General features: G+C 31.8%; 6 protein-coding genes across 10 annotated transcripts in view; 3 read left to right on the plus strand and 3 right to left on the minus strand.

The window, feature by feature from the left end:
* Nucleotides 1-14,087: 14,087 nt before the first annotated feature.
* Nucleotides 14,088-15,225, minus strand: LOC100265328 (non-functional pseudokinase ZED1). Its single transcript, XM_019217903.2, is given in 1 exon segment — nucleotides 14,088-15,225. A coding segment is annotated over 1 exon segment (954 nt). The 5' UTR covers nucleotides 15,042-15,225.
* Nucleotides 15,226-28,525: 13,300 nt separating this feature from the next.
* LOC100243035 (disease resistance protein RUN1) lies at nucleotides 28,526-35,839 on the plus strand. Of its 4 annotated transcripts, none has more exons than XR_784906.3 (7): nucleotides 28,526-29,166; nucleotides 29,486-30,578; nucleotides 30,712-31,020; nucleotides 31,108-32,982; nucleotides 33,068-33,738; nucleotides 35,024-35,090; nucleotides 35,628-35,839. XR_784906.3 is itself a non-coding variant. In XM_010647558.3 (6 exons), exons 1-5 carry the CDS (start codon nucleotides 28,673-28,675, stop codon nucleotides 33,716-33,718), a joined length of 4,422 nt encoding a protein of 1,473 aa, XP_010645860.1. In that variant the 5' UTR covers nucleotides 28,526-28,672; the 3' UTR covers nucleotides 33,719-33,738; nucleotides 35,024-35,839. The 4 variants fall into 4 exon arrangements, 2 of the variants coding, with proteins under 2 accessions (XP_010645860.1, XP_010645861.1); XR_784905.3 differs by having other exon boundaries at nucleotides 28,527-29,166; nucleotides 35,035-35,090; XM_010647558.3 differs by having other exon boundaries at nucleotides 35,024-35,839.
* Nucleotides 35,840-37,880: 2,041 nt separating this feature from the next.
* Nucleotides 37,881-42,249, minus strand: LOC100248156 (uncharacterized). Its single transcript, XM_002274380.4, has 4 exons — nucleotides 42,087-42,249; nucleotides 41,944-41,997; nucleotides 41,657-41,708; nucleotides 37,881-38,357 (listed from the first exon to the last, which is right to left on the minus strand). The coding sequence occupies exons 1-4, from the start codon at nucleotides 42,185-42,187 to the stop codon at nucleotides 38,127-38,129; spliced, it is 438 nt and encodes a 145-aa protein (XP_002274416.1). The 5' UTR covers nucleotides 42,188-42,249; the 3' UTR covers nucleotides 37,881-38,126.
* Nucleotides 42,250-42,417: 168 nt separating this feature from the next.
* On the plus strand, nucleotides 42,418-45,646 carry LOC100253283 (protein PARTING DANCERS homolog). Its single transcript, XM_002271521.4, has 8 exons — nucleotides 42,418-42,525; nucleotides 43,940-44,064; nucleotides 44,144-44,232; nucleotides 44,689-44,784; nucleotides 44,860-44,954; nucleotides 45,032-45,072; nucleotides 45,175-45,258; nucleotides 45,340-45,646. Exons 1-8 carry the CDS (start codon nucleotides 42,459-42,461, stop codon nucleotides 45,487-45,489), a joined length of 747 nt encoding a protein of 248 aa, XP_002271557.1. The 5' UTR covers nucleotides 42,418-42,458; the 3' UTR covers nucleotides 45,490-45,646.
* A 1,744-nt stretch (nucleotides 45,647-47,390) lies between these two features.
* LOC100258602 (bifunctional aspartokinase/homoserine dehydrogenase, chloroplastic) lies at nucleotides 47,391-61,120 on the minus strand. 2 transcript variants are annotated; one of them, XM_002271489.4, is made up of 18 exons: nucleotides 60,914-61,120; nucleotides 58,188-58,258; nucleotides 57,701-58,075; nucleotides 57,181-57,269; nucleotides 56,780-57,083; nucleotides 56,489-56,541; nucleotides 56,185-56,399; nucleotides 55,988-56,075; nucleotides 55,787-55,900; nucleotides 55,352-55,450; nucleotides 54,925-55,119; nucleotides 53,635-53,717; nucleotides 51,364-51,589; nucleotides 49,819-49,964; nucleotides 49,522-49,657; nucleotides 48,933-49,016; nucleotides 48,753-48,845; nucleotides 47,391-47,985 (listed from the first exon to the last, which is right to left on the minus strand). In XM_002271489.4, the coding sequence occupies exons 1-18, from the start codon at nucleotides 61,051-61,053 to the stop codon at nucleotides 47,740-47,742; spliced, it is 2,757 nt and encodes a 918-aa protein (XP_002271525.1). In that variant the 5' UTR covers nucleotides 61,054-61,120; the 3' UTR covers nucleotides 47,391-47,739. The 2 variants fall into 2 exon arrangements, with proteins under 2 accessions (XP_002271525.1, XP_059590434.1); XM_059734451.1 differs by lacking the exon at nucleotides 60,914-61,120 and adding an exon at nucleotides 58,339-58,379.
* A 10,580-nt stretch (nucleotides 61,121-71,700) lies between these two features.
* LOC100263754 (probable protein phosphatase 2C 2) overlaps nucleotides 71,701-72,089 on the plus strand; it is a 3,722-nt gene continuing 3,333 nt past the window's right edge. The window contains exon 1 of the mRNA XM_002271461.4: nucleotides 71,701-72,089. This exon is cut by the window's right edge and continues 395 nt beyond it. Within this exon, the coding sequence (XP_002271497.1) occupies nucleotides 71,963-72,089 (127 nt within the window). The 5' untranslated portion in view covers nucleotides 71,701-71,962.

Consider the following 72,089-nt stretch of genomic DNA (forward strand, 5'->3'; position numbering starts at 1 on the left):
CATTTCAAATATGTATGTTGAGTATTTTCAGTGATATGGTGAAGAGAATTATGGAGGTTTTCATGGATGACATTACCGTATATGGAGGTACATTTGAGGAATGCTTAATTAATTTGGAAGCAGTTCTTCACAGATGCATTGAAAAAGACCTGGTGCTCAACTGGGAGAAATGTCATTTTATGGTACGTCAAGGAATTGTCCTTGGCCATATCATCTCTGAAAAAGGCATTGAAGTTGATAAAGCAAAGGTGAAGCTTATTGTCAAATTACCATCCCCAACAACTGTAAAAGGAGTAAGGCAGTTCCTTGGCCATGCAGGGTTCTATAGGCGGTTTATAAAAGGTTTTTCAAGTCTATCAAAACCTCTTTGTGAGCTGTTAGCTAAGGATGCTAAGTTTATATGGGATGAAAGGTGTTAAAATAGCTTTGATCAACTGAAGAAATTTTTAACAACAACTCCAATAGTGAGAGCCCCTAATTGGCAATTACCTTTTGAACTGATGTGTGATGCCAGTGACTTTGCTATAGGAGTTGTGCTTGGCCAAAGGGAAGATGGGAAGCCCTATGTGATTTACTATGCAAGTAAAACACTGAATGAAACTCAAAAGAACTACACAACTACAGAAAAAGAATTGTTAGCTGTGGTATTTGCTTTGGACAAATTTCGTGCTTATTTAGTGGGGTCTTTCATCATTGTCTTTACTGACCATTCAGCATTGAAGTATTTATTGACAAAGCAAGATGCAAAAGCAAGGTTGATTAGATGGATTCTTTTGTTACAAGAATTCGATCTTCAAATCAAAGATAAGAAAGGAGTGGAGAATGTGGTAGCTGACCACCTTTCAAGGTTAGTTATAGCACATAATTCCCATCCCTTGCCTATTAATGATGATTTTCCTGAAGAATCACTCATGTTCCTAGTGAAAACTCCTTGGTATGCTCATATTGCTAATTATTTAGTAACTGGTGAAATTCCAAGTGAGTGGAATGCACAGGACAGGGAGCACTTCTTTGCCAAAATTCATGCTTATTATTGGGAAGAGCCCTTTCTTTTTAAGTATTGTGCAGATCAGATAATTAGGAAGTGTGTCCCTGAAGATGAGCAGCAAGGGATTCTATCCCATTGTCATGAGAATGCATGTGGAGGCCACTTTGTCTCTTAGAAAACAGCCATGAAGGTGTTGCAATCAGGGTTTACTTGGCCATCTCTTTTCAAAGATGCCCACATCATGTGTAGGAGTTGTGATAGATGCCAAAGGCTTGGAAAGCTAACAAAAAGAAATCAAATACCTATGAACCCCATTCTAATAGTTGAGCTATTTGATGTATGGGGCATTGACTTCATGGGACCTTTCCCAATGTCTTTTGGTAATTCTTACATCTTGGTGGGGGTGGATTATGTTTCTAAATGGGTTGAGGCAATCCCCTGTAAACAAAATGATCACAGGGTGGTTCTCAAGTTTCTTAAAGAGAACATATTCTCAAGATTTGGGGTGCCCAAAGCCGTAATAAGTGATGGAGGTGCTCATTTTTGCAACAAACCTTTTGAAGCTCTGTTATCCAAGTATGGAGTGAAGCATAAGGTGGCTACACCTTATCATCCTCAGACTTCCGGGCAAGTTGAGCTAGCTAACAGGGAAATAAAGAACATATTGATGAAAGTGGTGAATTCCAGCGGAAAAGATTGGTCTATTAAGCTTCATGATTCATTGTGGGCATATAGAACAGCTTATAAGACTATTCTTGGCATGTCTCCCTATCGTCTTGTCTATGGCAAAGCATGTCATCTCCCTGTGGAAGTTGAATACAAAGCTTGGTGGGCAATAAAGAAGCTGAATATGGACTTGATCAAGGCAGGAGAAAAGAGATATCTAGACCTTAATGAGATGGAGGAATTAAGAAATAATGCTTATATCAATTCCAAAGTTGCAAAACAGAGGATGAAGAAGTGGCATGACCAACTCATCTCCAACAAGGAATTTCAGGAAGGGTAAAGAGTTTTGCTGTATGACACAAGACTCCATATTTTTCCTGGTAAGCTCAAGTCAAGGTGGATAGGCCCATTCAATATTCACAGAGTATATTCCAATGGAGTGGTGGAATTATTGAATTCCAATGGCAAGGACACCTTCAAAGTCATTGGATATCGGCTCAAGCCATTCATGGAGCCATTCAAACCAGAAAAGGAGGCAATCAACCTCCTTGAGCCTCAAAAAGCCTAAGCGAAAAAGGGTTTGCTGGACGTGGTTTTACCACAGTCCAAAATTTTTGTAGATTTTGTAAATTTTCAAGTTTTTTCCGTACATTTGATCTTAGTTTTTGATCTTAAATCATGTTTTTAGGTGTGTTTTAATCGTTTTGAATGATCCCAGGTAGAAGAAATTTCAAGGAAATTGAAAAAAAAAAATCGGATCGAAATCGGAGCAAAAACAGGAGCAAAAACAGAGGAAAAACAGAGCTCTGCGAAACTTCGCAGAATGAAGGAAACTTCTGCGAAATGAGCATTTTGTTGCCAAACCATTTCGCAACACTTTGGGATTCTCTGCGAGAATTTTCGCAATTGCGAAAGTGGGAATGGCACACGAGTGCCACTTCGCAGCACAGGAGCCCTCATTTGGCAGCTGCGAAACGCATTGCAAAGTGGTAAAGCCCAGATTTCGCAACAAAAATCCCATTCCGCAGGGTATTTCGCAATTGCGAAAACGATTTTGGCACACGTGTGCCACTTCGCAGCACAGTAACATTAATTTTGCAGCTGCGAAACGCATTGCGAAGTTGCTGCGAAAATGGCATTTTGCTGCGAAATTGACGTTTTGTTGCGAAACTCAAACTGACCCTTAGGCTTCCGTTTTTCCTATTTATACCGGTCATTTGAGCTGCGAAAAGGGTTTCAAAAATCAGAGCGCCATTCTCGCAAGCTGTTCGTCTTCTTCAGTGAGCCACGCCGTCCAAGCCTCCGGTCATCTTCTCCGATCAGCAACGTCGGCCAAATTTCGGTATCCCGAAATGGCATGAACACGAGGGGCTAAATCTTCATCTCCTTCGAATCGCAAGAAGAGTCTGCGAAAGGAGCCAGTTCCAGATTCTGCTCCAGAGCCTTCGCAGCCGAAAGCAATTCCTCCTCTGGTGAAGCCAGCGCCGCCAAAGCCTCCGGTGAAACGTTACCTTACCCGGTCAGGAGGTCGGCCATCACAAAAGAGACCCAAGGTGGAGAGCTCAGAACCCATCGATTTGACTGAGCAATCTCCAGAGCCTTCACCAATTCCATCACCGGTTCCAACTCCAGTTCCCTCGCCGATTCCCATGCCAGTTCCGTCGCCGGTGCCATCTCCGGCGCCGCAAGAAAAATCTCAGGAGCCTCAAGCGCCACTTCCCGAGCCCCAAATTCCATCTGAAACAGCTCTGGAAGAAGTAATCAGGCGGCCAATGCTACCTCAGCCCCCAATTGAGGGAAACTTGGACTGTAGAGCTCGGCCATTCCATTTCGAGCTATGCTTCGATATAGCCGCATTCAGAGTGAGGCCGGAGCTTGCCCAATCATTCCAGCTGCTGAGGAGATATCACATGGAGCACTTGCTGACTCCAAGAGACTTTTTCTACCCCCGGATAGCCATGGATTTCTACCAATCCATGACAACCAACCAGGTCAGGGATCCAACTTTGATTCATTTCACTATCGATGGGAGACATGGCATATTGGGAGCGCGCCATATTGCTGAAGCCCTGCAAATTCCCTATGAGCCAACCCAATTCGATAATTTTAGAGCTTGGGCCAATCCTACTGAGTTGGAGATGGTGCGCACCCTTTCCAGAGGAGCTGCAAATCGATCACATCTGCTGAGGGGGGAGCTTCCTCCAGTTATGTTTTTGATTGATGCATTTTTGCGTCATAATCTCTACCCACTGCAACATTGGACCCAAAGAAGGGGAGTCCTCTTAGAAGCCCTGTACAAGATGTTTGAAGGATTTTTCTTTGGGCCTCATCATCTGATTTTGGCAGCCCTTCTCTATTTCGAAGAGAAGGTGCACAAAAAGAAGCTTCAGAGAGCTGATTGCATTCCCCTCCTCTTTCCAAGGCTACTATGCCAAATTCTGGAGCACTTGGGATATCCTTCTGAGCCTCAGCTGGAGAGAAAGCGAATTTGTCGTGAGCCATTCACTCTTGACAAATGGAACAACATGACAGCTTACAAAGTTGATCAGCCTGAGCAGCCTCAGCCTGCTACAAGGAGAGCATCCCCACGACACATACCTGAGGGTATAACAGTTGCTGCTCCTGCCATTCCCAGAGCTCCACCAGCTGCTCCAGCTTCATCTCAGCCATCCACATCAGCTGAACCGAGGATGGCCATTCCTATATCTGAATATCGAGAGTTATGTCGTGCATTGGAGACTCTCACAGCTTCTCAGAGCAGTCTTGCTTAAGAGATGGCAGCCATTAGAGCATGCCAAGAGCAGATGTTGGCCACTCAGGCTCAACAAGCTGCCATCTTAAGGCAGCTCCAAGTTCATTTCGATCTGCCACCAGCTGTAGAGCCCTCCACTTCTATTCCAGCAGAGCCACACTCTCATCCCTCAGAGTCTCATCCTCCAGAGCCCCAAGCCCCAGCTGATGCACCTACTGAAGAGGCAGACCCATCTGCCTAGCCCCAGCACCACCCACTCATCAGACTATCATATATCTATTATTTTTGTTTTATGTATTTCGTTTTTTTTAGTTAGAAAGAAATCTCATTATTTTGGTACTATATTTGGGATTCCTTGTGTTACTTGTCTTTTGCATTGTAATCAAATGAATTTAAAGTAATACAAGTTTCATATTTCTTATTAACACTTAGCATTAAGTTATCCTTATTTCCTTTTCTCACATATTCTATTCTTTTTGAAACATGTGGTTTCCCCAATCAATATTCGAATTTGATATCAGCCAGGAGGTACCACTTCCTCCCTTTAATTACAGTCACTCATATCACATTGAGGACAATGCTCAATTCGGTTGGGGGGGGAATGAGGAAGGAAGTATGCTAAATCTTTTTGGTAATGCAGTTATTTTGGTAAATTAGTTGTAATTTTTGCTTTTTACTCTTTTTACTCTATTCTACTCTTTTTACTCTATTCTCCATGAATTTTGAGGAAAAATTTTCAAATTAAACTAAGAGAAATTGAACTGTTGTTTTTCACTTGACTTAGAGTATGGATTATGCTCACTAAAGTGGTTCAATTGTTGAAACTTCTATTGAAATTGAATTTAGTTCTTCCACTTTAAGCTATTCACACAATGTGCACATTAGATTCCGATTATAAGATGAAAAACTATTTCCCTCTTGACTTAGAATAATTTTGGGACTTGGTATATTTGACCTCATTTGATAAAATTGAAACACCCTGCAAAAGGCCAATGAGCCTTTGAAATAAAGAAAGTTGTTTGCTTGCCTTAAAACCCGAGCAAGGTCTAAGGGGTATATGGTGAAAATCTTTAAAGCCTGGTGCCCTAAGCCTTAATTGGTTGGGAGTCACCGACCTCAATGCTCGTTATAAGGGTGAATAGGTAGAGTTAGCATATGGTAGGTGCTTGGGTATTAGAAATTCATTCTCAAAAGTCCGGGGAAAAATCCGAGGAGTTAGTGGTTGAAAGATCCTTAAAGCTTGATGCCCTAAACCTTAATTGGTTGGGAATCATCGATGGACCCCCATTACATGGACAATTCAGAAAGAGTATCCCTTAAAGCTGCCTTAAAAAAAAAAAGGTGTGTTCTTTCTTTATTGATTTTGGTCAATTTGCTAAGTGTTGAAAAGAGATAGGTTGGGGGGAGAGATTAGTTTAGCATATTATTCTCGGAAGCTAAGGAACCAATACACATAGATTTTTTATGGAAGATTAAAGTTTGGTTCTTTGAAAGTGGAAATGATTTTAAAACTTCAGTTTGCATAATGCACTCCCTTGATTGATAGTGTTTAGCATAGTTTGTTATGACTCTTATTGAAATTTGGGTTTATATTTCTTTAATGTTTCATGTGAGAATTAGATCATCATGCCACTTGAGAATTGATTTTGATCAGCATGATGTTGTAAATTTTAGTATAGGTTGCTATTTATTTTCATTTTTCTCTCCTATATTGCTAAGGGACTAGCAATATGTCGGTTGGGGGGAGTGATTACTACTCAAAAAGTGCTATTTGATAGCTTATAATTAATCCTTTTAAACACTTTTGAGTAGTAGTTTAGCCCTTTTAACTCAATTGGCATGTTAAGGATCCTTTAAAGCAATTTTAATCATTTTGTGTAAGTTTTGGTGTTTTTGTTAGTATTTTGATCACCGAAGCAAGTCAAGACTGAGGAGAGCTATGAGGAATCTTGGGCAAAGGTTAGAAGTCATTTGCTAAGAGTAAATCCGGATTGCAAGGAGAAAAAGTAAAGAGAATCTGCCATAAAACATATTCTTGATGACAGTCGTAGCAGCCACTTTTGGAGCACTTTCTGAAGTCCAATTGATACATGCTATATACCATTTCAAAGATCAGGAAGTCAACAATCCAATGCTTCAAACGGTGTGCAATTCGGAGTTGAAACGAAGAAGTTGCAGCCATTGCAAGCCAATCACTCCGAGCTGAAGAAAGCATTTTGCAAAGTGCTGCGAAATCACCCTTTTGTTGCGAAGTGATTCCGCAGCCTTTTTGTACAGTAGGGTGTATTTCCTTCTGAAGTTGCCCGACGTATACCGCGAGAGGGAAGCTTGGAACCTCAAGGTGGAAGCCAACTTCGCAGCCCTGCGAAGATAGCATGTTGTTGCGAAATGATTTCGCAGCCCTCTTGAGTGTCTGCGAAATCTCGCAGACACCATTTTTCTCATGCGAAATGGTTCCTGAAGCCTCCCGATATTTGCTACCGAAATTGGGAGATATTTTACATCAGATTTTTGTTGTCTAAATCCCAAAATACTCCTTGTAAGCCACCAATTACAAGATTCCTTAGCTTTTAAGTTAGTAAAAAGAGAAAATATCTATGTAATAATTAGTTTTATATTATGTTCATATATATACCTCTCGAGAGCCTGTTCCAGGGGAGGAGTTCCTTCTGTAAAAAGTTTGGGTAAGCAAGTAAAGTTTATTTTCTTTCTACTGCCTTACCTTACCACTTTTTATTTGTTAGTTAATACTAAGTTATGAACTCTCTGAGGAGTTTTCCCCAGAGAATGAGTAACTAAACCTCTAATTCCTTGGAGCTAAGGTTGTCGGGGGAGGTTCCAAGTGCAAGAATGCAAAGCTTTGTGGTTTTAGCTAGTAATGAAGAGGAAGTGAAATCCTTTAGTGATTTCTATGTTTTTAGTTAACTTAAAACACCTTAGAGTCACCTGGGCCAACACTTGGTAAGGCAAGTGATTTCCAACCATGGAAATGCACTAGTTTACCCCTTGCGAGCCTCTGGGAGGTGACTTTAAGGTAGGATTTTTCGGAATTGCCAACACTTGGTAAGCTTTTGGACTCCAAAGAGACATCCATTAGTTATCTCTTGCGAGCTTGAGAAGGGAAGTCCAAGGTTAAAGATCACCTTGAATGGTTACGGCTTAGTGAGAGGCTTAAACCATTGCAAGTTGCATCAATGAGAAAATTAAAGTGAAATCTAATTGAAGGAGTCTCTGTACAACACCGGTTAGAGAATTGACTATATGTTGAAGCTCTAACTCGAGGAAATTAACCATCTGACCGGAGCTATGTCTTTTGCATGAGAAACCACCCCAGTGAACCTAACTCTCCAAGGAATGCTTTTCTTCCTAAGTTATTCCAAACATCTGTTATGTTAGTTAGTTTAAGTCTAAACCTTTACCCATCAAAGTTTGTGTTTTACTTCTTAAGCTAACCTTGAAATGAAACAAGACCAATTCACTTGGAATTGGTATCATTGAGAGCTTGTTAATCTTTCCCAGTGGACGATCCTAGAGCCGCTATACTATAGTAGCTTTGTCTTTGCTACCCTAGTATATGGTGTTATAGGTTATAAATTTTGTTGATTACTCTCTCATTCAAGGAGCACCAGCTGGACACGAATCAGCTGGCACACTAGCTGGGCACGAATCATGAATATGTCTGCGATCTGAAGCTTGGAAGAAATGTGTTAAGGTAAAATAAATTCTTACTTAAATTTATCTCAAACCAAGTGATAATCAATCTCCAAATGTTTGGTACGTTCATGAAATACAAGATTGACTGTAATGTGAAAAGTTGCTTGGTTGTCACACCAAAGAGGAATAGGGAGAGAAGAAAGAAAACTAAAATCCTATCAGAGATAAGATATCCATTGCAATTCACAAACAATGGAAGTCATGCTTCTGCATTTTGCATCAATAGAAGAACATTACATAATAGTTTGTTTCTTGGTTTTCCAATAAATCAAAGTTGATGCAAAGAAAATACAATAACCAGTAAGAGTGTAGGAGGCCCAATCAACATCACAATAAGCTTGAAGCTTTAAAGAATGACTAGAAGGGAAAATTAATCCTTTAGAGAGACAACCCTTGAGATAGCGTAGAACATGTAAGGAAACATTCCAATGAGCTTGACAAAGAGCATGAACAAATTGACTTAGTTTTTGAATAACATAAGTAATATCAGGTCGAGTAAATCCCAAATAGAGAAGATGTCCAATTATCTTTTTATATCTATATGGTTGGAGAGTAAAGAGCCCATAGTTGTAGAAAATTTGTGGCTTAGTAATAGGTTTGACGCCTAATAAACCTATATCCTTAAGAATGTTTAGAATATACTTTCTTTAATTGACGTAAATACTAGTAGTAGAATGAGTTATCTCAAAACCAAGAAAATACTTAGCATAACCAAGATCATTAATGGTAATCTGAGAATGTAGAAATTGCTTAATAGCAACAATATCATCTTCATTAGTTCCTATAACTAAAACATCATCCACATATAGCCTTAGAATAACCTTCTGGAGGCTGCATATAAACTTCTTCATCCAAATAACCATGCAAGAAGGCATTATTGGTATCTAATTGATGAAGTGGTCAAGACTTTGCAACAATAATAGCTAGGAACAACTTGATAGTAACAAGCTTAGCAACAGGTGAAAATTTGTCAAAATAATTTATTCCTTCTATCTTATTATAATCCTTTGCTACTAGTCTTGCCTTAAATTGATTAACACTACGATCAGGTTTAAATTTAACCTTATAAACCCATTTGGAACCAATGGCTTTCTTATTTGCAAGTAAATTTATTAAATCCCATGTATGATTATCCTCTAGAGCAATAAGCTCTTTGTTCATTATTGCAACCATTTTGCATGAACACTAACCTATTTATAAGAAACTGGTTCTTGGATATGTGACATATTAGCAAGAAAAGCCACATATGATGGACAAAAGGTAGAAAAAGTAATGAATGGAAAAGTGTTGGGTGTATAGGAGGAAGTAGGATCAGGAGTTGTGATTAAAGAAGCATTGTGAGTAGATGAAGTAATAGAATCTATAACATTTGAAACAAATACATTCAACTAAGTTGGTTTCCTTTTAACTCGAGTACTTTGCCTTAGAGGTAAAACAAGATAAGTAGATATAGAAGATGTAGAGAGCAAGACCAGTAGAGTAGATATAGATGAATCGAAATGTGTAGGGAATGAGAAATAGGAAGAACATCAGTGGTATCTACATCAATAGGAATAGATGGCAATGATGGAGTAAAAACAAAAGGAAAAATGTTCTGATAAGGAAAAATATCCCCATGAAACACAATATCTCTAGAAATAGAGATGTGATGAGAATGTAAATCATATGCTTTGTAAGCCTTTTGACCAAAGACAAAGCCAATGAAAACACATTTAAAAGCTTGAGAAGCAAATTTATCCTTATGAGGTTGTGTATTAGTATCCTAACAAAGACAACTAAAGCATTTTAAAACATTGTAATAAGGTAATTTATCATACAAAAGCTCATAAAGAGTTTTCCAAGAAAGATTGGAGCTAGGAAGTCTATTAATGATATAAATAGCAGTTAAAATAGAATCTCCCTAAAATTTCTTTAGTAAATGTGACTGAAACATAAGAAAACGTGCAATTTGTAGCAAATGTTTATGTTTTCTTTCCACAACACCATTCTACTATTGTAAGGTTTCTTATGTATGATGCCCAAAGTGGAAAATAACATCTCACATTCTTTATTGACAAACTTTGTTTCATTATCAATTCTAACAATTTTAACTAGAATATGAAACTAAGTTTAAACCGTTTTGAAATTTTTTTTCCAAAGTGAACTATTTGATATTTGTGGCATAGAAAAAAAGTCTAAGTAGCACGACTATAGTCATCTACAATAGTTAGAGCATCATGTGCTCCTGAAATGGAAGGTTGTTTATAGGGTCCCCAAATATCTAGATGAATCAAATCAAAATTATGACCTGCATGACTTTGACTCCTAGGAAATGGTATCCTGTGTTGCTTTGACAGAGGATAAATGTCACAAGAAACAAAAGGTTCCACAAAAGAGTTTTCAAGAAAATGTACATATTGTAAAACCATAGAAGAAGCATGTCCAAGTCTCTTGTGGCAAAGAAACTCAAAATGTACTGAAGCTTTATTTATGTAATAGGTATCAATGCATGAAGGAATAGCAAATGATTTAACAAAAGAAAAACATGATTGATCCAATATGTATAGACTCCCTATCACTTTACCAACTACTAAAATTTCTTCAGTCTTCAGGTCCTATAGAACACAACAGGCAGGGGAAAAAATAAATCTAATACGGGTCGTCTTTGCAAGCTTATGCACAGACAATAAGTTGAATTTAAAACTAGGCACATGCAAGGTTTCTAAAAACACTATTCTAGGATGTAAAGTTACATTTCCAACATGATGTACATTTTGATTGATCCATCTGGTAGATACACAAGTACCAGTTTAGTAAAATAATTCGATGATCGTAATCAAATCAATGCACATATGGTTTGATGCTTTTGTGTCAATAATCCAAGTTTCGAGCTCTAATAAATCAAGAGTATCCAGTGCATAATTAAGAATGGTACTTGTATATTCTCCCTAGTGTGCAAGATTTATGTAATTGCCATCCATAGTTGATTTTCCCTTCATGTATTTAGTTATCTCCTATTGTATAACCTCTGCTATAGAACTTGTTAATTTTGCATCTATACCAATCCATTGATCACAGACAACATCCAGAGGTGTGTCAATCACATTGGCAGTTAATTTACTTGGTACATTTTCCTTTTGCTCCTATAGTTGTTTAAACCAATCTACATAACCTTATAGCTTAAGACAAATATATCTTACATATCCATTTGTGTTGTAATAATTACAATGTCTATCACTCTTCTTCGTAGCATCTTTCTTCTTAAAATTTCCTCTACTAGCTCCATCTTTCTTAAAATTCTATGATCCCACAAATATAGCACTATTTCCAGTATTATCTATAAAGGAAATTTGCAACCATCTTTGTTTTTCGACTCTTAAAAGCATAGAATAGGCTTTATTAACACTAGGCAAAGGATCCATCAACATAATTTGATTTTGAATATGATCAAAACTATCATTTAGTCCAATCAAGAACTACATTAGATAATTAAAAATAGTAATTTCTATTACTAATTTAGTTTCTCTAGAAGTGCATTGAGGAATAGGCATTAGACATGTAAGTTCATCCCATAATTTCTTTAGTTTTGTATAATATTGTACCACAGACATTGAACCTTGTGAAATAGAACTAATTTCTCTCTGTAATTGATGCAATAAAGGCCTATTAGATTCACCAAATCTCTCTTCTAGTTCCTTCCATAGATCTCTTGTAGGGTAGTATACAAAAAAGTCTCAACAATTTCCTTAGAAATAGAGTTCAAAATCTAATAGGTTACCATTCAATCTACTCCCTTCCATTGCTCAAAATCAAGAGAATCTTCATTTAACAGCTTACATTTTCCATTTATGAACCCTAATTTCACCTTAGCACCTAAAGAAATTTTCATAGAACGATTCCAAGAAAGGTAGTTATTATTTATTAATGGAGTTAATACCAGCACCATTCTTAGATGATCCGAGCTCTAAAGATAGAGAGGATCTCCATTGTTGTATGATCTTATTTCTAAAACTTCATTTGCAGTTGAATCTTTTGTAGGTCCAGAAATTGAATTCCTCGAATCACCAGCCATGGTTACACCAAGAAACAAAAGAGAATAGCCAAAAATTATGGCTAAGAATCAAGTCAAGAATTATCATATCATTGCTCTGATACCATAAAAAATTATCAATTACTATGCTATTGATGCAAGTAGAAAACAAAGGTAAAGTGTACAACAACAAAGAAATAAAGAAAAAGTAGTTTCTTATTTTATATATCCAAAAACGTACAAGTAGGTGAGTATTTATATATAAGAAAAATAAGCTAATGACAGCTCGAAAATAACAAACTACAAACTCAAAAAACTAATTCTAACTAACTAAAATTAAGTTAAGACTTAACTACTAACTTTTTGTACAATACCTTTACTTTTTTTTTTCTTGAATTGTCAAAATGCACTTTTAGGGTCACATGTGGAAAAATGAATAAAGTAAAACGAACGTTGAAATTGAAAAGGGAAAGAAATCTTAATGAAAAAAATTTTATTCACTTGTGTGCAATCTTAACAATACTTTTATTGTCACAAGATATAGGAGTAAGACAAGAAAGAGAAACACCTATATCTACACGTTACTAGTGTAGTCAAAGGATCCTACTAATAGTAGATGTCATAGCATGATACTTATATTTCATGGAAGATCAAGAAATGATACTCTATTTTTTACTTTTCTAAAAAGTAAGAAAACCTCCTAAAAATATACAAAATCTAATGGTGGACTTGCGATTTTCGAGATCACTAGTCCAATTAGCATTAGAATATACATACAACTATAAAGAGGAAACAAAGGAAAGTAAAAGATTGAAGTAGGTACTCTTGGAGAAACAACAAAATATGAAGAACAACAACTCAATGAATTGAAATTAGAGAAGCAAAGAATTGACTAACAATGTAAACAACATAAGTAATGCTTGAATTTGTAATGGCGAAATACGAATTGCTAATAATTGTACAATATAAAAGATATAGAATTATGTTGTTTCACCATCATAGGAGATGATTTGAGTAAAAAGGAATCTGTGATTATAACAAAAGAATGCTAAATTGTTATCCATATAATTCATATGATACAAAATATTATCCATAGAAAGGTAAAGAAAACAAAAGATGTACAATAAAAGTAACACAAATTATTTTGGAATCATGCTCCTAAGCATAATATACATACAAATATATATATATATAAATCTCACCTAAAAAGATAAGAAATTTAAATAAAATGTGTGGTCTTTAACACAATGATTTAAAATATCATATTACTCAAGGGCCTTTCTATGGCACAAGAGACATATTGATCCAATATTGTACAAAGAAAACGTATCATTGCAAATTGCTTCATCAGAAATGAAATTTCTCCTGCAACATTTATGTCATGTTAGAAAAAATAAAATGGAACGGAAAAATTTTAAAAAATAAAAAACAGGAAAAAGGAAAAAAAATTAGAAAAGCAAAAATGAAAAAACAAATGAAAATAGATAAAACATGTAAGTTTTTCTATTGAGGAAAGAAAGCCACTTTGGTTAGATCACAATTTGGCTAATTCAAGTACAATATACATTTGAATATATTGGAACTTGATATCAAATCTCTAATATAACATGCTCAACTTAATTTATCTCAACTATCAATCCAATCTTATTTTTTTTCAAACTTAAGTCGAGTTTGTGCTAGGCTAGGTAGTTAGATAATTAGATTAGATTGGGATAAGTTTGAGTTGTTACAATTTTATCGTCAAATATTTCTTATTAATTATTATTATTATTAAATAAGATAAAAACAAAAAAAAAAAAACTTGTAAATATCTTTTAAAAATATGAAAAATAAAATTATATATATAATGTTATTTAAATAAATATAAATCAGATTGGCTAAGTTACACTGTCATTAGAAATGAAGTTGAGTAGATAGTAAAAATTCCAATTAATTTACGAATCATTTAAAAAAACAAATTAAGAAAGAAGTGAAGAAACATACCTTTGAATTCGTCTGAGTTGTTTTGCTACATCCAACATAATTGGCCTTTCCTCTCGATTCATTCTACGACACTTGAGACCAAGTTGGAATACTGCTTGGAATCGATGATGGTGGTAGACTCCTCCTCCCTCTGCTAGAATTTTAGGATCAACAATCCCATTAATTCCTTGATTTCTGACATAGGATTGTATGGGATCCATTGGATAATCCTTCTTCTGATCGTCCTTGAAATCATTGGTAATTGACAAAAATAAATCAAAATAGCCCTTTCCCGTTAGAAGCTTGAATAAAAGCGAGCCAAAGCCAAAAACATCACTCTTCTCTGAATACACTCCCGATCACACTTCAGGTCCTAGATATCCTAGAGTCCCGCAAGCAACTTCATTCTCTACTTGTGTTTTGCCCTCAGGGAGTGCCATAGAACATATAAAATCAGAGAGCTTAGCACGCAAGTCTTGGTCCAAGTAGAAATGTCCAGGATGTATATCTCTATGAATGATTGGCCTGGGTAACGCAGTATGAAGATATGTAATCACTGAAGCAATCTCATTTGCAATCTTTAATCTACTCTTCCACGATAAACAAGTTGGATTGGATCTTAATTGATCCCCAAGATTTCCATTCATTGGAAATTCGAAAACTAAAGTGGGGATTTGTGTTTCTAAGCAACATCCTAAAAGCTTCAAACTATTCTTATGCCCGCTCAGTTGTGCTGCAACTGATATTTCATTAGCAACCATTTCAGGATCAGCCAAAAAACTACGAGAATGTGTTGGAATGGAAGAATCCATATACTTCTTAACAAAAATCAACCTACCTTCAAAACAACCTTTATACCATCTGAAATGGGACGTGTATCCAAAAATTCGATTCTCATGATTGTAACTGTCTGTAGCTTTTTGAAGCTCATCGGCTGAAAAGCTACGCATGGGATTGGAGTACTTGCCATAAAATAGGAAATTCGCTTCTCCAATAACAACCTTCCATTCGTCACAAATCGCTTTTCTCTCTTCTTTTCCACCCACCAAACTAAACCCGAGACTTTTCCCTTCAATTTAAGGATGTAAAATATGAAAAATTCTTGGTCTCCTTCCTCAAACTGTGATGATATGGGTAGCTACCAGTCTGCCAACAGAAAAAAGAAAAGGAAAGAGCCATAATATTCAATGTTATTAATCTTGGTTCTACACTTGCTAGAATTTTTTCCATGTAGATATAAAACAAAACAGAATTAATTGAGAAACAAGAATCCAAGAAAAGAATTACAATATCATCTAGCTAGAGTTTAGTTATTAATCTCAAGGGAAAAGTAGCTATGTACCTCTTGGAGAAGATCCTCCCAGAGCTTGAGAAGGGCATCAAGTCTTCATGTGAGGTGAAGCTGAGAGAGAGAGAACAGCCAACCCCTTGAAGTTATTGGAAGATACAAATAGAATTCAAAGATGTCCCGGCGGAGTCCACATGTTTTTGTCGGTGTAGACGTTGACGATCAAATGGGAGCTTGTCGACGAAAAATAGCTAGCTCAGGGGGTGTTTGGGTCCATCTCAGGAGCCCGGTTAACGCATGACGGTGTGAGAAAGAAAATTAATTACTATCACGTCCGAATTGAACATATATTTTAACAAATGATTTTATTAAAAATAAAATTAATTATGATATCTTTAAAAAAATTTAATTAAATAAAAAAATGCCCACTGCCCTTTATTCTTAACCTCCAAATTCTTAGTTCAATGTTGTGCCAAACAGAAGCAAGACTAAATTGGATTTCAAAGCCCAAAACTAAACAATATTAACAACCCAAAGCATCAATGCAAGCCCAAAAGAATATCCAACGATCCAAGATAACAAACTGGAGTCCAACAACAAAACCCAAATATCAATAAGCTCATATTATTAAAATAATAAATAAATAAATAAAACAAAGTCCGATGTCCAAATGGAATAAACCCAACATGATATCTAATAACCCAAGTCTAAAAGCCAGGCCCTGCTTAAATTACAATCGAATACCAAGCCCAATATAATGTCTATCGAGCCCAAAGAAATATGTCAAATATCAAAGCCTATAGACAAAAAATAAGCCCAAATGCATAAGAACTTATGACTAGTCGTTGAATAATTAATTAATTATGGGCTAGTCAATGAATTCAAAAACCCGGTGAGTTATCCATTGGAAGTAGATTTTCTAATATATGGATCATATAAAGTCATCTAAATGACCTGTTTGGATCAACTTCTAGAATTCAACAACTATTTTTTAATAAATAAAAAAAAGTTTAGTGAGACCCTTTTTTGCATATTTGATTAATTTTATTCAAAAAGCTTAAAACTTAAAAAAATTTCAAGATAAAAACTAGAAAAATGTTACTTCTGGTAGAAGTTTCAATTTTTTTATACAAGAAGTTTTTTCATATTTTATAATGCCAAAATTGTCCTTAAAAAATTATGACTTTGGTCTGAAATTCAACTTCTCAATTATAGTAAAATAACAAGGAAGTTATCTTAATTCTAATACATTTGTTAATTACATGCAAATTTGTTAATTATATTGATACATTTCAAGTACAATTTCTAATTCTTTCGATAAAAGAGCAAATATTAGTGCAATGACTATTCAAATAATTCATTGATTGATGTAATCTTCGTGGTTTTCAGCATCGTCTCCTTTTAATATAATGACTTATCTTCTTTTGGCAAACCAGTTCCCCTTGCAACTTTGTAGATAAACATAGAAAGAATAAAAAAACATATAAATTATAAGTGTAATAACCATTAAGTATAATTGAAACTATAGCCTATTTCAATTCAAGGAAAAAATAATAATAATTAGAAACAATATAAAATGAAATGTAGAAAATTTTGAGAAAAACAAGCATGAGTTAATGAAAAATAATAAGAGTTTAACACTTGAGTATAAGATATTTTTCACTAATTGAGTAGAGAAACTTTGTAATAAAATTGTACACAATGCTTCATCGGTAAAAACAAGAAAATTCTTTAAGAGTAACATATTTTCGAATATGGTACAACATTCGAAAAATTAGAAGTAACGAATTATGACATTCCAAAACAGGAAAAAGATAAATGCAACATGACATAAACAACTTACCAAAGAAAATACCAAAGGAACAATTTTGAGGAATAATTCAAGATGAAGTTGAACAAGAAAATATAAACCATCAAATTAATGGAAAGAAATTTTGCTCATTTATAGTATTTTCTCTAGTTATGCTACTTCATGTATTAATTTGAATCTCATTTTCAAAAAGGAAAAAAAAAAAAAACCACAATAACACCAATGAATCAAAGTAGAAGCAACCAAATCCAAAATAAGTAATTATTGTAATTATTCTTAGAAAATATTAAAAAACAATCTCTTGGGAAATATCTAAGCTCTTAAAAAACCTAAAAGGAAAAAAGACAACTCACAATAAAAACAAATAGCATCTCTAATAAAGTCTTTCAAAGTGGCTAATTTGAATTGCTAAATCATTAAAGGCAAATTAGTTTCACAATTATTTAAAGTACCTAAATATAAAAATAAGAAATTATCAACATCAAATTAAGGAAAAACAAAAATGAGTAAACATCTAAACAGTTAAACATGTCAAATTATTTTTAATTAATGTTAACATAGTCACTTTCTTAAATTCCTTTTTTATATATTTCTAAGGAAAATGTTTAATTTTTTTTCATAATAATTTCTTTCTTATTTTTTTTCTATCTTATTTTCTTTGAGGATAATGATTTTCCTAAATAGTTTTTTATTCAAAAAAAAATGATGATCAAGTAAATTAAATAATTCACCATTTATTATTTAGAAGATAATTTTAGAATAAATTAAATTATGATTAATCATAAATCTACATATAATTCATTTATTATTTACAATAAATTAAGATTAAAAAAACATAGTAACAAATATGATAGATTCATGAGAAGTATATTGATTTTTTAAAATTAGAAATTGAACTTTTAAAAAAAAATAAAGTTTTTATTATATAAACAAAAATAGAATTACAAATAAAGTTTTATTTAATTAATTTTATTTTTATAATTAAAATTTTGAAGTTAAGAAAAAGTATTGAATAAGATATTATTTTTTTCTACTAAGGTAACTCTCAAAAGTTTTTTTTTTAAATATTTATATTTACTTTTGAAATGAATAATGGTTAAAAAATAGTTGTTATATTTACGTAGATTAAAAAGTGACAATATTTTTTAATAATTTTAATCATGTAAAATTATATTATTACATAAAAATTTTATTACTTTACTTAAACAATATATTTTTATTTACATGAGGCATTGTGTAAATATTTAACTTTTCAAATACAAAATATTTTTAAATATATAATAACATAATATAATTTTTATTAATAAATTTTAAATATTGTAATCATTGTTGATGCAAAGTCAACAGGAATCAGATTTGTCTAAGCTGACAGGGTTTAGACAACCTTCCTCCTTGTGTTGTGCCTCTCAAAGCTTTTGCTCAGCGATAGGGGAATTGGATGAGCTTCTTCCCTGTATAAAGGATGTTCGGACAGGCGGTCTAGGCACGCCCCTCCAAAGCTTAAGTTAGGTAAAGATAGGTTAGGCTTCTCTAAGGAGAGAGTGAATAGGCTTGTTCATATGTGCGTACCTTGTCTATGCTTGAGGAGGGTTTTTATAGTGCTCAGGAGAAAACCACTATAGTGCTAACTAAACACTTTGACTTTCTCTGTAATGATGACTATCCTGCAAGTGGCAGGGCAATCATTACAGCTTTAGGCAGTTGGCAGGTGGCGTCAGAAGAGATGTCATGATGCTTAATCGTGCAATTACCTATCTCTTCAACCTATTGGAGGTGTGGGGTTGTGTGCGGTAATTAATTGACATGGACTAGAGGGTTAGGAGAGGTCCTATCAGTCATTCCCCTGCCAGATGTGAATGATTACATAAAGCAGTGGGCCTTAAAGGCTGATTGGGTGGTTTCGTCTGCTCGAGGAGTCCGACCTTACTTGTTGTCTTTCTACATAGGGGAAGGGCTCCTCCTGCCTGTGACCGGATGAATTGGTTGTGATCCAGATCGAAGAATCCGGACATTACTTCTCTCCTTATCCGGTTAGTGCTTGGCTGGAAGTGACAAGTGGAATGACATGTGGAGGCCCCCACAATCATCAATATTATTAACAAAGAGATAACAAACTACTTATTAAATTATAAATTATAGATTACAATGGTATAATATTTTTTTTTTATTTAAAACAATATTGAATGTTGAAATACATGACATAATGAAACCATTATATATAACATATACAATTGGATATCTTATATAAAATAAATATGAATGTAGCATAGTATGTTCTATTCAATATAATATTATAAAAGAGTTAAATTTCATTACCCCTTTAGGTTTGGTATAAATACATCTAATCATCAGTGATTTCAAATTTGGTCAATTAGCACCTTAATAAATTTATTTTATTTATAAATTTTTTTTTAAAGAGATTTGAATAAAAAGGATTTTAGGTAAGTGTGTTGAAAAAAAAATTATATATGAAATACCTCTACAAGGTATTAGTTGATGAAATATAAAATCAATGGAAGTTTAATGTATTTATACTAAGCAGGAGGATATGAATGAAATTAATCCAATTTTAAAATATCATGTTTCATAAATATATATATATAAATCAAGTGTATTCAAAATATTTTTATTTTGGTTATCAAATAATAAATGATGTCCAATTAGGTGTGATTTTACAAATAAGTAACTAGCTTCAAATTTATTCCTTTTAAAGTGAATGTAACCAAATACTACTAGTACTACTAATCTCTAACCAGACTCTTAAGATGTTAGGGTTCAAAGCAATTACATATTGTGGGACCCCGCATCCGTCTAGGCATAAATGCATTTCTCATTTAGCTATTAAATGGACAAAGGACATCTAGCATTGTGATATGCGCATTGTTGTCTAACATGATCCCGACACGCCGTCTAGAGCGATGCATGTTCTACACAAGAGTCATGTAACCTTATCCATTTGGCCCTAAGATACCGGATGGACACAACCAACCAAGCATTGCATATGCCATCTGACAAGTATTAACTGCAATAGGCATTAAGTGTCTTAATTGACACAATCGTTACGAGGTTAAAATGTCAATCTTTAAGGCTCATCAAGGCGTGATAGTCGTTATGAGTCGGCAATCATTGACATTAAATATGGTAACGCATAATCAAAGACAACATTAAGGCGCCTGAGAAGACATTGCATTTGATCAAAGATAAATAGTCGCTATTGACCATAAGAAAGGTATGTTGTCACTTCCCAAAATACTTTTTTCTTGCCCAAGTCTTCTCTCTCTGACTTAAGCTTTGGAGATGCATGCCCGAACAACTTGTCTGGACATCATTTTGTGTAGGAAACAAATCTGTATGTGTCTTGAGTGATCTAGACGGAAATATACTGTGACGATTCCAGCTATAACTTGGGATCTAGACGAACACATCACATACCCCACTAAGGAATGTAAAAGTCAACAATTATATCTCATTGATAAGCAAAAATAATAATAATAATAACTATTATATCTCATTAACTAGAACAAAAAAAAAAGGTTAATTATTATATCTCATGTCAAACATTTTGTTTCATTTATTCAAATTTACAAAAATATAATATCTCCATATTTTCCTTTTATAAATAAAAGAAAAATATTATACCATATTTTTCATACCAAATATATTTGATGCACACATAAAAAGAAAAATAACATTCTACACATTTCAAAATAACATATAAAAAAAAAATTATTTTCTTTGACAAAATTTACATTAATTTCTCTTACCTAAAAAATACTTAGGCTATGTTTGGTTGGTAAGATAGGATAGAATAGGATATGCAAATCGTAGGATATAATTTTCAATGGGATATGATATTCTTGAAAATACATATTCTATAGACATGATATTTCAAGGTAGCATATCATATTGGATATGTTATACTATATTATATTTATATTTAATTTGTAAAATGAATAAAAATAATATAAAATATATATTATTTTCAATGTTTAAAATAAAAATTACATCACATTCAGATATTTTCTATTTAAAAAAAAATGAAGTTTTTGTTATGTTTAACAATATTCATGATTAAAATATTTAAATTTTACAAATAAATTTTTTTAAAATTACGTTATTTAATTTATAAAAATAATTTATATATCATATATTAATATTATTTTATAAATATTTTTTTAGTTGTTTTTTTTAATCATAAATTTAATTTATAATAAAAAATTATTTTGTAAAATAAGTATATTCAAAAATAAAAAATTGATAAAAAAAATAAAATTTTGATACATAAGATATGTACATCTCATATCTTACTATGGGATTAACATATCTCATATGAAAATGATAAAAAGAAAAGAGGATGGATAATATATTCCACCACTTATCATATCTCATGTTTGATTAAATATGAGATAAAATAAGTGATGATATAACTTATTTTATCTCATCACCAACCAAATGTGGGATATGATATAATATCTTCACTTTTATCTTATCTCATGCTATATCCGATCAACCAAACATAACATTAGAATCTTTGAAGAATTTAGCCCCAAAGAACCTACTTTTCACCTAACAAAAAAATAGGCAACTATTACTATTGACTATGTATCTAAATTTATAACTTTGAGAACCCTAAAAATTTCTTATGTTAATATATTAGTATCACTATATCATTTTTAACTTTCTAATCAATAACAATTTAATAAGTAAGCTTCTAAATTTTCATAAAAGTTGTATCTTTTCCAAAAATCTCACCTAAATTAAAATTATTAAGCATATGTATTTATATTAAACCCTTTTAGATGAAGAGATTCTTTTTTAGTTTGCCAATCCACTTGATGAGAGGAACATAAATGACTTAAGAAATCAAGTTATTAAGGACAAAGAAAATCATATCAACTCCTTAAGTCAAGAAATCAGTTATTTAAGAATTCAAGAACAATTGAAAGTCAAGAAAACACAAGATGCCATGGAAAAATTTAAGAAAAGGTTAACTATAGAAGTATATTCAGAAATCCCTAATACATTTTGTCATAGGAAGCAACATGAGGCAGAGTTACCTTAATGATCTAGAATTTAGTGAGAAGAATATTCCCACTAAAGCAAGACCAATCTAGATTAATAAAGACCTATTAACCCATTGTGAAAAAAAAAATTCAAGATCTTCTTGATAAAAAGCTGATAAGAAAATCTAAGTCCTCCTGAAATTGTTCAACCTTCTATGTTTAGAAACAAGCTGAAATAGAAAGAAGAACACATAGGCCTGTAATCAACTACAAATCGCTTAATGATGCATTAAGATGGATTAGGTATCCTATTCCAAATAAGAAAGACCTTTTTCAGAAGTTAGTTAAGTTTAAGATTTTCTCTATATTTGACATGAAGTCAGGATTTTGGCAAATCCAAATTGTTGAGAAAGATAGGTATAAGACAACCTTTATAGTGCCCTTTGTACAATATGAATAGAACATAATGCCTTTGAACTTAAGAATGCTCATTCAAAATTCCATAACATAATGAATGAAATCTTTAATCCATTTTCATATTTCATCATTGTATATATTGATGATGTTTTGGTGTATTCTACATCAATTGAAGAATATTGGAAACATCTCAATAGATTCATTTTGACTGTCAAGGAAAATGGTTTAAGTTTGTTTGCCACTAAGATTAATCTTTTCCAGACTAAGATAAGATTCCTAAGTCATCATATTTACCAAGGAACCATAACTCTCATTCAAAGGTCAATTCAGTTTGCTAATAAGTTTCCATACGAGATTAAGGATAAGAAACAATTATAATGTTTCTTAGAAAGCCTTAATCATATGTCAAAATTTCTTAAGAATATAAATCAATAGTGTACCCCATTAAGACAGACAAAAAAAATCTTATTCCATGGAATGAGGAACACACCAAGATTGTCAAGATTATCAAGTTTAGAGTTAAGACTTTGTCATGTCTAGCTTTAGCTAACCCTGAAGCATTTAAGATTGTTGAAACTAAGGCTTCAAATATAGGTTATGGTGTGATCCTTAAGCAGAAATATGATAACCAAGAGATATTGATTAGATTTACTTCAAGAACTTGGAATAAATTCCAACTCAACTATAGTACCATCAAAAAAGAAATTTTAAGCATTGTTTTATATATTTCAAAATTTCAAGATGATCTTTTAAATCAAAAATTTTTGTTAAGAGTTTATTGCAATTCAACAAAATCAATTTTGTAAAAGGATGTTAAGAATATAACTTCTAAGTATATATTTTGCAAGATGACAAGCTATTTTAAGTAATTTTGATTTTCAAATTGAATATATCAAAGGCGAAAATAACCTATATCCTAACTCATGAATTTTTACAAGATTCATAGGATCATGGTCCCCCTAAAAAAGATAAACCTTCTAAGTCCTTTAAGAAATCACAAGAATCTAAGAAATATTTTCTAGCCCTTTCAAATAAATTCATGCCCTTATACTATGATCCTTTTGATGCTGCAGGCTTCACCAATACAATTCAAGATTCAACAATTTCAAGGCCTTAAGCCCATAAGCAATCTTCATCCCTTAATTGAGATAAAGAAGTAAGAGCAAACATTATTATACCTTATGTGGAGAAGTCTTTCCCCACAAATATATCTCTTGTTGGTACTAACCCTTCTCATATGAAATCTTGGTGTTTTAAGAATTTATATGATTTACAGGAAAAGTGCATGGATTTGGAGAAACAATAAGATAAATTACCCTTTTCAAGAATCAATCCTTTTTTTTTTTTCATAAATAAGACAAATCATGCAATTAACTTCAATTCTTTTTTCCTTTCTCTACACACACCACCATCCTAATACCACAAATGGATTAAACCATCTCTATTTCTTATCTTTTATTATTATTATTAATATTTTCTCCCCTTCACAAAGTCAACATTCAAAGCAGATTGTTCCTTTTTTTTTTTTTTTCCTTTTTCTTTTTCCAACACACCTAAGTTTCTTCTTGTCTACATGCCTCATTTTCTTTTTCCTAGCCCTACACATGCAACCACCACCCCCTTCTATTTCTTGTCTTTTATTATTATTAATATTATTTTCTCCCTTCACAAAGTTAACATTCAAAACAGATTGTTCCTTTTTTTTTTTTTTCCTTTTTCTTTTTCCAACACACCTAAGATTCTTCTTGTCTACATGCCTCATTTTCTTTTTCCTAGCCCTACACACACAACCATCACCCCCCTCTATTTCTTGTCTTTTATTATTATTAATATTATTTTCTCCCCTTGACAAAGTCAACATTCAAAGCAAACTGTTCCTTTTTCTTTTTCCAACACACCTAAGCTTCTTCTTGTCTACATGCCTCATTTTCTTTTTCCTAGCCCTACACACACAACCATCACCCCCCTCTATTTCTTGTCTTTTATTATTATTAATATTATTTTATCCCCTTTACAAAGTCAACATTCAAAGCAGACTGTTCCTTCCTCTCTTTTTTTCCTTATTCTTTTTCCAACACACCTAAGCTTCTTCTTGTCTACATGCCTCATTTTCTTTTTCCTAGCCCTATACACGCAACCAATTAATGAATATATTTTTTATTTATTCAAAACTAATTAATAAATATAAAATGATAATATAAAACTTAATTCTAATTCTAAACTTTCAAATCTTCAATCTCGTTGCAACTAATTTAGAGCTAGGGTTTTAATGCAAAAATATTTTTTGCCCCTATTAAATTTATTTAAGTAATTTTGCATTTTTAATTTATGGTTTTACCTCATAAAATTAATTTAAGGTGTTACAAATTTACTAACCACGTTTATTATTAAAATAATGTTCTATTTAGTTTGGATGTATTTTAGGAAACAAAATAACTAATGATATATGTATGATTATTATTTTTTTTAAATTTTATTTACCAATTTACATATATTTTTAATATCTAATTATTATACAAAAAACATAAAATATCATTTTCAAAATATCATAATGATGATTTTTACATTTTCACAATGACTTAAATGAAATTTAACAATAAGATAATTAAAATTAATTAATTTATTAAAATTTTATTTTTTTAGTAATCATGTTTAAAATGTTGATCTTTATTTAAAATATAAAGAAATAATAATATATGTATATATTCCAATGTTTAAAAAAGTTAATAATTTTATATCCCAATTTTTTTTTTTTAATAAAGAGAGACTCATTGATAAAATTATTATGATTTTTTATATTTTTAATAATATATTAAATAGAATATAAAAATAAAATAATTAAAATTAATTTAATTTAAGTTAAAATTTAGGAGGGAGGAATAAACTATATATTAAATTGCCCAATTGGTTAGGAAGTTTGCCTTCATATGGGATATTGGGTTGTATCCTTCAAAGGGGCAAGGAGCCATGGCCACAATATTCAAACTGGTGAAAGGAATATAAAAAAATGGAACTTTTAATTTAAGGTTTTGACTAGTGCAAGGGAAAAATGTATCAACAAAAAGTTAAATTAAATATGAATTTGGGAGACTTCAATCTACCAATATTTATTGAAGAGTTTTGAATTTGGCCAAGGTAGTGATGGAGGCATAATTACAATACCTCTTTAATGTTATTATCCTAATGGTTGTAGAAAGATGAATATTAAGGAAAAAAAAAAAAGCTTCTTTTTCAATAATTATCAATTTCATCTATTCTTTGTAGATCTTAATTCAAAAATTTCATTTGTGGCATTTATTTTTGAATAATTGAAGAACAAAGAAGAAATTTTATAGATGATAAGTATGAATAAGAGATTTTTCTTGTCACTTGTTTTATAACATATGTACTTATTTTCGAATTAATTTATTGAGAAACAGAGATGTAGAACCAACAAGGTTTGGACTATTTTCATTTTCAAATTTTATTTTATTTTTTAACATTTTTTATGAGGAGAATTGTGGTATTAGTATCTCCATCTTACCACCTAAGAAATTAATTAAACTACCATTTTATTTATATTTTTATTCAAAATAATTTATGATAAAATGATATTAATAATATAATTAAAAATTTGTAACACCAATAAAAAAATAATGATATCATATAAAAAAACCATTTTACTAAAAAGCGGTGAAACCTATCATAATATAACTCAAAATAAATAATAATTTTTCACCAATCCCCATAAATAATGCACAAAGGAAAAGATTATGAAATGAATCATCTATGTTGATCAATAAAGAAATCTGTTCTTTTTTCTCTTTTCCTTTTGTGAATTATTTTTTTCACCCAATAAAAATCTTGAAATTTTTCAAGATGATAAAAATTGAACTTATCTCTCACTATTTCTTTTTAGTGAAGAAATGACTCAGACATTATCTTCAACCTTCCCACGACAATGGTAGATTATCAATTGTTCAATGTAATGGGTTCAAATGAACCCATCTACTATTGGACGATGAAAATGAATAAAAAGAAAACGATGAAGTTGTTTTGTATGTAAATGCTAGGAAACAAAGTGCTTTTGAATTTTTGTGGTGGATGGGTCCTTTGAAAGCCACCCATCTACTCACCCGTATACTTTTTTACCATTGTGAAGAAAATGCAAATGCTATGAGACAAAGATCCCTTTGAATTTTGTGGTGGGTGGGTCCTTAGATTCTGTTAGACGTCATTCACCTCCCCACGCAAACGTTAGGAAATTGCTTTTGAATTTTGTGGTGTGTGGATTCTTGTATTCTTTGAAAAGCAACCCACCTCCCCACTCATCATTACCTGTTTGTACATGATGAACATATAATTTTAAATAAAAAATTGGTATATAAATAAATAATAAATATTATTATTATTATTATTATTGCCTCAATAAGTATACGATACACCTTGACCACTTAGATGACCAAAGAAAACTGAATTTGTTTTGTATAAGCACCCAAAGATGAACGCTCTTTATGCATATCAAGTATTGACTAAGCACAAGCTCATTATTTATAATTAAATAGTAAAATTTGGAGAATCTATTATTTTATATTAAATTGAATAATTATTTCTATCAATCTTGAATTTTATCTTGAAAATTAATTTATATTAAATAATTTTAAAATAAGAAATTAAGTTGTTTATTTTTATATTTTTGTTCTTTTTACTAAGAAATGGTTTTAAAATTTTGAAAGAAACCTTATGTTTTAAGATAAAAAATAAACAATTCTTAATTTTAAAGTTTATCTGATAAATTAATTAAGAACTCTAAACAAAATAAACTTTTTCATTTTAAAATTTATTTAAAAAGTGATTTAATATATTCAAATAAAATAAAATCCATAATGGTTTTATTTCTAAAAAAAATGAATAAAATTTATAATGGCTTTAATATTTTTAGAGTTTTTGATAGTTTTCTAAGTTCATATAGTGTAATTTAATTTTTAATGGAAATTTCAGTTTAACGTTGCCATTTCCAAATACCCAAATATACAGTGTAGTTGTATAAAAACTATAAAACCGTATTAAAAAGGTCACAAGAAGTTTCAACTTCCTACTTTATATATAATATATATTTTGAGAAGAGCGGTTGTACAATAAACCATTCATTTTTCAACTTTTTTTAAAAAATAATTACTTTTATATTATTAAGAGAAATAATATTTGAAATATTTTTTTTTCATCTCTTAACCTACGTTCCGCATTTTCTGTAGTATCTAAATATTATACAAAAAACATATAAAAATCATTTTTTAAAATATCATTATGAGGATTTATACATTTTTACAATAAGTTAAATGAAATTTAATAATAAGACAATTAAAATAAATTAATTTATTAAAATTTTATGTTTTTAATCATCGTGTTTAAAATGTTATTTATTTAAGACATAAAAGAAACAATAATATATACCTATATTTTAATGTTTTAAAATATTAATAATTTTATATCCAAGTTAATTGCTAAGATTATTATGATATTTTTAATATTTTTAATAATATATTAAATAGAATGCGAAAAATAAAATGATTAAAATTAATTTAATTTATGTTAAAATATAGAAGGGAGGAATAAAATATGTATTAAATTATCTGATTGGTTCGGAAGTTTGCTTTCATACAGGATATTGGGTTGGATCCTAATAGGGGAAAGGACTCATGGCAGTAATATCGAAAGGCTTTGACTGGTCAAAGGAATACCAAAAGTTTGAAATTTCAAGGAAAGGACTTATGGCAATTGTATTGAAAGGCTTTGACTGGGTCAAAGGGAAAGGGCCAATGGCCATAGTGGGTTTGTGGTGGCCGGTGGGTGGGTCTTTCTTTATATTTTTTTTAAAAGCCACCGACCTCTCCACTCATTACTCCTTCACATGCTTATGCATTGGGACCCCACAAAATGGGAAAAGGATCACCTGCTTGCATGTGTTGGGACAATCGATTAGGACCCAAAGATGCCGTAGGGGATATCAAGTATTGAGTCTATTGACTGACCACAAGTTAATCCTCAACTCTCTTTAAGCTTTCATCCAGAAACTCTCCGACCATGGCTTCCTCTACCCAAAAACCCTCTTCTTCTTCTTCCACCTCAATCCGTCAATATAACTTCGATGTGTTCTTGAGTTTTAGAGGTGAAGACACCCGCAACAATTTTACGGATCATTTATTCGTAAATTTGCATCGGATGGGGATTAACACTTTCAGAGACGATCAACTTGAAAGAGGAGAGGAGATCAAATCAGAACTTTTAAAAACTATTGAAGAATCAAGAATTTCCATAGTTGTGTTCTCAAAAGACTATGCTCAGTCCAAGTGGTGTTTGGATGAGTTAGCGAAGATCATGGAGTGCAGGGAAGAAATGGAACAAATAGTCTTGCCGGTGTTCTACCACGTGGATCCTTCTGATGTGCGAAAGCAAACAGGGAGCTTCGGAGAGGCATTTTCCATCCACGAAAGAAATGTAGATGAGAAGAAGGTGCAAAGGTGGAAGGATTCCTTGACAAAAGCAAGCAATCTAAGTGGTTTCCATGTGAATGATGGGTAACTTCAACTTCCTTAATTTGTGCTTTTGATTTAATTAACTTATCAGGATTTAGTTGTCTTAAATCAAGTTAATAATTTTGTATAGTACAGCTTGCTTTGTGATGTTATTAATAGTAGGCTCAAAACTTGTTGCCTTCTCATTATGTGTAAAATGTTCAATATATTGGGTTCTTTTAATACTTTTTACATCTTATATGCCCTTACTTTTGTTATATTGACAAAATCAAGTGAATATCACTAAATTTGCTTCATATTTGTTATCTTTTGCAATTCCTTAATACTCATCAAGTGTTACATTGTACTTTATAATTGGCAGGTATGAGTCAAAGCATATTAAGGAAATTGTTAGCAAGATTTTTAAAAGATCAATGAATTCTACACTATTGCCCATTAACGATGATATAGTTGGGATGGATTTTCACCTTAAAGAACTAAAATCATTGTTAAGTAGTGACTCGCATGACATTAGTGTGGTTGGGATCTATGGAACTGGTGGAATTGGTAAAACTACCATTGCCAAGATTGTTTATAATGAGATCCAGTATCAATTCACTAGTGCTAGCTTTCTTCAAGATGTTAGAGAGACATTCAACAAGCGTTGTCAACTTCAACTACAACAACAACTTCTTCATGATACAGTGGGGGATGATGAAGAGTTTAGAAACATCAATAAAGGAATCGATATAATAAAGGCCAGACTTAGCTCAAAAAAGGTTCTTATTGTAATTGATGATGTGGATGAGTTGGAGCAATTAGAGTCAGTGGCCGGAAGTCCTAAATGGTTTGGTCCAGGAAGTACAATTATCATTACAACCAGAAACCGACATCTGTTGGTTGAGTATGAAGCGACTATATCATATGAGGCTACAGGATTACATTATAGGGAAGCTCTTCAACTCTTCAGCCGACATGCCTTTAAACAAAATGATCCTAAAGAAGATTATGTGGACCTCTCAAATTGCATGGTACAATATGCTCAAGGTCTCCCTTTGGCCCTTAAAGTTCTAGGTTCTTCTCTTCGAGGCATGACAATAGAACAATGGGAAAGTGCATTGAATAAATTGAAAACAAACCTTAACAAGAAAATTAATGATGTGCTTAGAATAAGTTTGGATGGGCTTGATTATTCTCAAAAGGAGGTTTTCTTGGACATTGCGTGTTTTTTCAAGGGTGAATGCGAAGATTTTGTGTCAAGAATATTATACGATTGCAAGTTAGATCCAAAAATCAACATAAAAAATCTTCATGATAGATGTCTAGTAACTATCCGAGACAACGTCATACAAATGCATGACTTGATACAAGAAATGGGTTACGCAATTGTTCGTGAAGAATGTCCTAGAGACCCCCACAAATGGAGTAGATTGTGGGATGCTGATGATATTTATAATGCATTTTCTAGACGAGAGGTACGAATTAAATGCCTAAATATAGTTATTTAAATATTTATAATCAATTTTTTTAGTGGTTAATTGTCTATATAATTGTAGTTAGGATTTTTATCTTGTGTTGTTCCCTTATTTTTCATTATTGTTTTTCCAGGGGATGGAAAATATTCAAACCATATCTTTGGACTTGTCTAGATCAAAAGAAATACAGTTCAGTACAGAAGTGTTTGCTACGATGAAGCAACTTAGGTTGCTTAAAATCTATTGCAATGATCGTGATGGTTTGACAAGAGAGGAGTATAGAGTGCATCTTCCTAAAGACTTTGAATTTCCTCATGATTTGAGATATATTCATTGGCAAAGATGCACTTTGAGGTCTTTACCTTCAAGTTTTTGTGGAGAGCAACTTATTGAAATCAACTTGAAGTCTAGCAACATAAAAAGGCTTTGGAAGGGGAATAAGGTATGATCATTATTTAACGTTCTTTTCTTTATAATAATTTTCAAGTAGAAGAAATTTTTTTTATTAAAAGAATGTTTTTTGTTACAGCGTCTTGAAAAACTAAAGGGCATTGATTTAAGTAACTCAAAACAGCTTGTCAAAATGCCAGAATTCTCAAGCATGCCGAATTTGGAGAGACTGAATCTTGAAGGTTGTACAAGTTTGTGTGAACTTCATTCATCTATTGGCGATCTCAAACAATTGACTTACTTGAATTTAAGAGGATGTGAGCAGCTCCAAAGCTTTCCAACTAACATGAAGTTTGAATCTCTTGAAGTCCTTTGTCTCAATCAATGTCGAAAGTTGAAGAAGATTCCTAAGATCCTTGGGAATATGGGACATTTGAAGAAACTTTGTTTAAATGGGAGTGGGATTAAAGAGCTACCAGACAGCATTGGCTATTTGGAATCTCTTGAAATTCTTGACCTCTCAAATTGCTCAAAATTTGAGAAATTCCCGGAGATAAGAGGGAATATGAAATGTTTGAAGAGGCTTTCTTTAGATGAGACTGCTATTAAGGAACTCCCAAATAGTATTGGGTCCTTGACCTCTCTCGAACTTCTTTCTCTTAGAAAATGTTCAAAGTTTGAGAAATTTTCAGATGTATTTACCAATATGAGACGTTTATTGATTCTAAATTTACGTGAAAGTGGTATTAAGGAACTCCCAGGCAGCATTGGATGTTTGGAATTTCTTCTACAACTTGACCTCTCATATTGCTCAAAATTTGAGAAATTCCCAGAGATAAGAGGGAATATGAAACGTTTGAAGAGGCTTTCTTTAGATGAGACTGCTATTAAGGAACTCCCAAATAGTATTGGGTCCGTGACCTCTCTCGAAATTCTTTCTCTTAGAAAATGTTCAAAGTTTGAGAAATTTTCAGATGTATTTACCAATATGAGACATTTACAGATTCTAAATTTACGTGAAAGTGGTATTAAGGAACTCCCAGGCAGCATTGGATGTTTGGAATCTCTTCTACAACTTGACCTCTCAAATTGCTCAAAATTTGAGAAATTTTCAGAGATCCAGTGGAATATGAAATTCTTGAGGGTGCTTTATTTAAAGCACACCACTATTAAGGAACTCCCTAATAGCATTGGGTGCTTGCAGGACCTTGAAATTCTTGACCTCGATGGTTGCTCAAATCTTGAGAGGCTTCCTGAGATCCAAAAAGATATGGGAAATCTACGGGCTCTTTCTCTAGCCGGAACTGCTATTAAAGGATTACCCTGCTCAATACGTTATTTCACTGGACTTCATCACTTAACTTTGGAAAATTGTAGAAACTTGAGAAGTCTTCCAGACATATGTGGGTTGAAATCCCTTAAAGGCCTCTTTATAATTGGTTGTTCAAATCTAGAGGCTTTTTCAGAGATCACGGAGGATATGGAACAATTAAAACGCCTTTTGTTACGTGAAACGGGCATAACAGAGCTGCCATCATCAATTGAACACCTGAGAGGTCTTGATTCCTTGGAATTGATCAATTGTAAGAACCTTGTGGCTCTTCCCATTAGCATTGGTAGTTTGACATGTCTTACTATTCTTCGTGTTCGTAACTGTACAAAGCTCCATAACTTGCCTGACAATTTGAGAGGCCTACGGCGTCGCCTAATAAAACTAGATCTAGGTGGTTGCAATCTGATGGAGGGAGAAATCCCCAGTGATTTATGGTGCTTATCCTCACTGGAATCTTTATATGTAAGTGAAAACCATATTCGTTGCATACCCGCTGGCATCACTCAACTTTTTAAGCTCAAAACCCTTAACATGAATCACTGCCCGATGCTTAAAGAAATTGGAGAGCTTCCATCAAGTTTAACATATATGGAGGCACGTGGTTGTCCATGCCTAGAAACTGAAACTTTCTCAAGTCCACTTTGGTCTTCTCTGCTCAAATACTTCAAATCAGCAATTCAGGTATCAGTTTCATGGCAGAATTATTTATTTAGTTTTTATAATTAAAAAAAAAATACATGAGATTTACATGACATTTTTTCTACAGTCAACATTTTTTGGACCGAGGAGATTTGTCATTCCAGGAAGTAGTGGAATACCAGAGTGGGTAAGCCATCAGAGAATTGGGTGTGAAGTAAGAATAGAGCTCCCAATGAATTGGTATGAAGATAACAACTTCTTGGGATTTGTTCTATTCTTCCATCATGTTCCCCTTGATAATGATGAATGTGAGACAACAGAAGGTAGTACTGCACATTGTGAATTGACGATATCCCATGGTGATCAATCTGAACGATTGAACAACATATGGTTTTATCCTGAATCTAAAACCTGCTACTCATATGATTTATCATATGTCTTTGATATATCAAATGACTTTGATTCATTAAATGAAGACAACTGCTTCGACGTCCACTACAGTGGTAGCACATCAGATCCAGCAATTTGGGTGACGTATTTCCCTCAGATTAAAATTCGAGGTACGTATCGATCCAGTTGGTGGAACAACTTTAAGGCTCGCTTCCACACTCCAATCGGTTCTGGCTCTTTTAAGTGTGGCGATAACGCATGCTTTAAAGTGAAAAGCTGTGGGATACATCTCTTGTACGCCCAAGATCAGATGCATTGCACTCAGCCGTCAAGAGGAAGCCTTGGTGACAGAGAAGATCACCCAGCCAAGAGATTAAAGATTCTCTAGTTTATTTAAACCCTAGCAAGGTATGTCTTCTCTCTTTTTTATTTATTAGATGGAATTAGTGAAAAGAGAAATATCTAGATAACTTTTAAAATCATATCCTAGTCACTGATTTTTTATTTTTTTATTTTTATTTTTTTGTTCTTTTTCTTTCCTAAAAAAATATTTTAGAACTTATTATTTGGAGTAGATTATTGAATTTAAAAGGAAGTCATGCAATTTAGAGGGTAAAATTATATGTGTAGAGCTTAACAATTATGATATGTTTCTTAAATTGATTGATTATGGGATCCATCTATAAACAACCTAAAAGGTGAGAGCATGACTTAGGGCCGGTGGGCTTGGCGCAAAATATCTTTTTATTTATTTAGGAATTTTAAAAAATAAAAATCAAAAGTACAAGCTTTGTTCAGCTCCTAAGAAAATGATTTTTGTATGAGAAAAAAAAAAAAGAAAATCATTTTGTATGAGAGAAAAAAAAAATATACTAGATAGATTATTTAGATTATATTCTACTTAATTGTTGATAAATTTTAATTTTATTTAAATAATTTATGTTTTATTGTTAGTGGTAGGTTGTTTTGGTTGACTCTAAGATTTTTAAAATACCTAAGTTTTTAGGATTATTCATAAGGCAACTAATTTACTATTGATAATGATGGTGCTACATTTATATTATATTGTTAGAAACAAGTTTTGAATAAAATTTTATCAATTTAATTATTTAAAAGATTCGTAAAATTTATTTCTAAAATTATTGAATTTTTAAAGTTTTGCAAAAAAATGTAAAAATTTTAAAAACTTATGATCACATTTCTTGCTTTCTTTAAATAAAAAAAAAATCCTTTGAAAATATTGCTTGAATTTTTATTAATTTTTAAATAAAATTTAAAAATTATCAACTTTTTTTTTTTTAATCATTTCATACTTCATAGTTTTTTTCTTTCACAATGAGTATCAATAATTAAAACGTTTCTTTTTTTCCATTTTTTATTTTTTATTTTTTGTTTCATAACTAATATAAGTAATCACATATTTTGTTAAATGATCATGAAATATAAAAATTTTTGTATGTTTATTACAATTCATGTTTCTTTTTAATTTTTGCGTGTTTTTTTTTTTAACTTAATTTGCCCCTACCCATCTACTTCACCACTACTTTGAGGCCATACCGAAATAGTTTGAAACATATAACTTATATGCTTCTCATTTTATATTTGTATTTTTTATTTTATTTAGTCATTACAATATATTAAAAATTATGAGATTCTATTTGTGTTATTAAGTCATTACAATAAAATAAAAAAGTTCTTATGCAGAGAAATCAAATCAGAAAAAATGAAGATATCTCTAGTTTCAAACTTTACTTAGCAAGGTATGTCTTCTCAGTCTTTGGTTGAATATTAAAATATTTACTGACAATTTTTAATATGATTACATGCTTGAAAGAATATGAAGTTTGATATGGGATTAGATGGTCAAGTCATTCAAATAGATTCTATTTTTTCTTCTCTTTTATTTATTTATTTATTTATTTATTTTTAATTATCCCAAAATTTTACAAAATTTGGAGATCCCATATTCTTAGGTCTAAGTTTAAAACTCCTTTATTTTTTCTAATAAATATCTTAGGACCCTATCAAAGCTTTATCTTCCGAATGAATTATTGAATTTAAAAAGAAAGATCATATTACAATAGCTATTTTGGTAGGCCAAAATTTTTGTTTGAATTAACTTAAATTTTTATTTGGAGCTTGATTTATGAATTGGTAGGCCAAACGATTGTTTTTCAAATTGCACAATTATCTTATAAGCATGGGTTAATATTTATTTTGATCTTACTTTTCTTTATTTTTAAAGATGACATTATGATATACTCGTGGAACCATGACTAATCGTTGTCGTTGGTCAGGATGCTGAGGAAACATGACTAACTATTGATCCTGGAATTGGAAGTGGTGGCAGAGATGCAAGATTGAACCAGAAGAGACTCTTTGTTTGGATTGTGGATTTTAATTTGTATGTTTTTAAGCATGGATAATTTGAATTGTGGATTTGAATTTGTATGTTTTTAGGTATGAATATATTTATTTATTTGAAGTTATTCACAAGTGCTTTTAAGAATGACTTTGACACATTGATAAATTATCCTCATTTTTCTATTAAGATCATATGCATAGTGAACAAACTAGCTTAAATTCTTTTACTATGTTTTAATTATGGTGAAAATTATTTCGTAGTGTCGTATGAAAAGCGATATATTCAATATTTAATTACAAATGTAGTCGATCATAATCCAAATACTATAAAAAAAGTGTTACCATAATCTCGACTAGTATCGTTAAATTCTGTCTTTGATAGCTCTAGTTTAAAATCTCTTAAACCTAAACTACAAAAATCATTTTGTTAAATCCAAACATTATTTTGTTTGATGACCATTTTTATGCACCTATTTTAAATTATTTATAAGGTCATTTTTATCTTGTTCTTATTATTTTTGTCTCATGAAACATTTAATGCACCTATTTCGTATCACTAAAAGAAGGGAAAATATGTTGAATAATAAAAGGAATTTAAATAAAATATACCAATATGACTACATTTTAATACTTGAATTGTGAGGAATATTTATAGGGCTTAGTCATGTCCAAGTTTCATTACTCAACTTGTTTAACCCATTATATATATATATATATATTTCTTTTCTTATAATAAGTGTAAATACATCATAATTTTATTTATTCAATTCAACTTAATACTAGTGTTTGATAAAATTGAAAATTAAGTACTAAAAAAACCATTATTCTGAATTATAAGTAATGAAATTATAAATGTTGAATTAGTATAAAGTAGAGTAAGAAAGGGGTTTCTAAGATTTTTTTTTTTTTTTTTTTTTGTATTTCTCTAACAAGAAGTAGAGATATTTTGTAACACATATATGTACATTTGAAATTTTGTAGTCTTTTGAGAGAGAGGTGACCTCTTAGCAAGAGACAAAATAATGCCCCCAGCCTCATGTGCTAAATGAGTTACCTGGATCACATTTCTTTTCTTTTTTATAAGCACACTTCCTAACTCTTTTGATAAGCATGTAAGAAATATATATATATATATATATTGAAGAATAAAAATACACAAAAAGAACTACAAAAGAGGGGTACTAAATTACACAAAGTATAGAAAGGGTGCCAAGCAAAAGGATCAAAAAAGAGAGACGCAAGTCCTTGCAACTCTTTCCTAACTTCAACATTACCCTGCAGGACCCAAAGTTGTCGGAAACTCTCTACAAGTTCTGATCCAAATCCTTGGTCATTCAATGGTAGTAGACACATAGCCGGCTACTTCAACTACCAAATGACATAAAGGATTCAGAATCATGCCTTTAATCTGGCTGTGCCCAAATGACATAAACTCTCTACAAGGTCCCCAGGCACCCTTCTGATACCTGTGGACTCTTAACTCAGTACCCAGCTCTATGTTTGTGGCAGCAGTTATCCTTTGATGAACTTCTACTGGAAAATTAGATCACATCAGAAGAAAGGCACCATTCCACCTTACAAGCTATTCAAACTTAGGATCCCATCTACTTTAGGAAAAAAAGATAATAACATTAAAATAAAGTTCTCCAAGAGAGCAAGAGTAGAGGGAAGCCCCTTCTCTTAGAGAAACTTGACAGTCTCATTTCCCATAAAGCAAATTAAGAAACACATCAATCAAACACCTACAAAGGAGATTACCACCATAATTTGCTTCTGTGTCTGTATTAGTTTTCCTCTAAACCTTTTATATAATGTTAGAAAAAAAATAAAAAGAAAATAAAAGACATGAATTCAACTATAAGGTCCACAGAATCTTTTAAGTAAATAAGTAAATAAATAAACAAAAATAACATGAACCACATGTGAGATCATTGCGAAAGATCAGGCGAGATCCAAAATAGAATTACTCCAGCTGAAATGGTACACATTTTCAAAGAATAGGGGAAAAGTTAAGATCCAAGAAAAGAATCCAAAATACAACAATTAACTCTGAAAATCAATGAGCCATTTCTTTCTAAGAAAAACTAAGTGCTTCAATGGTTTCTCTAACTTGCACATTCTTAATAACTGAGACTCATTGCCAAGTCAAATAACCCATTCTGGAATGCCTCATACAAGTAGAAGAATTGATATCGAATGTATGGTGATACTTTATGTTCATGCTATTGGGATCTACAAATTTAACTAATAAAGATTCCGATCCAATAAATACAGACCCTTCAACCATCATTTGAGATAGAAGACACTATCAAAATTAGATTCACCATCTCCATCATTATAATAACCAATGCCACATAATCAAAACCGTATACATGCCCAATATCAATCCAATACAAGACAAAACTGATATTGTGTTACACAAATTTGTAAACTTAAGTTGTACTAGCCATTTGTGACTCACTGCTTCCTGCATGTGGATGTGAGGAGGACTCAGTAGCATGCAATGTCGAATTTCCTTCGATGGCAAACAAGTTGAATTCTGGTTTTTGTATCGAAGACATAAATTTGTGAAATCGATCATCAAAACTAGCTTTCAGTTCCTGTGGTGATAGAAGGTTTGGCCTTTCAAGAACTTTAACCGCAGTGTTTGCTGCAAGGTTAATCTGTGAGATGGCAATGGCAAAACAAATTAGTGAAAAGCTCTTTCTGGTGAGTTCTATATATGTTTACTTCCAAAACCAAAGTTCAAAATAGAAAAGCATTCAAAATTCTTACACATTCTATCCTGAAGAAAGTAAGACATAGCAAGAAAATAAGAGTGCACAAGGTATAACTCTATTAGACAAAACAAAAAGAAGAGAGCATAAAAAAATAAAAAAATAATAATAAGTAATAGAAAAGCAGGCATACAGACCATTCCTAAACCTGTTACATGCTTACCTGGCATAATCAACCTTTACTTTGGATGAGGGTTGGGGTAGTTTTGCAAAAGCCAACACAAAAACTAAAGGAAATATATTGAGATACTTATTTGTTTGGTTGGAAGAAAGGTTGCCCAGTTAGATGATTGTTTTGGGTTCATCAACAATACGTGTAGTCTAGTGCAAGTTCTATTGTTGCTTCTCTGCTTTTCCCTTCCCATTTCTTTATAGTCGTATGACATGTACCCTACATGTGTACCCCAATTGAGCACTCTTAATGTGATAGAATATATATTATATTATTTTACCTATTTAGATATAAAAATTAATATACATATATATATATATATATATATATATATATATATATATACTACTAACCGAATGGGAAAAAACCCAAATTAAACAGACTAAATATTAGTAAAACCAAAATCTCAATCAATACGATAAAGGAAAAGATAACCCACCAAATCAACCTTCACATTCATCATTGCCTTTTAAGAAGCTTTCTAGTAAAACAAACAAAAAAAACAAAGTGCAGTGAGCCTCTAGATAATAAACGCTAAACCAAATTATGGCATTTTATACCAGTCATGCATCATTAACATTTAGCCAGTTTCTAAATTACACTTTAAATTAAAACCCTGATAAGTTGGCACTTCAAAACCCTTCACTTACACAGCACCCTAAAACCAACAAAACAGTAGGCAATCACTGGCTCAAGCCTTAAAAATTAAATATAACAGCTCGTCAGTCACTCCTTGAGAAAAGGAAAAAATAAAAATAAAAAGAGTAAACATCTTAACAAGGATGAAAATATTGGAAACAGATGGAATGTCAGGGACTGGATTTCATAAAAAATTTGGAAATCTTAGACATAAATTTCAAAAAAAAAAATTTCCATATCAATGGAACAAAAATTAATTAAAACTCATAGAAATATTAGAAAAAATTCCAAGATAACAATACATATATTAAATTTGTTTAAGAAAAATAACATTTGTGTGATAAAATTTGTGACTTTGAACAATAACATGCAGTACTTGAAGATGCATTTACTACTAAAATGATTATCTATCTAGTTTTGATGCATTTAAGAATGTACATATATGATTATTTTTTATTTTAAAATGTTTATAATCTTATTTAGAAGTTCATGTTTCTCTTGTATTTAATTACAAATACAAAAGATTTTAAAATAAAAGTTAAAAATTTTAAAAATTAAAAAATTAAAAAAAAAATTATTATAGATGATTGTCCTCAAACTCTAGTTAGTTTTTTTTATTAGTTGGGCTCTTGTTGAGACTGTTGGAGCCCTTCCTATTTTGTACATCTTCCTCCTGTTTTGGGCCTTTTTGGCGGTGGGTGTATATGTATAGGTTATGTATACCTTGAGTCACTTTTTTGGCGCCTCTTTTTAATATATCATTTTTTTTATCTATAAAAAAATATATATATTTCATTTTTTGCATGAATATAAAATTATTTGGTTTAGGACGCAAACAAAGCATATATATATATAACAACAAAGTTGGGCCCACAGAATTAGCCAAGACTTTCCTTGTTGAAGGGTAGGGATTCGAGGCCCTCAACTCTCACTTTAACTTTAAGCAATTTGAGATGCATTATGCTGATGTGGCAATGCATATTGATAAAATTGCCAAAATATTGTAAAAAAAAAACAGTCAAATAAGTCAAATATCAATACAATTGTGATAGATTCGCGAAAAAACCATCAGTTATCAACTAGACAAAATTTTTTCCATTACTTTGTTTTCACAACAACTGAAAATTCCATTACTTTGATTTCACAACAACCAAAAATTCACATTTCAGTGATATTTTCGCAATATTTCATGAAATTTTCATCCCTACATCTTAACTGTATAATCCTAGAAAAAAAAACAAAATCAGTAGGTCTTTGAAGGATCTAAGCCTTGTGAAAAAAGAAATGGTAGAAACCTGAGAAGGGTTATAAGCCACCAGAGTCACCATTAGTGGTCTTAATCTGAGATAAGCATGGTGCCAATGACAAAATCTTATTAGCTCATATTAGCCAGTGTTATTGAAAATTTGAAAGCACCCTAGCCACAACAAGGCACAGATAAAGTGCCTTCCTTAATTGAGGCACCTTTCTTGGAAGCGAAATGCATTATGGATTACTTTATTCTCAGGGGACTCAGAGAATGAATATTTCTTTGGTTAGTATACTCAAGAAAAACCAAGAGAAAAGGAATCCAAAAATGTTAACCAGCCCAATCTCACAAATACAAGTTAATTAGGCATTGAATCCTTATAAGAAGACCATCTACTAGCATGTCCTTTTTGTTCTCTGAGCCAACAGAAGCTGAGGACATCATTGAGAACAAACCTCTAATCCTACACTGCTTGCCCTTTTCTTGAAGCCTTAGGTTAAATCCTCTATTTAATATCTTCACAAAGAAGGGGATCTTTACTCTTAAATGGGTCTTATGTCCACAGTAAAAACATGTTTTTTTCCCTAGCTGACAACATTAACTAATTCTTCTTTTTCAGAAAATCCCCTTCTTTTTCATAAAATCTCCTTCTCTTGTGTTCTTCCTTTTCTTCTCAACAATAAACTTTCCACCAAAGTAGTATACTTGAAGGAAATTTACGTCATATGTGAATGCAGGTTATTCAAGAGAATTATCGAAATGCCATCCTTAATTGCTAGTAAATAATGTAGATGAAAGAAAACTTTTCTATTTGCCACTATCTTTTCTCTGTTTTTGGGTGTTGAGAAACCAGGGGACAGTTACATCCTAATAATTTCATGGTCTTCTGATTCACAACAAAACGGAGAACGAAAGTGAATTCAACAAAATATCTGAGTGAAATTGACTTCTATAGCTTTCTTCAAGCCAAACACAGAGAAGGAAAATTTTGTAAGGCCACAAATTTTCTTTCCACAATTTTCTTAGCGACCAAGCATCCAACTTAAACTAATAAAAAAAATTAAAAAAATAAAAAAGAAGAAGAAAGAACTAGTAAATAAAAACAAACCAAAACCATCACCGTACCGATTGCGAAGCCGTCTTCAGTAAAGCTGTCGCCAATGGCAATATACAAAACCTAATATTTCCAAGGAAACAAAAATTAATATACTAGGCAAAATGATATGGTAATAAAAATAAACTCATTCCTTCATACGACAACTCCGTTTGGTTGCTATGAAAATGCATGAAAAAATAAAAATAAAATAAAAAGTGAATAACTTAATCCCTAAAGCACCGTTCGAGAACATGTACGAAAAAAGATTAAATGAGTAATTAATGTTTGGTAGGTCAGAAAATGGGGGGAAACTCACATGCCTCGGCCGCCGGAAAGTGCTTCTTGGGATGGATCTTTCCATTCGTCGAATCTGAGAAAGAAAATGAAATCAAAACGAAATGAAAATCGAAAGCTTTAAATGGTAAAATCACTTTGAGAAAAGAGAAATGAGAGCATTACACCCAACCGTAACGGCGATCGAAGAGTAGACGTTTGGAAGAAGGCTTGGAAGGAGGTTTGGAGTTGGAGGTGGAAATTGAGATTTCGGGCTCCATAGTCATCCCTTTGCTAGTACCAACGATAAAGCCACTTCAAAGGAGAGAGTGTTTTTTTTTTTTTTTTCCCTTCAATCCTTTTCAATGTGGAAATTTATTTTTCCACGTGGCAAAATTAAGTGTCCAACATGGCAACAAGGGTATGGATGAAAACAAAAAACAGAAAAGTGGGTCATTTGGGAAATAAACAGAAATTTGGATCCCCATTTACTGCGATTATTCGAAATTTTGAATTCCATTTCATTTTCATTTCTCGTCTCATAATTTCATTGCGAAAATGGCGAATTTCAAAGCAATTTGCAGAGATCCAACGGCTCAGAATCCTCCAAATGTCTCGAGCTCAGGTATCTTCCGTATTCTCTTTTCTGTTTGGTTACCGAGAAGATGAAGGAAATTGAGATACGAAAAGAATGGCTTCCAAGAGAAATAAGAAAACAAAAAAATCGCTCAAAAACTGAACCAAATAGTTGAAGTTCATTTTTCAGCAACCAAATGAAGGTTCCGGAGACATTCCTTTCGAAGGAAAACTGTGTTTGTTGATATGAAAGTTTAAAGATATTGAATTACGACATTCTCTTTTCTCTTTGGTTGCCGAGGAAGTGAAGGAAACTGAAAGATGAAAAAGGAAATTCTGATTTATATATATATATCCTCTTAGAAACTGAATGGAATAGTTGAAGTTTATTTTCTCAGCAACCAAACGAAGGTTCCGTAAACATTCTTTTAGTGTAAAAAGTGTTTGTTCATATGAGAGTACAAAGCTATTGAAACAAGGTTGAATTCACATAACTCTCCGACTTGATTTTCACTTTTTCCCGTTACGTATGAAATTGCTGCATTATTACTGATCCGAAAGTGTTGTTGAGTTATTTAATTTCTCATCAGAAGTTTGCTTTCGATCATCTTTTTCCTACACATGATGTGATTGCTGATACAGAATGTTTTAGCATGCATTTACTTCTTCAATACATTCAACAGCATTTCATGTAATTTTATATAAAACCGAAAATTAGTCCCGGATTATATTTGGAGAACCAAAACTGAGAATCTCCATGGGGTAAATAGGACCATCAATTTGATATAGGCCCTGTTTGGATTGACTTTGAGAAGCCAAAATTTTTTTTTTAAGCTCAATAAGAACTTCCATATCTGTTAATTTTGTGTAAAGAACTTATGCCTTAAAAAGGAGCTTAATATGGTAGCGAAGAAAATGTTACTTTCATGCCGGTTTGGTTCATTTGTTCCAAGAGTTTATAGCTTAAGAAAGAGCTTAATATGGAAGCCAACAAAATGTTGCTTCTTGTAGAAGCTCGATTTTGGCTTATGCAAAAAGTTATTTCATGTTTAATAAAATTTTAACAATAATGATTTTAAGAATTGTGACTTTGGTTTTGACTTTAGCTTTGGCTTCCAACTAAAGCCAAAAACAAAAGGCTAACCAAATAAGACCATCAACTATATGTATCTACATGCTATGAGCACAAAGTGTATTCCTTAGGATCGAAAGCAATTGCATGGACAGGAAGTTATTCATAGGACCTGCTTACTTGTAAATTACTGTTTTATTTTTCATTATAAGATTAATCATTACAATGAAAAAGGATTGTTTAAGTAACAAGGACAGAAATCGAGGGGTACAAATTAGCCTTTCAAATTGAAATTTGAGCAGTTTGAGCTGACAATTGACAAAGCCTGTTGGGTGACTCTGTAATTTGTTATAATGGTCGAATGGGGGTAACATTGTTTGGTGTAATGCAGGAAGTGGTGGGGTTTGTATGATGAGGAACACATGGAGAGATGAACAGCACCCATCATTCATCAACTTCATCTCCTCCTTCCTCAAAGCAAATTCTTTCCGTCTTAACTTCGTCCCGATTGCCCCTGTAATTCTCTTCCTTTGCCTGTCTTCTATGTATTTAGTGGTTCTCTCACTGATTTTTTTTTGAGATTTTTCATTTGTAGGATTTCATTTTCAACTGTGGTGGTTTATCAGTGGCCTTTGTTTTTGTGACAAACTGGGACTGTAACAACTACTTGCCAACCTTTAGCAGGTGGCCTTGCTTTTCTCATCATTTGGGTGTCTTGTTTTCTCTGTTTGAAGTAATGAGCCTTATAATTTGATAACAGTACACTAAGTATAACGATAACTCTTAGGCTATATTTGATTCTTGGAAAGTTTAAGGGGAAAGAAAACGGAGAAGAAAAATATCAAGAAAGAAAAAGGTGAGGAAATTTTGAACAAAAAATTAAATTGTTGGCAAATACACCTTCTCCAAACTTTCCTCACCTTTATTTAAGGAAAATGGGGAGGGAAGTCTTTCAACATTTCCCTTTGTGTTTTTTTTCCTCATATTTTTCCATCACATCCAAATATAAAAAAAACCATTTTTATTAGCATTTATTTCGTTTTCTTTATATTCTTCAGAAACCAAATATAACCTTATATTTAATTTTTGGCAATCCATTTTTTTTAATATTGTGTATAACTATGAGCAATATTCATACAGGGTAAAGAAACTAAAGGAGCAATTTGCACATCTCTACATTGTCGTCACGCTTCCAACCAGGGAGCAAAATGATTCTTTTGTGCACTCTTACTTCAAGTGAGTCATCCAAAACTAGAATATGCATTTTCGCCCAGTCTCTGATTACTGTTTCGCTGTTGGTGATTGGTGAAGGCTTGGAATGGAGCTTGGAAGGCCTACATTTGTGCCAGTTCAAGACATGGAGATGGGCTTTGAGAAGATCGTGAAGATAGCTCATGCCCGTGGAGGTATAAGCCTCTTCTCTAAAGCTCATATCTCTTAACTCCTTTCAAGTAGTTCTTTAATTCAGTGCTGTATATTGCAGTATGTAAGAGGCAGGATGTGATATCCAAATTGAGGGCTGAGGTCAGTTGATTGAAGTTATTCTCTTGTTTTTATTGTGTGTCTCTGCTGTTGTCATTGTTAGCCTTTATTCTTACTTGAATCTACCCTTTCTTGTCTCTAAAGAGGAAGAAATCAGTGCAAGGAATGGACGTATTCCTAAGAGTAATCACTTCCATACCTGGAATTGATAACCATGATGCAAATTCGGTAAGCGATCAGTCTTATATATATGATATTTTCTAAGAACAAAACATGAGGTAAGAATTTTCAACTGTCTTCTCTGTTCAGCTTAATCAAGCCATTGGTTCGATCAAAGCAATTGCCAAAGCATCAAAGGATTATATTTTGGAGAACACAGACCTTTCATCTGACAAGGCGGAGACGATTACAAGGTTTTTTAGAGATCCAAAGTTTTATCTCAGTCCAAAAATCAATTGATAGGAGAAAGAACAAGGCAGATGAGAATTCAAATGAGTAATGACAGTCTTGAGAAGGTCTCTTCAGCTCAAATTGTAAGTTTGTTGAATCCCTCTCCCTTGAATACACCTGCATTTCTCTTAGTAGTGATATTATACCCGTTACCTGAAATTCTATATGATGATTTCTCCAATAATTTCTTTCAATGGAAGGGGGGAGGAAGAAGCAGGCATAACACAGCTAGGTTCATAAATCAAGTATTAGGGGTTAAGAACACCAAAAAGAAAGAAGATTTTCAATTCTCAAGATCTGCGTATTTTACTATGAACAAACACGCCTTCTGAGACGTCTTTGAATTTTTTCGGAAGATATTTTCGAAGTAGTTTTTAAAATTAATTATTCAACGTTCTCCAGGATGCTCTTAGTAATTTATTAGTGTCAGCAGGCTTAGGTGTTAAGAGAAAATGGCTCCAACATGTCATCAAGAATTTGTTTAACCGAAATAATAAATCCATCCACCAAGAATTTCTTTGAAATTAAAAACAAAAAAACAAAAACAAAAGAATACTACAATGAAACTAAAGGCGTGGAGATGATTCCCGTGAAAAACGTGTTTAACTTGCAACGGTTTTATTAATAATACTTCTAATAACGTTTTTAACTTGTTCTGTTTTTATTAATAATGCTTCTGTCACAACACTTTTATTCATATTTAAAATGCATTTTTTTTAAATGCGAAATAATTACATCATCTAAAAATTATTTTTGGAAAAATGATTTTTAGAGTTTATTTGATAATGATTTTAGAAAATATTTTCGATTTTTCTAACATTTGAAAATTTTTATCTTTCATTAAAAACGCTACTCTTTGAATTCATTGTCAAATGCACTTTTATTATCAATAATTTATATTATAAAAAATTATTTATGACCTTTTTATCATTGTTTTTTAGAATAATTTTTTTTCTTCAAAATAAATAAGAAAAATGTTTTTAATTTTCTATTCTTAAAAACATAAAATAGGAGGTGTTTGACAACTACTTTAAAAAATAATTCTATTTTTAAAAAAAAAACTAAAAAAATACATTTAACAACAAGAAAACTATTTTTTGTTTTCTATTCTCTAGAATAGAAAACATGGTAATTTTAGAAAATATCTTTTAGTTATTTTCACGTATTTTCTTTAAAGTTGTTTTAAAAAATAATTATATAAAAATATATGTTGATTAAAAATAAAATTTTAGACATAAAAATTATTTATAAAACATATCTAAAAATATTAAAAACAAGTTAAAAATATTTCAGGTTTTAAACAAACTTTTATTTTACAAAACATCATAAAATATTTTTCAAAAATTGTTATTAAAAACTATTTTTCATAATTATTTAAAAAATAATCATATAAACATGCAAAATGATTAAAAATAAAGTATTAAATATAAGTAAACTTTTTTGGTTCGTAATTAGACTTTTGTTTCTCAAAACATCATAGAACAATTTTTAAAAATTGTTCAATTGTTCTCAAAAACTATTTTCTAGAATTGTTTTAAAAACGGTTACACATTAATCTTTGGATATAAATTAAAAAAGAATTTTTATAACTTTAAAACCAGGCCTCGCATACCAGTTCTTTGAATAAGCATCTGACTCAACGTTCTTCAATTCTTTAGGAACTGCTGGCCGATTTTGTAACGTGTTACATAACAAAAAATTATTATACAACACAAAATGACTTTATAAGGAAAAAACTAACAATGCTAATCGAAGAACTGCTTCATTTGACTAACTAATTTCAAAAAGAAAAACGTTTCGTAGGATCAAATATGGCAATAGAAGCGAGATATACACAGCCCTAGAGAAACACTTACCATTTGTTCATCAGTAGAGAAAAAATTAGAATCTATTTATAGTCAAAGAACCAATTGAAAAAAGAAAGAGTTTCGTCAAAACTCATTAATATATTTCTCGAAACAAAGGAAAAGGAAATAGAAAGATGAACAAGTTGCCACATTATTAGGTTCAATAATCCCTGAGATGAGTCTCTACACTACTTGTTATACAGTTTAAAGGCACAAACTGCAATATACGACAGCTCAAATGCCAGTACCACAAGCTCAACCTAAAACAAAACTAATAATACTAATGAAAATAAAAGCAGAAAATGAAAATGCCACCTACCTACAGGCCCGAATCGAGAAAAAACCAGAGGAATGGACCCTGGGGGTCAAAATCGAATGCTACAAGCGTTCATGGCCAGAGAAACTGATACAATTATGATGGGGCACCAAGGTAGGAGGCAAGGCGCAATACGTCGCTGAATATACCGCCGGCGGTTACTTGGGCGCCAGCACCAGGCCCCCGGACTATAAGAGGCTGGTTCTTGTACCTTGCAGTTGTGAAAGCAATGATGTTATCAGAGCCGGAAAGCTGGGCAAAGGGGTGGTCGTTCTTGTATCTTCGCAGCTCCACGAGCCCCTTTTTGTTAACCACATCCACCACCCCTACGTATCTCAGGACCTGTAGGTATCAGAATTGCACGAGCAAATGGTGGAAATGTAAATTCGAAGTTTCATATCATCATATGAGGTAAAAGCATCTCACTGTGTTGCTGAACTGACCCTATTAAGAAAAGGAACTGGCTATGTGCCTTGCAACCAAGTTCTTGAGAGAGTAGAAGAACCTCCCTTGACAATTAACATAACGTTTTTTCTCACCTTGAGATCAGTGTTTGTTTTCGGTATTTGACAAATTTTGGACTGAAAATGGTTGTTTGAGAAATTATTTTGACAACATGGTCTTTTTTTGAAACAAATTTGAGATGTTTTTAGTGTTTTTCATAGAGTGTTCTCAAAAACAATTGGAAATATGGAGAGTAGACCAGGAAGTTTTTGCATTGTACGTAAGTGCTCAGAAAACCATTTTTCATATTTATATTCTCAAACAAAATTCATTTCCAAAAACAATTGAAAATTATTTAAAAACCGTTCTTAAATATGATTTTTGATGACTGCTTTCAAAAACATCAAATAAGACATAAGATACTTGAACTACCCTATATATGGTATTTTAACACATCGCCTCAAGCTACATGGCAGCCAATGGCATGATGATAGTAAAAAAAAAATCAAAATGAGGTTATTTATAAAATTGTAGAGCTGATCCTATACCAGCACTTGTGGTGGTGGCTCCCAGTTTTTGCAATTTACCCTTATCCAGGATACCAATCAAACATGCTTACTTTTTCAGACAGGTCTAATTAACAGTAGTGCCTTAGAGATACTTACTTCCCCTGCATCCTCAGCATCTTGTAGTTGCTTAGCCAAGTCTTCGTCGTATTGTGGCAACTGCTGCATAAATTCATCGGCTGATGCAGTAGCCTGCAGCAAGTCATCATAACCATAATATTGAATATGGATTTGTGTTTACCGCAGTTCTGTTCACGAAGACATAAACCTAGTTCTTACTCTTAATGGTTCTGGCACGAGACTTTGAACAGGAGTATCCGCAAGTTCCAGTTTTAGACCAGATTCTCTAGCAAGAATTATCACCTGCAAAATGGCAGCTGCTTCAGGAGCCCATGATATCTTTCTGTATTTATATCATAGTAAATCTAACAAAAATATAATTGCTGCCTTGATACAAGTGAGTGGCATCTATTGACAGTAAAGAGGGGGTTCCAAATAGATATCATGAAGCAATAATAGTGAGTAGATAGTTGCAGTGCCCAAAATCTTTCTGGATTTCATGCCATGTACTGACTGCATATCGAGTAGTGATCACTTCACCCAGCCACATATTTTAATTGGATGAGAGTGACAGCCAACAAGTAACCACACAATTTTACCCCTATTTTTCAAAGAAGTTGAAAAATGGCCCCTCCCCTGTATATTGAGTAGGGAAATTTTTGTTGGAGATCCAACTGTCTGGAAATTTAAGAGGGAATTTACTGATCAAATGGCCCCTCCCCTGCATTAGGCAAGTTGTAGTGGCAAGGATGGAAACACAATGATGTCCCATGTCCATTTAATTAACCCAAATTTAAGCTTGTATTACCTTTCTGGCAACATCTGTTCCAGATAGATCATCCCTTGGATCTGGCTCGGTATAACCAGCCTGTTTGGCCTCCATCACCACCTCACTGAATCTTCGTGTGCCCTTAAAGTTGTTGAAGATATAGCTCAAAGTCCCACTGCCCACGAAGAGAAAGCCTTGCATTAAAAGACATGTAGCACATATTTCTGAAGCAACAAGAATTTAGATGCTAGTAAAACAACTTGATCGCTAATTTTTTTTTCCCCTAATAATTTTATTTGTTCATTTATTTTTGTTACTTGAAGGTGTTTGCCCAACCTGAAAATGCCTTCAATGCGCAATATTTTGTCTCCAGTTTCAAGGAGACCTCGTAAGGTGCTAATGATTGGGAGGCCGGCCCCGACAGTGGCTTCATAGAAGTAATGTGTATACGATTGCCTCTGAAGAGCCCTCAACTTCAAATACTGGATTTGACAGTGATCACGTCATATAAACCCATACATACATTTGATAAAACTAAATTCAAGGGAGAAAAAGAAAGATATTTTCTCAACTATTGTTTACCTTGGATTGAGGAATATTTTGTTCTTAGTTAAAAAGAAAAATTAGGCATTTGTCACCCAAAGAAACAGAAATTCAACTCTGAATAAGAACTGAGCAGGAAAGCAGTTTATCATCACAAATTAAAATGGATTCCTTGCATAATAACGGGGTATTTGATGATGGATCCAGAAAAACATGACAACCAATTTATTATTTTAGTGGCTTAGGAGTTAACAGCAATTTATTTTTAAGAACATCACTGTGTTTCTCCTCTCTCAGATATTTTAATGGCTTTAGGAATAGAATTTGATTGCTAGAGTTAACTACATTGGATGGGAAAACTTAATGTGTGTCAACTAGTTTTTAAGGCTTCTAAAAGTCTTTTCTATAGCATTCCTGCCCTTTCTGAGTCATTTCAAACCTTTGTGCACTCCCTTCTAAAAGGTTCAATATCCACTAGGGCCTTGGCCCTCCCAGAAGCACCCTTTTATTAAAGTCCCAACTCATCCACCATCCTATACCTTGTGACCATGCCAAATGCTCTTCTTTAATTTGTTCCAATTCAATAATGATCATTCTCCTTAATTACCAGGTATAAAATGACTGGATCTCACAGAAATAGCTGAAAATGCAAATTAGAAAAGGCCATCCTTTTCTGTGCAAAAAACAACACATCATGTTGCATGTTTGATTTGAGTCACCCGTGTGTACAAACGTATTAAAGGAGTGTCACACCCAACATGATATCAAACATAGGCGGTGCTCCTCTTTCGAAATGTACATGCTGAAGCCGACTCATTGGAACTCTCTTTCCAGGGTAAGGGGCGGAATACAGATTTAGACAAGTGCTTTATTGGTGTTTAATTGACTCATCTGGTTCAAACAAACACAATTATTCCAGGATTTGAGCATTCCTAGGGAGGAGATCTGGGGCGGAGTTTTATTATCAAGCCTCCCCCTAGACCGTGGTTAAAAAATTCAAAAATGCATTGGACAAGTTAAAAAGTAAAATAACAGAATAGAGTAAAAGCAGACAGGTTGACCAAGTTTTTCGTAGATTCAAGACCTAAATAATTTTATGAGCTAACTTGACCAGCCAGGGGATACGTCACTGGTTCACCAATGTGATCTTCTGCTCCAATTTGAGACTACAATCACTACCTAATGTGTATGCCATGAGTAACTTAATTTTCGAGTTGAAGCAAAAAACTAACAAGCAAATCAAGTAAACCAAAAATTCAGATTTTAATCAGAAAACATTTATGCACGAAAGGAACAAACAAAATTTTTTAGAGTAAATCATAACCAGATAGATGATACCTGATCAAGTGGACCGGAATTTGCTTTTTTGTTTGGGGTGATTACATGAATCCCTTTTCGCAACCATTCATGGTAATGGCTAGCAACATTAGAGTCTGCTGTACAATCCACCAACGCAGTATTTGGGATAAAATGGTTCCCATGCACATGGTTAACGAATTTATGCATGTCACCCACTTCTCCTTTCTCCTTTATAAGTTCTCTCCATCTTGATAAGTCAATTCCCCTACAACCATGGATGAAATTTTTGAGAGAATTCTTGGAAGATTATTAGATGGAAGAAATATAAATTGTCTCATTCATCAACTTAAAAGTCACCACAAATGTGACAAGCAAGCGAAAAAAGTATCAGAAAGACAGAAGACAAAGATGATGGAACAATTTTTCATTAATAGAATAATAAAAAAGAGGAAGAGTACCAGGATTTGTACTCTTCAGCACATAAAACTAAGAGAAAAGACCATTTGATATTAGGAAGCATAGCAACAGGGATGCATTTGAAGCATTTAACAGTCAGGTTTCTAATAATGCAGGGATCTACTAAACTAACAAAGTGAGCCTGGCAACATGGAACAAGAAATTTGCATAAGAAAGGAACCAACAAACAAGAAATATATTTTCCTCCTTATGTGCACATCACACTGGAAAAGATAACTAAGGGTTCCAATATCACCAAAATTGAGGTAAATCCTACCACAATAGTTAAATAGGGTGAGAAAATGCAAAGTCCAAGACCTAAGGAGTTAATAGAATCCTGTAAGGCTTAAACTGCACAAAAATTCCAATCCTGTTTTCTAGCTATGAAATAAGAATCCCCTGCAAAGGGATTGTTGATAGGATACAACTTCCTGTTTAATCTGTGGTTTGTGGAAATTCCCTCAATGTATTATTTCATAATTCCATAGAGTGTTCATTTGTATTTGATGCTCAGTGTTTTTGGCTCTGTATGCAATTTGAGTTTACTTTTTGCCTTATTACAATAATCAATTTCCTTTCAAAAAAAAGAAAAAAGAAAAGCACGTCAGAAACCATAAAGAGATTATAATTTGGAATACCATAGATGGCACGTTTTTTCAGACTGGAAGAAGATTAAGATAATGCAGTTTTGCAAGTTCCTAACTAGCATTGTAAGGTGTTGAAGGTGAAAATGAAGAAATGTTCAGTAGGCATAGATAGACTTGAAATGGCCGCTCAAAAGAAAAACTTATCAAGGAGATCATGAAATTTTCTAGTAGAATCAAATAAGAGGGACGATAGCTCAGAAGGGTCATGCAGATTGGAGGAAGCAGAGGGCAGGGTGCATTCTGGTTGGCAGGTGCTTTGTCTGGTTAAGTGGGATTACCTCTGATATGCAGCACTCTTCCATCCTGATTATATAACCAAATCAACTAGGGATCCTATGATGAAGCAGTTTTATAAGTTCATGAAAATGATTGTTCGCACTTCCCTTCATCCCCAAGTCTTATCACTCTCCAACATATAATATGATGGAAAGAGATCTGAAAAATATCAGATAAAATTTTAGGAAGTTACACAAAAAGCCCACAAAGCAATGATATCTTGACACTAGGTTTAAGTATGCAAAACCAACTACATGGATTGGTACTTCGTATAACCACATTCATGTTCAGAATATAAGCCTTCTCTTGTCGTCCATTAACTGACTTCATAGTCCAAAGATCAAGCCATCGCAACTCCATCAACAATATCCAGGTTGTAGAGGTAAAACTCACATCCTTGGGTTGGTTTTAGACCCCTAAAAAGTTTGCTCCAATGGTAGAAAATAAGAAAAGATGCTCATATTCCTTGGACATTCACTATTCTATTTTAAGAATGAATAATTGTTCTATACATTTTAACTAATCTCTGGTGGACATGCACCAAGGAAAATTCCCAAGGGCCAAGCATTATGAGATAGATCATAGAAATATTTTATGTCTGAAATCGTTTCTCTTGCCCATTAAAAAACCTCAATTTTTTCTCACAAAGTGCACAATGAATACTGTAGGAACATTATGAACAACTTTTTATTCCTTTTTCAAGGTTGTGATATGTTTGTGCATACCATCATAGACAAAGGGCACAGAGATGCAGGTTCCAATATGTAAATTAACCGATATACACTTGATGTCAGTGGTATAAAAAAAAATACCAGAGTTCTTTTTTTCTTTTTGTTCGTCTGATGGTTAATAGGAAATGTGGTTATGTTCCCCCCTCACCAAGAAAAGCAATATGGATTCCAGTACATAAAGATGAAAAGCAATAACTTACGAATCACTCAAAAGCATTGTCCTTGAGCCTGTAATTCCCATCACACGCAAATCAATGTTAAAGTCTTCCTTAAGGACAGCTGCCTGCCAAAACAATGTCCATAATATGTTTAAGTTCAGAAAAATGAGAACTGGCTAACTTACAAACTGAACCATTTCAAACTCAGTAATAATGTTTATCCAAAAGTTGCTAAGCTATAACAAAGGAAATAATATTCAAAGAGGTAACTTTACTAGCAAGTGTCTTGCCTGTACTGCCATATTCAGCAGTACAGAAAATGGGTATTCAAGGAGTCAGGACCCCCAGTCTGAACCCTAGCCAGCATGTGTCTCATGTTTGTCATCTGTATGTGATTAAATAAAAAATACGATCTCTAATTTTGACACATGTCCACATAACAAATGCCCAGCCATACCCATGTCTGACATGTTGGACATTGTGACAACAGCCCTTGGGGCTGTGATGATGCTTCCTATGTTGAGAATTATCAGAGCAGCTACAAAAACAGTCTCATTGTTAAAAAGGCTTGAAATCCTGTGTTTGGATGTTTTCTGAATCATGTTATGCTTAAGAAAAGGCTCCAGAATTAAATGAAGCAAAGATTACAAGTTGTTATTGCACTTCTAATTTTGTTAATGGTGCTGCCAGAGTTTCTTTCCAAGCCTAAAATACTCTTCAACAAGGAGACCCTCCATCCCCTTTGCTGTCTACTCTTGTAGATGATCTTACATTCACCTTAAGGCCAAAAGCATTGGCCTAGGTATAACATCTACATCCCAATCTCCAGTTCGCTGAATATAGCATATTCCTTTTTGAGGCCTTTTTCAGGGTAGCAACATTTTAACCAACAAAGGCTTTTTTGTTATAGGTACTTTTAACTACCAAAGTCCTAGGACCTCATGCTTGAAAAGATCATAATAAGCGTCAAGCTCCTAAAAGAACAATAAGTTCCCCAGTGGTAGAACCACACTTTTAGAATAACCATATAAATAGGGTCCTTAATTTTGTCTTCTTTCATAGGTAATAAAAGTTGTATATTTAAGGGCTAAAGGGGGTGAACCTCAGTACAAAGGCAGTAAATAAAGGACCACCCAATCACTGTGGGAAACAAGGTCCTTAATTAAATAAATTATGCTTCTAATAATTTAGTAGTAACAGTCAAGGGTACCAAAACAATGATCTTTCAAATAATTAAAACCAATGGAACTGTTTCATATCCAAACTTGAAAATTATTCCTCAAGTGCTAATGGTTGCGTTAACTACAGTAGAAATGAAGAGATAAAAAGCACCTGATCCCTGAGCTGGTCAAGTAATGTGCCACCGATCAATCCAGGTCCAATAATGCCCATTGCTATTGTGGTTCTTGAGAGATAAAACCTTGAGTGGACAGCTTTCAGGGCCCTTATACAATCTTCTCGCTTGACAACTACAGTTATATTATACTCAGAGCAACCTTGAGCTATGGCACGGATGTTAATATTAGCCTGCATGACAATAACAATTTAAAAACTCATCACAGGAAAAATGAAAACATAAAACAATAACATTCAATTGCACAAAAAGAGTTTTTAGAAATAGGTATCCACACTGGAGTACATAGACAACAAGTAGGTACAAATTCCAAAGATGATAACTGTACTAATAAAAAATAGGGTATAACATGATAATTTAGCAAACTATCACTCTAGTTTAAAAGAATATATTAATTCAACTTACTTTAGCCAGTGCACTGAAAAGACTGGCACTGACTCCAGGTGTACTCGCCATTCTCTGGCCAACCGTGGCCAAGATGCTACAGTTTGGTACCACCGCAACCTGAGAAGTGAGAAGAGCTTGTTAATCAAGAATGTAACAAAAGAAATAGACAAATGCCTCATAAAATTAAACTTAACTGGGCCCATTGATAAGTATGGCTCGTGGAAATTTGATTTTTTTTTTAAAATAATCAACAAGCAGACAGACCCACTATAACAAGTGTAACCTTGCTATCACTTTATGAGATACCAAGTAACAAAATGCACTCACAATGACCCATAAGCATGATACATCATAACTAAATCATAATATATTGAATCAGCTAATCATGTGCAGAAGTTTACTCATATAAAAGAACTTATCAAAAATATATGTATATCTATAAAAGAAGAGCACCTGAGAAAGACGACCAGCATCCAAAGCCTGACGGAATCTAGATTGTAAAGCTTCAGCAACAGCTTCTACTTCCTTCTCGGGAACAGCAAAACACACAGAATGCTCACTACTAGCCTACACAAGACCAATCACTAAGCATCTGAGATTTACTAAATCAGACTACCATTAAACTGAAATCAAATGATGAAACCAGATGATGACCTGTGATATCATAATAACATTAGCTCCCACATCTTTCACAGCAGAAAAAATGGCACTAGCTGTACCAGGAACACCAGCCATTCCAGTTCTGGAGGGGCAGAGAGAGAGAAGAGGTTTCAAAGGTGGCATATGAATAGGTTATAACACATTTACAATTTCAAGAAGATACAGAAACAACACAGTAATACAGGGCTCACCCTTCAACATTTATGAGTGCCACATTGTCAATTGTTGCAAACCCTTTCACAGGAGACTCCAAACGCTGGTTACCTTCATTTTCATCAACAGAAGGCCGACAAATCATTGTTCCAGGTGCAGAGAGATTGAAAATATTCCTTATTACAATCGGAATGCCATATTGCATCACTGGAATGATGGTGCGGGGATGCAGCACATTTGCTCCAAAATATGACTGCACATCCAGGTAAAATTTATGTCAAAAATGCAAAACTAGCAAGTTTCAGAAACTCTGAGACGTAGTAGAGGAGCAATCAAGTTCACCATTTCCCAGGCCTCTTGGTAAGACAGTTGATTCAGTATCACGGCCTCAGCAACTGCATGAGAAATGTTATTTAGCATTGTGATCAAACCCAGGTTGATGTTGAATAGAAAATTCACAATGGTACCCTCCATTATCATAAAAAAATCCACAAGCAAACTATAAAGAAGATGTAGATTGCCCATAAACAGTTACGAGGATCAACACAGTTCTCAACTACAAGTTCAAAGATGAAACTATTCTCATATGTGACCTAAAATGGACTAAGCAAACATTTTAGTACCAGTTCAAACCTTTTCTGGGGTCTGCACTGTACACACCATCAACATCTGTCCAAATTGTGACCTGACGAGCCCTGAATAAAGCGCCCATTATAGCTGCAGAGAAATCACTTCCATCTCTCTTTAAAGTTGTAGGAATATTTTGAGGTGTACTAGCTATGAAACCAGTAGCAACGATTGTCTTAGATGGGTTTTGGAAGAACCATTTCTCAAGTCTCATTTCAGATTCTACAAAATCAGGATCAACTTGATTAGCACTAGTAGGGTTTACAATAAGGACATCCCTTGTATCCATCCATTTGCAATCAATGCCTTTCTGCATCAAAAGAATGGAAAACTAGCAATTTCAGAAAACTTGAGATGGTTAAAAATATCAAATATTCTTTAAATAAAGAGGAAAACAACCACTAGACCTTTCTGACAACAGATGATAACATCTGGGCAGACCATAGCTCTCCATGTCCTACGATAATATCTGAAAAGAGCTCTGATGCATGACCAGCTGCAATACATTACACACAAGTCAAGATAGTAACCCCTACTTTAGAAGCATTGAAACTTCGAAATGATAAGAAAACAAAAATCTTGTATTAGTAGAAGTGAAAATAAAATTAAAATAAACCTCTAAGGATTCCTTTCAAAATCAATATCAGCTACAAGATGGAGCAAAGGCAATATTATTGTAGCTGCTTTGCCAAAATCATGAATCACTATGCCTTTATGAAAATCCAACCATAGTATATTCTCACAAAAAATGAAGGTATATTTCATAATTTAACCTAAGAACGTAACAGAATTAAACTTAGAAGAAAAGGATACGTTATCCAACTATTCATTCACAAAGAATATAAATTAAGTACCAAACGGTTAAATTGTCAGGATCCTCTGCATGTGTGTGCATGTCTGAGAGAGAGAGAGCTATGGCTATAATACCTATATATATTGCCCGAAGCATCTCTTTGATTTCATTGATGTCATGGTGCAACCGTGATAAGAAACTTGCAAGATCATCCCCATCAAGCAGATCAAGTGCTGTTAATCTGTGCTTTTCTAAAACAGCATCCACTGCAGATATATAGGAGTCATCTCGTGATTGTGCTTTGTAGATGAGGTCATACATCATATCTGTCACCTTTGACATTGCAGACACAACCACTAACTTCCTTTCCGAATCATCTTTAACAATTATCTCTGCAACATTCTTGATCCTTTCAGAGGTTCCCACACAGGTGCCACCAAACTTATGGACAGACCAATTGTCACCTTTGGGAAGCTGAACTTTTTCCATGGACTTGTCCAATGAAACATCTGTGGGTGAATGGACAGGAAGGTAACAGAACTCAATCATATAGTTATCATTTATAAGATTGTAATCATGAATTTCAAAACATCAGGTACATATAGAGGGAAAGGAACAAACCCATAACTGAAGCAGAGATGAGTTGCATATTTGATGACTTTCTTCTCCCCCACTGACAAACATAACCCATTCTGAAACAGAAAATGTTAACATAAACCCTAATAGGAAACCAAAAATTGAATTACAATCAAAGAGGATAATTCAGACTCGCCTATCAAAAAAAAGAACAGAGGATAATTCAGACTCTTCAGAGGGATATTAGCCCAACTCTGTTACAACATGCAACGATCATCAACATAAGAATGCCCACACAAAGAAAAGAAGTACACAAAAAGTAAGCTAAAGCTAAAACAAAAAGGTACAGGAAACAAATAACTAGGCAGTTCAACACAAATTACCACCAAAATATTTGTGACAGAGTGATTACAGCCCATATCATTTGAATGGATTTGAAGCACACGGTGCACTTTGATGTCTACCTCCAAATGCACGTGCAGTATGCCTATATGCATACAAAAAGAAGTTTGGACTAAATGCAATATTTCAGTTACTATTCTTGTATATTATGGAACACCTAACATACCCATGAGTTGACTTCTTAATCTTGTCAATCATTTAGTTTTTCTAGACTTCCCAACAAACTGGTCAATCTCTTCTAAAAGCACATCTACCGAGTTAACAAATTGATCTTCCATTACAACTGTATATTAACATTTTGTAATCCATTTTATTTTATAGCAATATAGTGAGGGCAAAGTGACTAATTGCTTTAATGCAAGACCTTGATCAATTGCATGACCAAAACAGGATCACATGGCAAAATTATATTTTTGTTATGTAATCTTTCCGATACAATCGAAGACCATATGGGTTCCTAATCCCAATCATCATGAAGATGGCTATAAAAATCCTACTTCAAATTAATCATTGTTGCACACAGCTCAACCTAAGAGCAACCATATGAAGGACACTGAAATTCTGAAAAGTATGTTTAAGATGAAAATTCTTAGGTCAAAGTTCTACAATTGACAGTTTCCAATATTAAGAAGTTCAACTCTAATGGAGGAATTTATGGAATGGACCTCTTCTTCTAGCCAATCCAACTATTAAACTCACTAGAATATTCAAAACAGAGCTTAGTCATCAACTTCCATTTCCAAGCAAAAAATGCAAGCTCTTCAGAAATCAAGAAAGTGCAGGCAAAAAATCCCTCCACACGACCAAAGCAATTTGACAATCAAAAATTTTGTTCATTTCTTTCCTTTTCACTTTTGGTCCTTCTCCTCCATTTTCTCAGCAACCAAACAAAATCCTGAGCTTTTCAGGCCACTGAAAAAATGCAGGAAAAGAAAGCCTCCTCACCAACCTCAATACAACCATCTGAAATAACATAACAAGCAAGAAAATTTTCATTTTCTTCCCACCACTGCACAGGAACCAAACAAAAACCCAAACTGTTTAGCCACCAAGAAAATGAAAAGTAAACCTTCATATCCCAACCTTTCACAAAAATTCAGAACAACATAGCAAATAAGAAAATAACTAAGGGCCTATTTGGGAGCTGTTTTTGAGAACAATTTTCTATTCTCCATAACAAAAAAGATAGAAAACGCGTTTCGCAATCAAAAACTATTTTCAGTTTTCCATTCTTAAGAATAAAAAATTGAGTGTTTTTAGAAAACATCTTTTAATTGTTTTCACTTGTTTTATGAGAACTATTTTAAGAAATAATTATACAAACATGTAAAATGATTAAAAATAAAACACTAGATATAAAAATTATTTTTAAAATACAATTAAAAACATTAAAAATAGGTTAAAAACGTTTTAGGTTTCTAAACAAACATCTGTTCTACAAAAATTAGAGAATAGTTTTCAAAAGTTGTTCTCAAAAATTATTTTTCAGAATTGTTTTCGAAAACAGCTACCGGACTTAATTTTCTTTCCATTTTTTTTCCACCACTTTATCATGGTCCAAACAAAACCCAAGCAATTCAGCCACCAATAAATGTAGGAAAACAATGCCTCCATACTCAAGCTCGATAAACCCTTCTGAAACAAGAAACTTCATTTTTTTCTGTCAGTTTTCCACTACTTTCCTGTGAACCAAACAGACCCAAGCTATTCTGCCACCAGTAAAATGCGGGAACCACCCGACCCCAACACAACCGTTTGACACAAGCAAAAAAAGGGAAAAGAAAAAACTCATTCTCTCCTCATTTCTTTCCTACCACTTTCTCGGGAACCAAAAGTGAAAACAGAGAACCTAGAAAACGAAAGTAGAAACAAAGTACAAAAAAGAAACAATACACCAAACAAGAAATTCGTTCATTTCTTCCCTCTTCCCTCCCTTCCATCCCAGAAAAAAAAACCCACAAAACAACACTCCCCAACTCAATTCTATTTCCTCTCCTCAATTTTCTCAGCAACCAAACAAAACACCAAGCTGTTCGGCCACCGAGCAAGTGCAGGAAAAAAAAGCCTTCACATCCCACGAAAACATAACCGTTCGAAACAACAACAAAGACATTTCCTTTCCTTCTCTCTTCCACACTTTTTCGGGCACCAAACAGAACCCCAAGCTATTCCGCCACCAATAACAAGCAGAAAAAAAAAAATGAAACGAAAACAAAACGCCGCCGCCTCCACACACAATCCCAACAAACCACTAGATTAGACACACCCAAAACAAAAACGATCTCTTTTTCCAGCACTTTCTCTGAAACAAACAGAATCAAAAACCTAGAAAAGCAAGTGCAAGAAACAAAATTGAAGAGAAAACTCACTTGCAGATCGGTAATTGGTGGACAGAAGAGAAAGGCCCGCATCGAGAATTGAAGATCTTATTCGAATTGGAATCGGGAGAGAGTGCATTTTGCGAAGAGAGCTTACAGAGAGAAGACGAGATTGAAGAAGAGAGCGCCATGGCTGAAGAAGAGCGAGTAGAGACACAGAGAGCGTGGCGGCTTGGGGGTGATAATTGATAATTAGGTAGGTAGGACTTAGGAGGGATCAAGTGCAAGTCGAATTTTTTTCTTGACCAATTAGAAACGGACAACTGGCTAAACAAAAGTATTATCTATGGGCAGTTGGCATGGTTTGGCTGTCACCATTCACAGGGGAAAATTGAAGGGTCAGAGATGCTGTGTACTACTACTACTATAGGCACCAGTCATTTTAATAATTTGGATTTTTTTAAATATTTTTTACAAAATAAAAAAAAATGAGTAGATTCCTTTTAATTTAAAAAATAAAAATATAATTATTCTAAAATAAACATTAATTCATACATCCATCATTCATCACATATTATATAGGCCAAGCCATGCCCAATGCCTTTTCGAATCAAGCACCCATCCCATGAAATTAATCCTATATTTTATATAAAATAAATAAATCTTAAAAATAAAAAATTAAATAATATAGAATTGGTCAAATAAATAAATTCTTTAATTATATTAAAAATGAGTATATTTAATTATAAACTTTCACATCAAATGAAATTCATATTCAAATTCAATTTCTAATTCATTAAAGTATGATTTAATAATAGCAATTTTATAATTTGAGGGATAGGTGATTTCAAAGAGAAGTCATGGTTGAAGGTAGACACTTATTTAGCACATATTAATCACTAACCCCCTTTTTAAATATTTCATTTACAAATTAATAAATATTTTACCAAAATATACAATCTCGACATTGAAATGTGGGTTGGATTTTCTCTTTTATTTAAGTAATTTATTGATGATATTATTTTTATTCTATTTCTAAAATGTGTTTGATAGTGAAACATATTTAGCATTTCTAATACTTTAATTATAAAAAAAAATGTTAAAAATATTAGAAACGTTTTCTAAAATTACTGTCAAACAAACTCTTAGTAAAAAATTGTATGTGGAAGTATTTTTACTTGAAATTTTTTTTCAAAAAATGATTTTAAAATAATTACCTATGAAGCGTTTCTCTAAAAAAAACATTAAAAGTTATTTTTAAACACTATAAGTGATTTTTCAAATTTTAAAAAATGTGTCCTAAATTTTTTCAAACATGTGATATTATTTCAAAAACATTTTTTATGATAAAAACACTTCTTAAAATTACTTTCAAATTGACTTGAAATATATATTTTTTTAAAAGTGTTTTTAAGATAATTACTTTCTTAAAGAGCATTTAATAGTAATTTTATAAAGTATTTTTAACATTTCTAGTATTTGAAAAATAAAAATTTTTAAGTGTTAAAAAGATTAAATATTTTTTAGAATCACTATCAAACGCATTTATAAATGTTTTTTTAGAAAATACTATAAGTGATTTTTAAAAATTTTAAAAGTGTTTCCTAAATTTTGTCAAATATTTAAGAGTTGGTATGAACTTGTTTGTACTCAAAATATTTTTAGTGGAAATATTTTATCAAAAAATGTTTTTAAAAAAATCACGTATAAGGTGTTTCTCAAAAAAAAACAATATAAGGAAAATTTTTCAAATTTTTGAAAGTATTTTTTAAAAAACGGATCCGAAAATCAGTGCAAAACGAAATCAATTTATTTTTAAAAATACTTTTTAAGTTAAATGGGTTTCTAAAATCACCCCAAACATTAGTAAAAAGCGTCAAAATTGAGGATTTCTTAAAAATAAAAATAAAATAAAATAAATCCTAGCTTCATAGAGTTGTTTATGACTCGTGTCCTTTTCCTTTTGTCTTCATCAATCTTAGAGTGGGGCCCAACAAAATAATAAAAGCCAAAATGATACTGCCAACCGAGGTCTGTCGCTTTCCGATGTGGGTATGTGGTTTGAACTCAAAGCTTTTATTTTTATTTTTTTGTTGTAATAAAATTAAGTTTTAAAATATATCATGTTTTATGATGCCGAGATGGGAATAAAATTTGTCAAAATTATGATTTGAAAAGAAGAGCGTTATATGAAAAAAAAATAAAAATAAAAAAAAATATAAAATTTAATTTTAAATTTTGAAAATATTCTCATGAAAATTTTTATCCACAAACATGTTTTGGAAGTTGTTTTAAAGAAATAATAGGTAATAAAAATAAAAATTTCTTAAAACTTTTTCTGGAGTGTTAGTGTTCAATTATTTAATTGATTTTTAAAAAATTAAACTCTTTTAAAGTTGTTTAATTAATTTTATTAAAAGATTTTATAACTTAAAAAAATTAATAACAATGTAAAATAGAAGTTTTATTTTGAATTGTTAAACATTATGATATGAATATAAAATAAAAATTTAAACTCTTACGAAAATTGATAGTTTAACATGGTGTTAGAGTATGATTTGGCTGAAGGACATGAGTTCAATCACTATTTATATGGAGCTGCATAGGGATGATAACTAGACAGGTTTAGGACAGGTCGGCCCCATCCAACCCTGTTTCATTTATTCAAAATAATTTTCACTCACGTCTCATAAAAAATAAACAGGCCGGACAAGGCGGAGTGGGTATAGGAAATTCCTATACCACCCACCCCATTAATTTTTTCTTGCAAAATTTATAATTTTTTAAAATTATATTAAAATAAATATATTTTATAAATAATTAAAATATTATAATTTTATAACTTATTTTATTTAAAATTATTTTATTATTATGATAATAATAATATATATTAAAAATAAAAAAAATAAATTTTAAATTAAATTAATTTTTAAAATTAATTTTATATATAACATGGATAGAGTAAGACAAGACAATATTGAAACTTGTTTTGAAACTATATCAAATTAAAAATAAATAAATAAATAAAATTTTAAATATATCTTTAATTTATTTATTTAAATTTCAAACCTATGTTAAGAGTTGGGCGTGTGGGTTCCCAAAACCCCCCACCTCATTTCCATCCTTATATCTGCATGTGAAGTATTTAACAAATTTTTTATAACATTAAATATTACCTTTTAAAAATTATAATTTGATTTTGATTTAGTTTTTCACTTGAGCTAAAAAAGAAAAAAGAAAAAAAAAAAGTTATATCAAAATACATTATTTCTATTTCATAACAGCAATGATTATTCCATAACACTTTGGTCTCAAACAAAGAAAAATATCCCAATTTACGTATAATTTTTTTAAAAAAATAATTTTATTAAAATTACAAAAATGCATAATAAATAAATTTTGAACTTAAAAAGGAATAGTATTTATAAAATAATCGAAATAAATATAAACGCACTCTGAAATCTCAACTGTTTTCCCTTTGAAATAATTTCACGTGCAATCGAACATCTCATGAGAGTTATAAGTTAATTAAATATTGCATGAGTTAAGGAAGCAAAAATAAAAAATAAAATTATTATACACGTGTCTCGATCTTATTGGTTCAAAGAAATGAAGATGTGGCCTACTTTGTAAGTATATACAAGAGATTGTGCCCCATGGAAATGACCTATGATTCAAGGAAAAGATGACCCTACATTTTGGGTCATGGGCCTAAACTTTGGGCTCTCTACGTTTATTGCATTGGATTAGACAAAAGGCCCATTTATAGGAGTTTGACTTGTTGAGCCTAGGTTCAATTTGTTGTGGGAAATTTTTTCTTTTCAAACCAAAATTTTATTTTGGTTGACATTTTCAAATTTTCCTCTTATTTTTTTCTTTCCTTACGTTTTTTCATGCGTTGAAAAACATAGAGAAACACAAAGAGTCAAGAAAATCAAAGTTTAGAATCTTAAATCATCCATTCAATTTGGAAGAAGAAAAGATAAATTTTGCCTAATACAATTATTTAACACGGTCATAGTCTTTCGATCATTGAAAATTCCAAAATTTTACGTGAAAAAAATAAAATAAAAAGGTTAAATTTTGCCCAATACAATTATTTACCATAGTCATAACCCTTCAATCATTATAAAAAATAAAAAAAATTGCCAAAATAAAAAATAACATGTTTTTCTAATAGAAATATTGGTAGTATTTTGGAAAAAAATTAAACATATTTAACAAATATACAATGCCTTGTATCAAATAAGGGAAAAAGTTTTTAGAGGTATATAAAAATGAACTGTTATTAACTTTATAAATATATTTTAAAGTTGCAAAGATTCTTTGAGTTTAAAGCGTATAGTATTTATATGACTGAGATAGAGTCGGGTCCCCAACCTCATTGTGGTTATGGTTAATTTTATTGAAACATGACTTTGTATCTACATGGGGCGATTGTGATGTCTGAAATTTTAAAACTTGTGAGGGCCCCCAAAAAGAACCAACCCAATATGTGGATTTAAAAATTAAAAGGATAAGAAAATTCTCATTTTCATACTAGAATATACAAACAATGATTTTAATTTGCAATATTGTGATGAATTTAGATGTTTCATTTGGGCTTGTAGTTGTTGAATGGTTAAATGGCTAAATTTGAATTGTTCAAATTATTTTTTCTAAATATTCTCTTATTTGTTGAATGGGTAAATGACTATATTGTATTTATGTTTTTATTTAAAAAAAATCATTTTCATTCTTTCACATTTTATTAAATAAAATTATTAAATTGAGAAAAATTAATCCCAATAATATTAGTGAATAAAATTATTAAAATTATATTTTTTTAAATTACATTGAGAATAATTTGGATGATAAAATAAATAAATAAATAAATAAATAAAGTCTATGACCTTGAATGTTTCATTGTTTGTTGCATGAGAAAACAGCCACCCAACTCATCTAGAAAATCAAATTTAGTTCAACTATCTAGAAGTGTCCACTTTTATCAAGAGAGAATTGAAATGAAAAAGCATATTAAAATATTTTGTTTCATTATTTTAAATTAAAATTTTATTTTATTTAAAAAAAAAAAAGATAATGATAAGGTGAAATATAATAATATGACAAAAAACTCATACCAAAAAATATTTTATAATTTTTTTTGAAAACAATTTTCATTTTTTTTAATCAAACCCATTTTCAAAAAATATTAAAAAAAATAAAATTTATATAACATTTTTCAAACCACATACCATGAAATAAGTGATTTTTGTAGTAAAATTGCAAAATTAATAAAACTATTTATTTAAATTTTAACCCAACCCAAATTTTCAAATAATAATAATAATAATAAAAAAGAAAAGAAAAGGCAAATTATTGTGCCCAATTCAACTATTTTGACATAGGCATAGCCGTTTTATTTTTTGAAAATTTTCTCTTTAGTGAGAAAAAGGGGAATCACTTATAAAATTGGTTTCCTTATATCAAATAAAAATAGTATTTATATTTAAAGTTATTAAATATTAAATAAAAAATTATTTTAAGTAAAATCAAGTCAATTTAATTTCTAGATAAATTTTCTTTAGAAAAAAAAGTTTAAGGCTATATTTGATTTATGGGGAAAGAAACTAGAGATGAAAAGTAGAAGGAAAAAAAAAAGTTAAAATCTATAAATTATTTTTATTTATTACTTCAATTTATTTTATTTATCTTAACTCATCAAAATAAAAATTAAATAATTTAAAAATGCATAAGTTTATAATTAAATTTAATTATTTGTGATTTTCTTTGGATTTTTTCATATGACAACAAAATAAGAGAAAAATAATTTTCTTTAGTATTTTTTTTTTTTTGAACCAAACACAACTTAAAAGTAAAACGCAACATAATAAGGAATTTGAATAGAATTCTCAAATGTGGTTGTATTCCTCAACACAAAAGTATGCAAGAAAATTTTATTAAATTTAAAGAAAAATTTTAATTTTATTGACTTATTCTATTCTTCTAATATTTTTTTATTTCATTTTTCTCGTATTTTTCTTTAAAATTTTCAAAGACCAAATCGAGGCTAAGGAGAATCAAAATTTTAGAATCTTGAATCCATCAATGTTTGTCACACTAGGAGAAAACAACCACCCAAACCAATTTTGAAGTCCCCATAAAACTATTTGACAAAGTCATAGCCTTTTACTCCTTGAAATTTCCCAAATATTTGTAGGAGAAAAGGAAGTAGCCAGATCAATAAGAATGAACAAGGTTTCCTCATGGGACTATTGACTATAAGTATCTAACAAATTAGCCAACACAACATGTGAATTTAGACCTTAGAAGAGTAGCCAACCAACATGTGAAAAATGATTTGTATGTAATATATTTGAATTTTTAATTCGAAATTAGTCAAAAATTAGAGTTTGTAACTACGATTTTGATTTTTTTTAAAATGGACAGAACTGTGGTTAATGACTAAGATTTTAAATTTACAAACAATAGCCACCAACTACAATTTTGTATTCAAAGAAAAAAAAACTTAATTTGTATATAATATTGAGATAGTGTAGAATGAGCCAAAAGAATGAAAGGGATTGACACCTTATTCATTCTTTTTTAATTGTCCTTATTTGTTTCATTCTTCAAAACTTACGACATTGCCAACACCCTCTTTTCTAAACATTTTTTAACATTTTCATGTTGGCATCATAATAATTAATTCAAAAATTTGGAAATGAAATTATTAAATTATACGAATAAAAAAAATACCCATTTGAACGTTGACATAAATTTGAATGATAAATAAATATAAATTTGATGATGTCCGGCGTCGCCGCGCAGGCTCAAGCCTAGGTACCCGAACACCAGAGCAAAAAAGGCCAACGTTTTTGTTGGGACGTCATTTGTTTGTTTGGCCCTAGTTAGCCGTACCACCGGGACTAGCCGGAATGGGTCGGACCAGAGTGGCATCCCCAGGATTCGAACCCAAGTGCCTCCCCAGGATTCGAACCCAAGTCCAAGACTTAAGGACGTTGAGGTTGCCCTCCTGGTACCATCTGTGCTGCCCCCCAGGATTCGAACTCAAGTCCAAGACTTAAGAACGTTGAGGTTGCCCTCCTGGTACCATTTGCGCTGCAGCACAGATGCTACCAGGAGGGCAACCTCAACGTCCTTAAGTCTTGGACTTGGGTTCGCATTCCGGCTAGTCCCGGTGGTACGGCTGACCAGGGCCAAACAAACAAATGACGTCCCAACAGGATGTAGTTGAATAATTCAATTTCTTTTTAAAAAAGAAAGAATAATTTATTAAGGGTATGTTTGGGAGTGCTTTTAATAAATGCATTCAACGATAAAACTAGTAGAACAAAATAATTATTATTTTCATATGTTTGAATGGATTTTACATTTTTTAAAATTTAAATTAAATAAAAAAATCACACCTCATGTCGTATTAAGAAAAAATATTTTAGTATTTTGAATCTTCGAAGGATAGTAAAATGCAATAAACTATAAAAGTTTTAACTAAGATAAATCGAACAAAATTATCAACTTAAATTAACTAATTTAATGCACTATTAATAATTATTTATTAAATGATTCATTCCATATGAAAAGATAATCACCTTGCCCGAATTTTGAAAAAAATAAAAGGTAATTATGTCAAACTCAAATGTTTTTAAATAGGGATAGGCATTTTATTTTTTGAAATTCAAAAAATTTATATAGGGAAGCCAAATAAATAAGAAAATTGGGTTTCATTAAATCTAATAATAATAGCATTTATAATAATAATTATATAAAAAAAAAGTGAGTTTTCACGCACTTATGTAAAAATAATTATAAAATATGAACCTATAAAAATAATTCAAGTTTTATACATTTACCGATCAAATGTAATACCTATATTATTAAAAACTAGTAATTGAATGATAGTATATGTGACAAAAAAAAAACATGAAATATTAATTATTTTTATATTGTTATTTGAAATTTATATTTTATAAACTTGAATTCTTATTTTGTGGTTTTTTTATTATTTGAGTATATGAAAACACATTTTTACTTATAGAATGTAAAAATAAAAAACATTATTGTTTAATAAAATCTAAAAAATAATATAAAAAAAGGCTTTAATCATACTTAAAATAGCATAAGAAGAAAACAAATGAGAAGAAAGTCCAATATTTCTTATTTAATAAGAATTTAGAAGAAAATAGAACATAATGGAAAATAATTTAAAGCTTATATATTTTAAAATTTTCATTTTGAAAAAAGAGAAATAAATTTTAAAAATATGTAAAAAAAAATTAATTAAATATAAATAAAAAATTAATTTAATTTACTTTTTCTTTTATTGTATTTTTTTTTTCATATTTTTCTTTTTTGAAGGCTAAAGAGAGTCAAATTTTGGACTCTTGAACCCATCAATGTTTGAAATCTCCACTACTACCCACTCCTTGACGATTCCCAAAATTTTGTTGAAGAAAAGGAAGTAGCCAAATAAATAGGAATGAACAAGGTTTCCCAATGGGAATATTGTACTTAAGACTAGTAAGTCCTCAATAAATTAGCCAACCCAACATGTGGAAAAGAAGTAGCCAAATAATGGTTTTAAATCTACAACTTGGGATGAAATTTTAGATGTTTCCCTTGGACTTCTTGTTGTTTGAATGGTTAAATTTTGGATGAATTTGAATTGTTCAATTTTTTATTTTTTATTTTTTACTTTTGAAGATGCTCAGTAGCTTGTCAAAATTTCATTAAACTTTAATATTTTCTTTTTTGTTTTATAACATATTAATAAAAACAAAAACACTATTAAAGTAATTTTTTTTTTCATCTGAAAGTTTAAGTGATTTTGCTTAAAATATTTTTTTAATAAAAAAGACTATTAATTGAAGTGTTATATACTAAAAGGACTTTGATTATAACTATGAAGTTTTAACAAAATGTACGTGATGTTTGTTTTTTTAACTAAATAGAAAAAATCAAAATATTTGATTTTTTTATTAAATAAAAAATAATATTTTGATATTAACCATCTTATCATTAATAAATTCAGTTTAGTTGAATAGAAAAAATCAAATATTTTAACTTTTTATATTCATTTGAAAAACAAATACCACAATTAGTCTCTTCGTAGATTTGAAATTTTTTATCAAATATCTCCCTCATTTTGAAATTTCAAATGAGAATGATTAGATGGTATCCAATGAAATTAACCCTTGATGATAATCATTTTCAAACCAACTCTTACGGTATCAAAAAGTGACTTTTTATGCCGAAAAAAGACCCAAAATTTATTCATAAAACAATTAATATGCAAAATTAACTCTTTGCAATCAAAGAGTCAAATTTAAATTTGCATAGAATACCCAAGTAGATAACGTAGGATGAGCCAAAAAGGGAAAGCAAGGGATTGACATCTTCTTCATTCTCTTTGAATAGTCTTTTTATTTGTTTCATTCTCCAAATCTTAGGTCATTTCCAATGCCCTTTCTCTTACCCATTTTTGACATCTTCATGCTAGTATCATAATAATTAATTGAAAAAATTGCAAATAAATAAATAAATAAATTATTCTATTAAAAAAAATACCCATTGGATTGTTGAGAATAATTTAAATGATAAATAAATAAACTTTAGTCATTGTTTGGTACATGAGAAAACAACCACTTAACTCATCTAGAAAATTTAAGTTATTTTAGCTAGTAGACATAGTCACATGCAACCTTCCATTTTCTAGAAATCACAAATTGGACTATAAAATTAAATGTTAGAAGACTAATCAATAAGAGAATTTCCATTTCTTTTATCAACGGTTTTGAATTTGACTTCTAATAAGTGCATTCATCAATAGAAAGAGTAAGGAAAAAATAATAATTATTATTATTATGGTATGTTTGAAAATTACATTTTTAAAATTTTTAATTAAATAAAAAAATCGTTATATTTAAAGAAAAAAAGTATTTAAAGAATTTTTTTTATTAATAGGTAAAATTTATATATTTTTTAATTTATTGTACATAAATTGATAAAAAAAATATAAATGTCTTCCCATTTTTAAAATTTTTAATTAAATAAAAATTCGTTATATTTAAAGAAATAAAGTATTTAAAAAAAGAAATTTTATTTAATAGGCAAAATTTGTATTTTTTAAATTTATTGTACATAAATTGATAAAAAAATATAATTGCAACAAAGTAAAATGAGTTAATAATTAAAGGTTTGTTTAGTTGGAGGAAGAAAAATCCATAATTTTTTTTTAAAATATCTTTATTAATTTTAAAATTAACGTTTTTTCTTTTCATCTAAATTCATCCAAAATTTATAGAAATGGTATAAAATAAATGCTTTGTAAGGAGGAGCTACACCTTTCTAAAAATATCCATTCTCTAAGGTATTTTTAAAATTAATTCTTGAAATATTATTAGTAAGCATAATTTTTCCATTTTTATTTATCAAATAAAAATAAGGATATATTTGGTTTCTAAAAAATTTAGAGAAAAAAAAAGAGTGAAGGAAAATAAAATTAAAATTAAAATTAAAATAAATAAATTATTTTTATATATTATTTTAAATTCATTTCTTGATTAAATAATTTGAAAATTCATAAAAGTTTGATTAATTTTCATTATATTTGATTAAATATTTTAAAATTTAATTATATTTGATTTTCATTAACATATAGTAATAAGATCAAAACCAAAAATAAAAATAAAAATGGATAAGTGTGGTATTTATTCCACCAAAAAATGCCCAAGAATTAACCCAATTTTCTCATGGTCCAAACAACCGTCAAATGGCCCCCATCCGTGAGCATAAAGTCAAAAAGCCAGACACCCTATCCGCGTTTTCCTGTGACCATTTCCTTGGCATTGAAGCTTTCAAACCCGACCTCCGTCTCTCTCCTCTCTCCTCTCTTTTACACCCCCACTTTCATATCTGTTTCTCCCACATTTCCCCTTTGACCCGTCATTCCCCATGCTCTTTTCATCAATTTCCACTCCTTTTTAAGTCTTTTTTTACCTGATTTTTGTTGTATGAACCATCCCCAAAGTCCAATACTTCGCATCGACGCACCGCCTACATGAGATAATACCACAAAAAGCACATAGCTTATAGCCAACTATGGTTGTTGTCCAGGACTTGCTCTGGGCTTTCTCTATCTTTTCTCTTGTTTGGTACTTTCTTCAAGGTCTCTTCAGGGTCATTTCCATGGCCCTGAGCCTCAACTCTCCCCCTTGTCCCTCTCCCT

The sequence above is a fragment of the Vitis vinifera genome, chromosome 18 (assembly GCF_030704535.1).
Source record: "Vitis vinifera cultivar Pinot Noir 40024 chromosome 18, ASM3070453v1".
In the NCBI taxonomy this organism is placed as follows: Eukaryota; Viridiplantae; Streptophyta; class Magnoliopsida; order Vitales; family Vitaceae; genus Vitis; species Vitis vinifera.

Excerpts from the sequence above, each read along its gene's own strand:
- LOC100243035 (XM_010647558.3), top strand. The coding sequence starts at position 28,673 with ATGGCTTCCTCTACCCAAAAACCCTCTTCTTCTTCTTCCACCTCAATC. Across the intron at positions 29,167-29,485 it reads GGTTTCCATGTGAATGATGG|GTATGAGTCAAAGCATATTA; the intron begins GTAACTTCAACT and ends TATAATTGGCAG. Across the intron at positions 32,983-33,067 it reads ACTTCAAATCAGCAATTCAG|TCAACATTTTTTGGACCGAG; the intron begins GTATCAGTTTCA and ends TTTTTTCTACAG.
- LOC100248156 (XM_002274380.4), bottom strand. The coding sequence starts at position 42,187 with ATGACTATGGAGCCCGAAATCTCAATTTCCACCTCCAACTCCAAACCT. Across the intron at positions 41,709-41,943 it reads CTTTCCGGCGGCCGAGGCAT|GTTTTGTATATTGCCATTGG; the intron begins GTGAGTTTCCCC and ends TGGAAATATTAG. Across the intron at positions 38,358-41,656 it reads TGAAGACGGCTTCGCAATCG|ATTAACCTTGCAGCAAACAC; the intron begins GTACGGTGATGG and ends GCCATCTCACAG.
- LOC100253283 (XM_002271521.4), top strand. The coding sequence starts at position 42,459 with ATGGCGAATTTCAAAGCAATTTGCAGAGATCCAACGGCTCAGAATCCT. Across the intron at positions 42,526-43,939 it reads TCCAAATGTCTCGAGCTCAG|GAAGTGGTGGGGTTTGTATG; the intron begins GTATCTTCCGTA and ends GGTGTAATGCAG. Across the intron at positions 44,233-44,688 it reads TACTTGCCAACCTTTAGCAG|GGTAAAGAAACTAAAGGAGC; the intron begins GTGGCCTTGCTT and ends ATATTCATACAG.
- LOC100258602 (XM_002271489.4), bottom strand. The coding sequence starts at position 61,053 with ATGGCGCTCTCTTCTTCAATCTCGTCTTCTCTCTGTAAGCTCTCTTCG. Across the intron at positions 56,400-56,488 it reads ACCAAGAGGCCTGGGAAATG|TCATATTTTGGAGCAAATGT; the intron begins GTGAACTTGATT and ends CTGGATGTGCAG. Across the intron at positions 48,846-48,932 it reads TCGTGCCAGAACCATTAAGA|GCTACTGCATCAGCCGATGA; the intron begins GTAAGAACTAGG and ends GACTTGCTGCAG.